The 72,089-nt window shown below is 38.1% G+C and overlaps 1 protein-coding gene across 1 annotated transcript; it reads left to right on the forward strand.

Annotated features, from left to right (window-relative positions):
- Window positions 1-21,342: 21,342 nt before the first annotated feature.
- Window positions 21,343-48,040, forward strand: MSL3 (MSL complex subunit 3). Its single transcript, XM_036746630.1, has 13 exons — window positions 21,343-21,680; window positions 23,963-24,045; window positions 24,432-24,527; window positions 24,825-24,925; window positions 26,310-26,398; window positions 27,478-27,600; window positions 28,338-28,498; window positions 30,289-30,447; window positions 32,380-32,642; window positions 33,695-33,804; window positions 44,105-44,204; window positions 44,519-44,603; window positions 47,363-48,040. The coding sequence occupies exons 1-13, from the start codon at window positions 21,579-21,581 to the stop codon at window positions 47,460-47,462; spliced, it is 1,572 nt and encodes a 523-aa protein (XP_036602525.1). The 5' UTR covers window positions 21,343-21,578; the 3' UTR covers window positions 47,463-48,040.
- The last annotated feature ends 24,049 nt before the right edge of the window (window positions 48,041-72,089 follow it).

A 72,089-nucleotide genomic window follows, 5' to 3' on the forward strand; every position in this document is an offset into this window, starting at 1 on the left:
TGGGGGGTAGAAATTTGGGTGGCTAGGCCTGAGGCAGCCTCCCAAACCAGCTAATCCCAGGACTTGCCTCTAGTAGTTTAAGTGGCTTGTGGCTTCTTAATTTAGACTCTAGCCTGGAGGTGTTTACTCTTTACAGGGACCAAGACTTTGTCCTGGGATTTTTCTTCTGATCTTCTGGGATTGTCCCTGGAGGACCCCAGTTGTGCCCCTATCCTTATTTATTTTTACTGGCACTTTGTTCACCCGGAGGCACTATTTTGTCTCTTTTGTGGGGAAAAATCTTGAGAGCTCAGAATTTCAGAATTTTCTGACTTATTCTGCCATTTTCCCAGAATCCTCTCTCTTGGTTTTAATTTAATTTAATGAGGAGGTAGGCTAAAAGTTTTAGCTCTTCCTGCTGAGAACATGACTTGATCATGAGACTCAGCTGCCTCCAGCAATCTGGACAGGGGAATCTATCTCCATCCAGACCACTCAGGTTGGTTTACTCCCCAGAGTAAGGACTCACTCAGACTGTATTCTGTTTATACTCTAAACAGAAGTTACATCTCTTGGTTGGGTGGGGTCCCAACCAAGCTTGAAGAGCATGTTCCTTGAGGGCTAAGAGTAATCTCATCAATCAGTCAGATCCTTCAGACACTAAGTCTAAGGAAATTGAGGAGAAAAGTCTGAGTCCCAATTTAGTAATTAGCTATTAATATAATCGTATAATAATTTCTCTCACAGCACTGAGTCAGAATGGGACATACAGCAGATCAAGGGATTCCACTAATCATTCTGTATTCTATATACAGTCCCTAATTGGCATTATAGAAATATTTGCTATTATTATTGTTATTCAAAGACATAATACCTGCAGCTCACAATCTAGTAGGGAAGATGAGATACATATGTTTATAAAAATAATACAAATTTGAATGTGTTAAGCAGTATATAGAAATAGGAAGAGATTAGTTCTCATTAGAAAAATCAGGGAAGGCTTCAAGGAGGAAATGATGGTTGAGACAGACTTTGAAGGGTGGGTAAGAGGAAGTTAATAGGCAGAAGTAGGAAAATGAGTCAGTCAGTCTATGAGCATTTATTGAGTACTTGCTAACTACCCATCACTGTGCAAAATATTGTCCCTCCTCTCAAGGAACTCATATTCCATAGGGAGAGATAAAATACAAATAACTATGTACACATAAGATACATACATATATGTATGTGTGCATACATTATACCAATATATATGTGTATATTATGCATATGCACAATATTATGTGTATATATTATGTATGTATATACATGCACAACCATGTGCATGTATACTTGTATATACATGCATACATATATACATACACATGTATATTCGAATGTATATATGTGTATATATACATATATATTTCTGTGTATGTATATGTACATACATATACATTTGTGTATATGTGTGTATGTATATACGCATACACACATATACATATACACACATATACATATGCCCACATGCACATACATATACATTGTAAATGGAAAGTAATCTCAGAGAGAAGACACTAACACTAGGACAGACTAGGAAAGTCCGCCTTCAGAATTTATGCTAAAGGAAGTCAGGGAGACTATGAGTTGAAGGGGAGGAGGGAGATGATTTCAGCATGGGGAATAGCACTGCAAAGACATGAAGTTGGGAGATAGAATATCATTTGTGATAGGAATGGCAAGTAGGCAATTATAGCTGAATTGTAGAGTGTATAGAAGGCAATGGGCAGCTAACTGGCACAATGGATAGAGTGCTGGGCCTGGAATCAGGAAGACTCTTCCTGAGTTCAATCCAGCCTCAGGCACTTACTGGCTGTGTGACCCTGGGCAAATCACTTAACCTTGTTTGCCTCAATTTCCTCATCCGTAAAAATGAGCTGGAGAAGGAAATGGAAAACCGCTCCAGTATCTCTACCAAGAAAACCCCAAATGGAGTCATGAAGAATCAGATTCAACTGAACAACAACAACGTAGAAAGCAATAAGTATAAGAAAACTAACAAGTGAGGAAGGGGAACTTTAAATTTCAAAGAGTCGATTTTATGTTGATCTTGGAGGTAACAGGGAGTCATTGGAGTTGGCTGAATGGAGGAAGTGGATAGAAGGGAGGTGATGGATACTATGGGTCTGAGAAACTGTGGGAGGAATTCTATGAGTCTGAACACTTGAACTCTTAAAAAAAAATGGTTAGACACCCTCTGACTTTCTTTTTACCCATCTTGGGTAAACCACCTTGATCATGTCTTATTTTCCAGCTTGAAAATCATTCCTTTTTGGAAGATGAAAGAAAATTAGGGTTTGAGATGTTCTACTTTCTCTCTTTAATTTGTTAGCATTGAATGATTTGTTTCAAATGGTGGTCCTGTCTTAGCCTTTTCTGTTTCATTTTTGTTTCAAACATGCCTAAAATTTATTTTTAATGTCATTTACCTTCAACACAAGCTTCCCCTTTATTCTGAGCCTTATCTGTTCTCATACTAGTATTTTTTTAAATGAATATATTTATAGTTTTTCCAATTATATGTAAAAACAATTTTTAATGTTTGTTTCTAAAAATTGAGTTCCATATTCTCTCCCTCCATCCCTCTCCTCTTCACTCTTCGAGAAGATAAGAAATTTGATATAGGTTGTACATGCTGACGATCATCTTACAGTTCAGTGCCACCCTTTTGTTTTTGTCCTTGGTTGTATGCTCCTCTTTCCAAATTCCATACATCTCTTTTTAATATCTGAACTCCCTATGGAGTTAAGGCAGTGTAACTTTCATTTTTCAATACACTATATCCTTCCACTGTCACAATTCAGGCATTTATTTTGTCCCACCACATCTCAGTAATGTCATCCCCATGTGCTAAAATGTCAAGTATATTTTGTTTATTATACTCTGTTCATATGAGTTTCTAACTGAATGCAATTACCCTACAGTTAGTAACTCTTCCTTCTCAATCCTATCCATTTAATGGTCAGGTTCTAGAAGCCTCCTTCTCTCTTCCTCTGCCTGTACAGATCTTTTCTACTCACATGCAGTTTATTCACTCTTTGGACATAATAGTGTAAGCATTTATTTTCTTCTCATTTTACAGATGATGAAATTGTGACTTGCCTAAATTGCATCATACCTGACCAAATCATTTGAAAGTCTCCTATTTATGTCTTCTTACCCCTATTGTCAGACCTATTTACCATATTGCTGGGCCTCAATACACTTTAGCAAAGTATTTTCTGCCAGATTTTCACGTATTTATTTGTTTATTTAAAACTTCAGAAGTAGTTCCTTTAATAGGAAATGGGAATTAGGGTTAGAAGGTAACAAGAGAGTTATTATAAAACGCATGTGGTCTGATTGAGCTTCCTGTCACAGCTGTGCCCAGTCATTGCTTCAAATTGGGGAACAAGAATTTCACTCTAGCAGGAAGTTGCCCCAAAGGACACTATGTTGAAAGGCACACAATGAGAGGTACCAAGGAGGGAACAAAGTTAACCTCAAGGCCCACAATGACACTATTGCAGCTGAGTGAAGAAAAGGCATAGTAAAAAAACCACCACCACCATTAAAGAATATTGGCATGGATGGAGATGGGACAAATCAACATTCATCAATGCCCTGAGCTGTTTCCTCCATAGAGTCACCTGACTAGCTCCTTGTTGACACCTCTTTCTCACTTGCTGATCATAGCCCCAAATTCCTTTTAATTATTCCTTCCAGGTCCTCTGGATTTGGTGACATCTGTGAATCCTGAATTGACTTGGCATTCTGCCTAGGCATGTCTGCCTAGGCAGACAATCACATTGACTAAAGCCTGGCAAAATTTTTCCCCAACATATGAGATACCACTTAGGCCAAGTCAAGTTTCTTTGTCAACATCCTTCAGTCTACAGCATGGAAAAGGAGTCCCGGGGCAACAGGCAAAGAGGAGTTGACCACACAAATCAACTAATTTGACAAATTATTGTTGAGGAGCTTATATAAGGGATACAACTGAGTTGGAGAGATGCTATAGACAAAGTATTTGGCTTTTCATAAAGCTCTTAGTGAAGTCTCATTACAGACATCCTTAGGAAGATGATGGAGAGATAAGAACTAAATGATAGCACAATTAGTTGGGTTCCAATGACATAATATTTGTAAGTACTTATCACAGTGCCTGGCACACAATAACAGCTTGTTCCCTTCCTTTTCCCCCTTCGGTACCACTTAAACAGCTAGTTTCAAAGACTGATGATTAATGAATCACTATCTGTATTGTGTTAGAAGAACACAGCAGGCTGGATTGCCTTCAGGAAATTGCAAAGATCTTGTACCAGCCCCAAGCTTCCCAAGAAAGCAAAGGTGTTTCTGTATGGCAGGGAGACCTGGAATACAAGTGTTTCCAAAGAATTAGAAATGAATGTGACTTAAAGGGCAATGGAAAGGTGCAAGGCAGGTATGAACAGACTGAAACATATAACTAATAAGGAAAAGAACAGGAGTAAAAGTCACCTTCAAAGAATTGTGAGGGGGAGCAAAGTATTTCAGGAATTGGGGACAGCCAGTATAAAAGCATGGAAACAGGAAATGGAGAGATGTGATCAAAGAACTACAAAAGCTGGCATATAGCTGAATTATGAAGGGCTTGGAGGGAGTAAAACAGAAGGAGACTGGAAAAGTAGGAAGGGAACAGGTGATGAAAAACATTAAATGCCAAAGAGAGGAGTTTATACTTGATCTTAAAGGTAAAGATCATTGAGGAGGGGAGTCACATAGTCAGACCTACACTTGGCACAATGGCAGCCGAGTGGAAGATGAAGTGAAGTGAAGTGAAGCAGGGAGACTAGTTCAAGGACATTTCAATAGTATGAACTCAATAGTCCAGATGAGAAGTGATGAGGAGCAAACCTGGGTGGAGGCTGTGTGAATGGAGAGAACAGGGAATGTATAAGAGATGTGAAAGCAGAAATGACAAGATTTGGCAAGATTGATTCGCTATATGGAGTGAGGAAGAGTGAGGAACTGAGGATACTAAAATTTAGAGCCTAGATGCCCAGGATGTTGGTGGCGGCTTTAGTAGTAATAGGGAAATTAGGAATACGGAGTGTGGGGGTTGAGGGGTAAGATATAAACTTATATTTCAGACACGTATAATAGAATGTGTAGGGTCTAATTTTTTACTCAGTATAAGGGAAAATTTCCAATAAAACTGTCAGAAAAAGATGGCAACACTAAAATGTTCTAGTCAAGTTGATAGAAGTCTATCAACACAGTCCCTAAAATATGTAAGTTGTACTCCTTATTGGGTCATCTTAATAAGATGCATTGATTTAGGCAGGACCAAATCTTTGTTATAGAGACAGAGTTTACTTTAACTGGAACATCTGCCAAAGCCCATCCTAGAGCATACCTTTTCCTCACCTATTAGGTCTTTTACCTACATTTGGTTGCTTGGAGGACCCATGAGTTTATTAGTTTGGCAAGACCCTCTGCCAATGTAGATCACCAACTCTCTATGCTTTAACTGATGGTCTTCATGATTAGCTTCAGCTGAAAAAAATTATCAGTAGTGACCAACCTTTGGGTACTGAGCCTTTCCAAACACAGATAACAAAATTACTGTGTGTTACTGGGCCTCTAGCTACTGTTTCTTGCTAGTAGGATCTGTCAGATAATGCACTCAACTGGAATAGTTTTTGAGAACTCAGGGCCACTCCATGTTACAATGAGGTATTTAACTAAGAATTTAGTAGGAGCCCTTAATTCATTTTTATAGAATATATATAAAGCTGATGAATGATATGTACTATTATCTCCTATTCACATATGAGAATAAATGAATGAGAAAGGATTTAAAGGTGTCTCAAAGGAGGAAGAGAGGCTAGCAGCCGGAAAAGACAACCATTATTTCCTAGAGGCATAAAAGTCATCACCATCATTATTATTAAAGTAATAAAAATCATTTATTATGTACATATGGTGAGTTAATGATCACATTCCTTCTTTTGGAGACTTTAAAAATCTGATCTAAGAAAAACTGATATGGGCATCAGGACACAGAAAATTAAACAAGAATTGAATAAGTATGTAAATATTCATTTTAATCATACTCATTTTTCAAAGAAAGTTCGGAAAAGTATCTTTTACCTTTATTTTTATCAAATATTTTTGGAGGTCTATTGTTTTTAACTCCATAGACATATTCATAGAAGGTTGCAGATCTGGTCCATTTATTTTGCTGTCTTGATGAAATACTATTATTAAGTTAATCATTTGCAACTGATATCTTGGCCTAATTCTAGAGACAATGAATAAAATGCATAAATTGTAGCATGTGCTGTCTTACAACATCAGTTTATTAGGCTTCTCAAAACTCATTTTTAAACAACCTTTCACTACCATTTCTGAAAGATTTCCAAAAAAGGGAAAATCAGTGAAAGAAATCCAACCAGACTGGAATACTATCTTTATAGGGATTTCAGTCTATTAGATCAATCCATTACTAATTGTATTTTCATATGTTGACCCAAACGATATAGCAAAAAGTATCTGATGAGTAAATAAAAGTCAAATAAAGCTTGTAGTCAATAAGGCTCAGTCAGCCAACAAATATTTATTAATGGCCCGCTATGTGCCCAGCAAAGTAATACAAACTGCATTTGTAAGATATACTATGATAAGTTGTTGTCCGGAATAGGGACTTGAGTCCTTTAGATTGTTCCTTAACAACATTGTCTCAGTTAGGAAGAAAAAGGTTTATAGGAACAGTTCCATTTTTCAGCAATTTCAAATTTTCAAAAAAATTCAAAAAGAGAGTTTCAATGTAGGGAAACCAGTCAGGTAACTGTTTAACAATATAGGCATGAGGTAATAAAAACCTGGATGATAGCAGTGGATATAAAGAAAAAGGAAAGATTTTGGGACACAAGAAGAATGCATGGTTTTGTTGGCAAATTGGATACAAGGGAACAAAGAAGATTAGAGACTTAGACATAGGAAGGACCATAGAAAAGATCTAATTCATCTCTATTATTTAAATGAAGAAAGGTGTGCCAGAAAAGTTGTGACTTGCCCAAGGTCAAAAAGGAACAAATTAGAAAAGGGGATTTGAACCCAGGTTCTCTGACAAAAAAATCTAATACAGAGCATTTTGTCATGTTTTCTGTTTTGAGCAAAGAAACATAATGGTGATAGGTGAAGCTGTAAAAGTGGATGAGCCCTCTTAGGCAGAGAGGAAAGAGAAACAAATGCTACCTCATAGGCTTATAGATTTAGAGCTGGAAAGGGCATGAGGCCATCTAGTCTGTAGAGGTTAAGTGACATAACCAAAGTCACACAATAAGTAGCAGAGCTGAGACTTGAATCTAGGTCTTTTGGAGTCCAAATCCAGAGCTCTTTTCTCTCTGCTATCCAAGGTCATTTACCTTCAGTGGAAATACAAATTCTAAAATAAAATTTTAATTATAGTAAGAAGAGCAAAAATTACAAGATTCTAATATGGAAAAAATATTTGAAGCAAAAGTTTAGGAAATTATTGTTATGACTGATAGGTAATGAAGCTTTACTTTTTTAGAATGCCACTAACTAGCAAGTAGATTCACCATGTCCCACATATGAATCTTGTCATCTCAAAGACTCTTGGTGTTGTTCCCTTTCCTGGTATGTCTTTTTTTCTTCCTTTCTCTCTCCAAATCCCCCCTCTTCTTCAATATCTAGCTTAAGTATCACTTTCTCCAGAAACTTACTCCAATTATTCAAGTACGCATTAATATTTAGAGTATCTATATTTTGTGAGGAGAGGTTTTCTCTTTACTATATGAAGATGTGATCTTCAATATTTTTGTATAGAGAATTTCTGAATCCGGTCTGTTCATTTTGCAAATGAAGAAACTGAGACAGAGAAATTATATGATTTGCCCAGAATCACAAAGCTAGTGTCTAAGAAAGGATTTGAACCCAATTCTTCCTAATTCCAAGTCCAGTGCCCTACCTACTATATCTCTTAAGTGCCACTAAACACTTACTTTGTTAAATTTATTATTAAGTCTATATGAATGCTGCTGAGAAAAATGGCCATAAATGAATATTTTCCTCTATCATTTTATCAAGCATTTTTTCAAGCTCTCTCTTTCCTAATTTTACACACAAACACATACACACACACACATAGACATACATGCATATATATATGCATATATATATATATATATATATATAATAGCTTTAGAATATTTATACTGGATTCATTTGCCTAGAACTTTTTTCCTTATCACTATAAAAACACTACCAGGAGCTATAATGTGCAGGTTTTATTCTGAATTCTCAACTGCTTGTGTCCATTGTAAGCTTATGTGAATTTATGTCAGGATTAATCCAGAAAAGCTTGTGTTTGCCTTATTCATTACACATGTGTTTTAGGGGTTTGTCGGTAGAAAAAGAATCCCTTTGCCATAATATAAAATGTTGGCTTTAAGAGTTGCCATTTAATGAAGCTTGGATAGCATGTGGAAACAATTGTCTTTGCCTTGAACTGAAATGTACAGCATGAGTGATCAGTGGCATGCGTCCAGAGGCGTGTTATCTCTATTTTCAGCTTGTTCTCTTTTTGAGGAGGTCTACACCTCTAGAAAATAGACCAATGCTTGACACTTTATTATTAGGTAACTCAGTGTAGCAGGTTCAGTTTGAAAGAAACTTCAGAATCATGAAAGCATAGAATACCAGAGTTGGAAGGGACCAAATCTATAATATTATCCAACCCCAACTAGAATATGAATTTCCTCTACAGCATATTTTATGTTATTAGTTAGCCCCTCATTTTATTTCATTTTCTTTAGCAAGCCTGAATTATTTAAATCAGATCAATGAAAGAAATATGAGCTCCTGGTTATCCTTTAAAATCCTATTTTTATAATCATAATTTTTCTTTTTTAGAAACTATTACAATAGTTTATTTTCACTTAAATTTGTTTTTTTTAATGAACAGAAATCTATATTTGATCCCTCCTACCAACCTCTACCCCAATAGAAAAAGCAAAAGAAAAAGAAAACTTTTGTAACAAACATGCATAGTTAAACAAAACAAATCTCTCGTTGGTCATGTCCAAAAAATGTGTTTAAATCTGCAGCTTGAGTCTATCATCTGTCTGTTAAGGGAGATGTTTCATCATCAGTCCTCTGTAATCATGGATTGTCCTTGCATTGATCATACTTCTCACAAGGTTGTTTGTTTTTACACTATTGCTGTCATTGGATAAATTGTTCTCCTGGTTTTGTTCATTTCAATCTGTAGCTATTCCTACAAGTCTGCAAAATTGTTCATTTTTATAATATTTATATTATAATATTTGATGTAATATTTATTTATTTTAGATATTTATATTATAGTATAAATTAATCTTCTGATTCTCCTGACTTCACTCTGCAGCAGTTCATACAAGTTTTTCCATGTCTGCTTGAAATTACCTTTTTCTTCATTTCTCATAGTATTCCATTACATTAAAAACTACAATTTGTTTAGCCATTTTTAATTGATAGACATCCATTTTTCCAATCATATTTGAAGTGGATTATTTTTTATAGTCTTTGGATCCCATCTAGTTCTTGCATGAAAAATCAATAGGAAGAATGGGGGTTCATAAATTTGTTTTTATGTTACATTTTGAACATTACTATTTTTAATTAAAAAGCATTTTTTAGCTCCCTCTCACAACTGCCAATACAACCCTCCATTGGAAAAAGAAAAACAAAACAAAACAAAATCCTGTCACAAACACATATAAAGAAAGTCTACAGATCTGCATTAAGGTTACAGTTATTCCAGGTTATACCCCACCTACAAGTGAACAAGAATTTATTGCTGCACTGCTAAATGCAAAAAAAAAAAAAAAAAAGGAAGAAAAGAAAAGAAAGGGGAAAAAACCCAACCAAACAAAAAATATCCATTTCTTTTCATTTAAAACAATGTCAGTCAATCATCTTTAAGGCAGTTAGGAAACTTTGGTAGGTCAATAGGGTCTTGTAGAGATGAGTATTTTTCTGAGGAGCAGATTAGAAAAAAAATGCCTCTTTAATCTTGAGATGTGTAAGTCAGAAATAGCACTATATAAGCCAATTTAGTGGAATATTTTATAAACTTATAAAGCAGGCAAGCTTCCACATCTCAGCACAGCATCATAGACCGAGAAAGGTGATGAGACTATACTGGAAAATTATTACAAGGCATGCTTTCTAGCTCTGTCCTTTTCATGTATGAACATGGGCCCTGGGGAGACTTCACTGAGCTGAAGCCCTGAAGGGTGGGGATGGTGGCAGGGTAGCCAGGTTTTCTAATTTTTCACTTGATGGCATAAAGAGAGATCTAGTACTTGGTAAAGAAAAATTGTTTTGACATTATAGCCATTACACAGTCTTCCTGCTTTTGTATTTGAACCAATATTTCATCATCTTTTTTGGCCTGTTATATTGCAACAAGTCTATAACAATACACAAAAAGTGATTATGATTGTCATCATCAGAAAAGTATTTGAAAAACAGAGGAGAGTTTGGAAAACTGAGCCCAACTGTTTATTTACTTCTCCTTTTGCAAAAACTACAGCTGACAAATACAATAAAACTTCAATTAATGAAATACTTAGGCCGGGGCTATTTTATTTACCTATACTTTAAAAAAAAAGTCTTTTCATCGCAGGCCTTGTTGTTAAAAGTTGCTTTCTTTTTTTCTTTGAGAGGGAAGGGCAAGGCAATTAGAGTTAAGTAACTTGCCCAAGATCACGCAGCTAGTAAGTGTTGTGTCTGGATTTGAACTCAGGGTCCTATTGACTCCAGGGCTGGTGCTCTATTCACTGCACCACCTAGCTGCCCCTTAAAGTTAGTTTCAAATGCTCTAGTTCACATCTTCTTCTCTAAGTACAGAATATGGAAAATAAGCTAACACAGAATGGTGAAAACAGTGCCTGGCACTGATGTAAAGTTAATTTTTTTAAAAGTATTTTTTAAAGAGTATTTCATCATCCTTCAAGGCTACAAATTTAAACATGACTTTTCACTATGCTCTGCTGTAGATCACATCATAGGTCCTAGGATTATGGAAGGGGCCTTAGATAAGACACATGGTTCAACCCTTTCATTTTCTAGTTGAGAAAGCACAAAGTAAATGAATCATCTGAGGTCACAGGTGATAAATGGAAGATTTAAGTCTCAAAACAGTCATGAGATTACAGGATCATAGGTTTGGAGTTCAAAGATATCTGGAAAGTCATTCGGTACATCTCCCAACATTTCATAGACAAGAAAACTGAGACCCAGGAAGATGAATGACTTGCAGAGTCACACAGGTGAAAAAGTAAGATTTGAACTCAGATTGATATGATTCCAAATCCATTGCCCTTGCCACTCGTCTATTTCCAATTCAGCATGTTTTTTTTCCCTATTAACCACATTATAGTGTGCTATTCCATGTACTGAATTATGATTCCACAGAATTTGGAGTCAGAGTTCTCAATATATGGTGAAGTCCTCCGGATGTTCTAGATGACCTTTCAGAGGCTGACATTGTACTGATTGTGTCACTTCCCAGAATGCCATAGAGCTTCTGAATGAAGCCTAACTATCCACCATGGAGAGACCAACTGAAGAAAGAATTATTATTATCCTATAATATATAGTTGACTAGACAAACCATGGAGCCTGTCCATTAGTCTATTTGCTAGATAGACCCAGCATATATGTACTTTGAGCTGGGCCCAGAATTAAGTAGAGGGAGGAAAGTCGTCTGGATTGACTTTAAGAATTTGCAGTTGTTTTAATGATTCCCTCCACTAAGCTTCTTCCTAAAACAAAGATTCATATTTTTAAACAGTGATATTATTCTAGTTACCCTGGTTGGCCTTTTTATATTAGCCAGGACTTCATTTTTTAACTGTTTTAACCTACCTCATGTTTTAAGACACTGGTTTCAAACTCAAATAGAAAGGACCCTTGCTGGCCACTTATTGACATTTTCTTGTTGTTCAGTCATTTCAGTCATGTTTGACTTTTTGTAATCCCATTGGGGTTTTCTTGGCAAAGATACTTGAGGGGTCTGCCATTTCTTTCTTCAGCTCATTTTACAGATGATAAACTGAGACAAACAGGGTTAAATGGCTCATCCAGGGTCACACAGCTAGTAAGTGTCTGAGGCCAGATTTGAACTCAGAAAGATGGATCTTCCTGGCTCTAAGTTTGGCCAGCTATCCATTGCACCACCTAGCTACCCAGTGTACAAATACAAGTCTGTAAAAACAAGGCGGAAAGTGTAGGGAAAGTCAGTGACACTTCAACCTCAGTCTCATCTGAACTGATGAAAGGAGGGAAGAATAGACACACACATTCAGTTAGGTACCAAAATACATTACACTCAACAGGAAACCAAGAGGGAAGTGAGAGAAGGAGGGAGTGAAGGGTGAATTAATGTTGATGAAGTCTGGCTTAAGAGAGATTAGTCTACAGCAAAACAATTTCTAAGGGTATATAAAAATGTTTACAGCAGATCTTTTGTGGTAACAAAGAATTGGTAATTGAGAGATCGACTCTCCCTTGTTGAATGACTGAACAAGTTATGGTATATAAGTGTGATAGAATTTGTGCTTTAAGAATTGATGAAAGGAGTGGTTTCAGAAGAACCTGAAGAAAATTGCATGAACTGATGCAAAGTGAAGTGAGCAGAACCAAGAAAACAATTTACATCTTAACAATAATTTACCAAGACAAACAACTTTAAAAGACTAAGGAACTCTGATCAATACAATGGTCAACCATGATTCTAGAAGATGAATTCATGCTGTCCACTTCCTGAAAGAGAGGTGATGGAATTTAAGAGTTCAGACTGAAACCTATTTTTGGACATATCAAACGAGAGAAATTGTTTTGCCTTACTACACAAGTTTGTAACAGGAGTTTTGCTTTTTCCTTCTTTCTGGTGAGAGAGTGAGAAAAAAGGAGAGAAGACAGATTTTACTGATTAAAAAATATTTCATGAAGTTTTATATATGTATATGTAGTAATGAACATGTATAAAAAGGAGATAACATGGTCCTAAACTACTAGTAACAATGGAGAGTACAGAGGATTTTACAATGATTTGCACCGATTGTGTGATGTTTGTATTACTGACATAGGCAAGGGACTGCTACACCGACTCGAAATGCAAAATGATCTTCCTGTTAGAAGAAAAGATGAAAGATCTTGGGAAATATTTTTCTAATTCCAAGTTTTGAGGACAATTTAGTGGATTTTTTTTTAATGGAAGAAGGCCTTCTGTGTAAAAAAACAAGAAGAAAAAAAGAAAGAAAAATCCCAAGGAACGCCAGTGTATGTTAGGTAGCAGGAAGTTAGAAAAATGTCATACAGAGTAAAAAGGGAGAAAAAAATAAGCCCCTGAAATACTTGGGAGCTAAGATAGAAATTCAAGGTTCTTCCTGAATAGGGAGGAGCTAGGTGTTCTAAGAAAAAAATAAAAACAAAGCACCTGCACGTGTTCAAAAGAGTGCTGAAGTGCTGTCAGGGGGGAGATGAACCAGAAAGTTTCAGAGGAAGAAGAGAAGAGGTTCAGTGATCGGTGGCTCCCTACAAATGGGGTTTTTGGTAGCTACTTTTTGAACCAATAACAATAGTAGAAAGGTCTTTTTTCTTCCTTGGGCAAGCATCCAACATGTTAACAGAGGACCTCCCAAAACTTGTCAAAAGTGATGACTACTATTTATTTCTGGTCATTCATGTGAGCACAACATATACTACTAGAAGGAACCTATTGTATTAACAAAGAAGATGAAATCTTGAGCAAGAAACTGAAGATTATAGGATCACCAGTGAAGTTATGTCATTGCTGCTCTTTGAAGATAAGGGGTACCAAAGAAAAGGGAAGGGAATAGATGGTTAAGAAAATGGTGTCTGAGATTGAGATTTGGATTTCTGGACCACAGTTTGAAATATAGGAATGATAGGTTCTTGTATGAAAGTAGAGTGTAAATGTATTTTGATAAAGCTGGTAAGAATTTATTTTGGGATGTGGAGCCAAGATGGCAGAGTAAAGGCAGGGACTTGCCTCACCTCTCTGCTAAACCCCTCCAAATACCTTTAAATAATGACTCTAAACAAACTATAGAGCAGCAAAACCCACAAAAAGACACAGTGTAACAATTTTCTAGCTCCAGACAACTTAGAAGGTTGGCAGGAAAGGTCTGTTGCACTAGGGAGAGAGTAAAGCTCAGTCCAGAGCAGATCACATCAGCATACACCAGGCCCCCAGCAAACCAAGAATAGGCCTCGGGGTAGGGTGGAGACCAAGTTAGTGGCTGCAGGGGTAATTTCCAGACCTCTCAGCCCACAGATGAATGACAGGTGAGAAGGAAATTTATAGGACTCTTTTTGCTGGCACCTGGGTCAAGACTCTGTTGCAATGCCTTGGATCTGAGTTGCAGTCCTAGGTCTCAGTCCCAGTGTGAGGAGGAGCAATAGCACACCAGACCTTGTGGCCACAGTGGAGTAGGGACCCTGGTCACAGTTCCAGGGTGGAAAACAGTGCTTGTGGTCACTCACAGACCAGTGCACAGGCCAGGAGAGTAGTAAACACACCTCTCCCTAGATCATACTACTTTGGAAGAGACAAAAACCTCTGAAAATAGCTACACAAAAACCCTGAAGCTTGGGACAGTGTATCCCTCCACTCCAGAAGTGGATCCCAACTTGAGTACATAGTTAAAAGCCAAGGAATAGGCTGGAAAATGCCCAAACAGCAGAAAAAGGTTCTGACTGTAGAAAGATACTGTGGTGACAGGGAAGATCAAAACATAAACTCAAAAGACAATAAAGTCACAACTCCATTATCCAAAGCCTCAGAGAAAATATAAATTGGTCTTAGCCCATGGAAGAGCTCAAAAGATAGTTTAAAAATCAAGTAAGAAAGGTAGACAGAAAATTGGGAAGAGAAATGAGAGTTACGCAAGAAAATCATTAAAAAAGAGTCACAAAAAATACTGAAGAAAATAACACCTTATGAAATCGAATAGGCCAAATAGTGAAAGAGGCACAAAAATTCACATAAGAGGACTCTTTAAAAAGCAGAATTGTCCAGTGGGTTCAAGAAAAAGCTATCTAATTGCAGAATAGGAGAGAGGCATGGTTAAATAATTTATCTTTAAAAAAAGATCTAGGTGCTTTTGTGAATGGCAAGCCCAAAATGAGTTGGTAGTACAGCGAAAAATCAAAACAACAAAAACAAAAAATGTGATCTTTTGCTGCATTAAGAGAGACAAAGTTCCCAGGAATAAACAGTTGATATTCCTATTGTATGCTGCCCAGTCAGACTATATTTGGAATATTTTATTTACAGGCATCATTTTAAAGAAGGATGTCAATGAGCTGGAGAACTTCTAGAGGAGAGCAAATGACTTGGCTTAAGCCCTTGAGTCAATGACATGTAAAGATTGGTTGGAGGAAGTAGGAATGTTTAACTTGGAGAAGAGAAGACTCAGGGAGTACATGATAACTGTCTTTAAGCTTCAGAAAGGATGCTTTCTGTAAAAGGGATTAGCCCTGTTCCTTTTGCATTGATCAGAAGAGATAAAGGGTAGAAGTTTCAAAGAGAAAAATTTAGGATTCATTTAAGAAAACACTTATTAACAATTACAGATATGCAAAGAAAGGAGCTACCATGGGAGACAATGGACACCCATTAACTACATGGATAACCATGTATCCAGTGTGCTATAATATTCAATTGAAGTTAATGGGTTCAATTAGATGGCCACTGAGATCTCAGCTTAGAAATTCTGAATTGCTTTGGATATTTCTTATGCCTGGGAATTTAATTCAGTTGTAAATGTTCTTTTAATCATTTTGGCTCATCTACAACCCATGTGACAACCTGGTTTTTATTATAATGAATAAAAAGTTAAATTTGTGTCAAGATGGTACTTTGAGAATATTAACTTTTCAGTACATAAAAAGAACAAACAAACAAAAAAAAACCCAAAACAAAACTCCAACCCACCACCCTGTTATTCAGGCTTCCTGGAAGATGTGAAATCTGCCGACATGTACCTTAATGTAACCCAAGGTCTTTTATCAGTTAAAACAAACAAAAAAACCCCCCACTTTGAACCTATTCTTTTTAAGCTTCTTAGATGATTTGGTCTTTATTAATTGTGGGAACTAAACTGCATCTTTTTCACTCAGATAAATCCAAGGATCGCTGTTTGTTTTCATGAGTCACTAACTGGAATGTGAATACTTAAAGGGTACAATCAATTTTCCGAATGCAGTTCACAGCAAAATTTACAATTCATGTGAATGTTACTTCCTAGTCAGGGGTCAATAATAATTCAGAAGACAAAATTTATAGAAGAAATTTTATTTATTTACAACACAATGGCAAACTCTGATGATGTGACATGGATCAAGGCCAAACTTGGAAAATCAGTCAGACTCTTCTAAACAGCATATAAGATAAATCTCGGGTAGACCAGACATTCAGAGTTTGGCATGTTATTCTTACTACAAACTTTGGCTAATGTTTTCATTGTTATTTGTTTCAAATCTTATGGGCTTAGATATTTGGAAACTAGTAGCTAGCTTAATATGATTTTGAAAACAAAATATTTTTAAAAACAATACCTCACATGCTAAATGATTTTACAATTTTAAATGAAAACCCAATACTCCCTAGTGGACTGCCTTCTGCATTCTAATAGTAATGCTTTTCTAATCTAGCTAAAATCTATATTATGGTTCTAAATCTCATATAGACCACAGAATTAAGCACAGCATGATTACGTGATTGTGAATACAGGTTGTTATGGAAATAATATACTCTGTAATGGTGCTAACTTGATATGCCACAGGTGCAGGCAGCATCAGTTACAGAAGTATAAAGAAGTGCAGGTACTTCCAATTATTTTAGTGCTCAACAGGTTTTCTACAGCATTTAAAACTCATTGGGGATGTTAAAAGGAAAGCTGAGAAAAGAGGAATTATTCTGGGCACGTGCGCATTTATTTATTTATTTAATACATATTCATGGGTTCCATTATCTAATCTCAAACAATTCAATAAATATGTATTATTATTATTTTCAGCTGACTTCTAAGTTCCCTTCTAGCTCTGAAATTATGATTTTATCATCCACATATGTAGGCTGGGTTCTCAGGTTTAAGGTGCTTCATGGGTCTATTTTCCCAAAACCATAACTCATGAACTTTCACTGGTATTGTTTATGGAATAGTCAGCCAAAGGACACAATTGGTTCAAAGCAAAGACAGCTAATGAAAAATAACAAAACAAGAAAAGTAGCATTAAACCACATCTCCCAAACCTACCACAATCTACCACAAATACTTAGCCTCAGTGGGGAAAGTGCATATATATATGTGTATATATATATATATATATATATATATATATATATATATATATATATATATATATATGTGTGTGTGTGTGTGTGTATGTATAGGAAGTTTTATGGCCACTGTACACATATAGGCAACACACGTGGCAAAGGTTTTTGTATGGAAGGGGCAAGTCGTGCTTCTGCCAGGTCTGCTTCACAGAATCACAGTCACAGAATTTGAGAGTTAGAAAGGACCTTAGCGGCCACCTAGTGCCACCCACATGTGAAAGGAATCACTGATGAAATATACTCCCAGCTAGTCTTGTGGTTACCACCTGACTTTGCTCTGCTGACCTTGTAGTTTCCACTTCTAGACTCTGTTGTGCTGGATTTTGCTCCACCGGACTTAGAGTGTCTCTTGGACACTGCTTGGCACGGAGTCTCTACTAGCTTCTGGCCCAGCTGACACTCTTGGCTAGCTCTTCAAGAGAAGAGCAGGTGCTGCCATGCTCTTTTAGCTTTAATAAAGCATGTAGTTTTTTCTTGTTCCTTTAAAAAAAGGCAGACACTGTCTTCCAGAAACTAGAGCTCTCCTGCTCTTTCTCTTCAGAATTTTGACTGCTGAGACTTCTCATCTTCCCAGGAGGAGAATCTCATCCCCAGGTAGCAAACCTTTTAAGAACTGATGGCATTTATGAAGCACCTGCTGTTTTCTAGGCACTATGTTAAGTGATTTATAAACGTTATTTCTTCTCATAACAACCCTACTACGCAGGCATTATTTCCTCCATTTTATAGTTGAGGAAACTGAAGCAGAAAAAAGTTTGTTGATTTGCCCAAGATCACACAGCTAACGTGCTGGATCTGAGTTCAGATCTTCCTGTCTACAGGCAAAGTGTCCTAGCCACTGTACCACCTGGCCACCTTTTCTTTCTTTCTTTCCTTCTTTCTCTCTTTCTTTCTTTCTTTCTTTCTTTCTTTCTTTCTTTCTTTCTTTCTTTCTTTCTTTCTTTCTTTTTCTTTCTTTCTTAAGAATAAAGAGCAGAGTCCTGTCAGCTATTTAATGCTTTCAACATAATCCTTTTCTTTGGACTTCTTTCCCTGATCTCTTGGCTTGAGTCTCTCCACCAGAGACCTCACCCTAGCTAGCTAATGGTGCTGAATTTCCATTCCCGAGTGTTAATATATAAGCCAGGCAACAGTCATTTGTTCAGTAACTACTGAACAGGTTCAGGATTTGGGGCTCCCCAAATGTTTGTCTTTTTAGTTCTCCTATCTAGGTGAATAAGACAGAAAAGGCATACACAGAAGATAAGCCCTAGGATGAGGTTTCTCCTTGCAGCCTAAGAGAATTCCTGGCCCTTTCACATGCAGATGTGACCAGTTAAAGTTTGAAAAGGGCTTTAGTGCACCCCTTTCTTTAGGAAAAACTGGATTTAAAAAAATCCTGTAACTTCCTCTTGTTGGTCCCAGTTCAGTCATTCAGGGCATAGCAGCATAAATTAAACTCCTATTCCACATCAGTCAATCAAAGAACAAACATTTATTGTGCCAACTATCTGCTAGGATCTATACCAACGCATAAGAATTCTTCAAATATTTGAAAACTATGAATGTTCCTAACAAATTTTCCCTTTCTTGGTTAAACATCCAAAGTTTCTTCAATTTTTCCTCAAGTGCTGGAAAAGCACTCAGAAAAGGATGCTCTGAGTGGTCGCAGAGGGGTGGGGAACCTGTGGCCTCAAGGCCCCACGTAGGTCCTCAAGTTTGACCCCATTTGGGGTTTTCTTGGCAAAGACACTGGAGTGGTTTGCCATTTCCTAATCCAGCTCATTTTACAGATGAGGAAACTGAGGCAAACAGACTTAAGTGACTTGCCCAGGGTCACACAACCAGTAAGTATCTGAAGTCAGATCTGAATTTAGGAAGATGAGTCTTCCTTACTCCAGGACTGTCACTCTAATCACTTTGCCACCTACCTGGCTAATTCCAGCAGGCGGGGTTGGGGAGGGTGGGGCTTCATAAATGCTTGTTGACTGATTCTTTTCATTGATTGTGGTCAATGTGTAGATTCTTCTTGTTTTGCTTATTCCAATCTACATAAATTCATTTCAGTCTTCTCCCTTTTCTCAATTCTTTATGCTCATCATTTTGTTTTCAGTGCAATAATATGCCTTTATGTATATATACCAGGATCTATTTAGCCACATGCCCAGTTGACAGGCATCTTCCCTCCTCACCTGTAATTCCTTCCACATTTTATTCAAGGCTCAGCACAAGAATAGCCTCCTACATAAGAAGCCTTCTCCAGTCCCTCAAATGAGCATCTTGTCCCGGGAAAATATTTTTTATCTATTTCGTGCAGTACTTATCTTTACTTGTTGTTTACCTCGGTATTATATAGGCTTGGGGTCAGAGACTGCTTTCCTTTTTTGCCGTCGGGCAGACTTTGCTCTTAATAAATGCTTGTTGAATTGGTGTTGAACTATGGATAAAATTGTTTCTATGGAAAAATCACGCTTGGCAGACGTTCCAGATGCCTGTTTTTTGTATACATTTGTATAGGGTTTTGAGCACATTCACATTTGTCATCTCAGGATTCTCACAACTCTCTGGAAAAGGCAATAATCACCTCCTTTTTACACTTTCGGAAACTAAAGCTCCGGTGAAATGTCTTGTATCAGAAAGTAGGAGAGGGAGAACCGGGACTCAAATCCTCCCTCAGTCTCCTCTCCCCTCTAACTGAAGGGCCAGGGGATGGAGAACCAAACACTTCCCAATCCCTTCCTTTATAAAAGTCAGAAGATTTTAAACTCACTCCACTTTGCATCCGCTGCTCTCTCTGGTTCCAACTTCAGCACTGTATGCCGTTGGCTGCTCCCCTCCCCCGCTAAATCGTAAGCTCCAGGAGGGCAGAGACTCTCTTTATTAATTGCATCACAATAGGCACTTAAATGGTTTTTTTTGGATTGGATTGGAAATCCAAGGTTTTGGAGACTAATCCCATAAATACTTTCCCCACTACTCCATGCTGTCCAGACTGAAATGAAAAATTAAAATGTCATTGCAATCAGCCCACAAGCATATTTTAATAATGTGCTTTTGGTCATGAGGCTTACGTGCTGGGGATACAAATAAATAGTCCCTCCCCTCAAGGAGCTTCCATTGTCTGGGTTAAACATGTTTAACAGGACACAATCGAAAGAGAGACATGTGCATTTTTGTACCTATATCAAATTCGTACAAGGAAGAATGTGGTGGAGCATCCTAGGCACCTCTCCTCCCTGTACCCCGGGCTTCCTTTATTTGGCTACGCCCTCCAAAAGCATTTGCGGGAAATTCCAGGAGCGTGGCAAATCTTCCTCCCGAACCTTCCCATTCTTCGTATCTACTTGGATTCAACCGTAGATTTCCTTTTTAAATTTGATTTCCCCCTTCTAAAAGGGAGGGGGAAGGAAGCTGCATTTGCACCAGGCTAGGGTTCAGGGCAGGCCGCAGAGGGATCCTCACTGCACCCCGGCACCGTGAGGGCAGGGGCACGGCTCCTGCTTAGCAATCGGCACGCGTGCACGCGTACCAGCTCGAAGACTTTGGCGCGCCGACACGTCACGAGATCACTTCAGGCCTACGGCCCGCCCCCTTCTCCTCCCCGCCCCCCCCCCCCCACTCCCCACCAGACCCCGCGCTCTTCCGGGCGGCGGCCAAAGCCCGGAATGGAAAAGTCCTCGCACCTCTTCTCCCCCCTCCCCACCGGGCCTGGGTATCGGGCATGCTCAGTAGCCCGTGGCCACCCGCCGATCTCCTTCGCCGACCCTCTCTACTCCTCTTCTTCTGCGGGGGGGAGGGGGGGTCCTCCCCACCCCCGTCGACGTCGGCGCGGCGGCGGCGTAAAAATAAAAAGGGGTGGGTGAGCGCGTGCGCGCCGCGCTTTTGCGCGGGCCAGGTAGCTAGAGGGAGGAACGAGCTGGGGAGACGGGGCGGGTGGGGGGGCCGAGGGGCCGGCAGGAGCGCAGCCCGAGCGGGAGGCGGAGCCGAGGGAGGGCCAAAGCGGGAGGGGGTAAAATCCGGGCCGGAGCAGCCTTTTTCTCCGCCCCCCCCACCCTCCTCACTGCGCGCCACCTCCCCCTCCCCACCTCTCTCTCCCGGCCCCCCCCACCGCACCCCACCCCCACCTCGCGTACTGCTCCTCGCGACCTGGATTTTCTCCCTGTGCCACGATGAACAAATGAGCTCGTGCGGGGGAATGAAATTTAAATTTCAGTCAGGGGAGAAAGTGCTGTGCTTCGAGCCCGACCCCACTAAGGCGCGAGTCCTGTACGATGCCAAGGTGCCACTGAGCGGGGCGAACGGGCGGGGTGGGGGGGAGGTAGAGGGAAAGGATGGAAGGGACGCCTGCGGAGGGCGAGGGAGGAGAGGGGATGGAGATGGGTGCGCGGCTTCCCCGGGGTTGGGAACGGGCAGGACGACGCTTTGGGGACAGAGCGGGGAGAAAAATGACGTGCTCCTTCCAGGCGGTGCCGGGGAAAGGGCGCCAACTGCGCCGGTGGCACCGGACCGGCGCCAACCGCTCGGGTGGATGGGTGGGTCGGGGGAACCGCGCTTGGCGCTGGGAACTGCGCGCGCGGAAGCGAGCCGGCCGGCAGGTCCCTGCGCCGCGCGGAGGGCAGCGCGAGGGGGGCGCGCGGAGGGAGGGGCGGGGCCGGGCCGTGGGAGGGGCTGCGGCTCCGGAGGTTGCGCGCGCGCGCTCCGGCGCGAGGCTGTCAAGAGCTTGGGCGCGCGCTGGTCTCCTGCACCCTCCGTCCCCTCCCCGCCAAACCCAGAGGGTGGGCCTGCGGCTGCGCGGGACAGTGTGTAATCTCGTACCCTAGCTACCTGTGGAAAAGCATTCCGTGTTAAGAAAATTTTAACTACCCACTTGTGCTTTTTTTTTACCCCCCCCTTTTTTTTTGCGTGTTTCTTCCACGCACGTTAGTGGTGTGTGCAGTAGACGGGAGGAAAATTTATAATTCTCCCACGGGTGGTTTTCTCCGAAGTGGAAAAAAAAAATATGAGAATTAGTAACACTGAGTTTATAGCGGCGCGGTTGTCTAAATTAACCTTTTTTGGTTTGTGACCCTGGGCCAGTCACTTAACTTCTCTCAGCCTCGGTTTTCTCACCTGTAAAAATGGGGATAATAATAGCACCTGCCTCATAGGGCTGTTGTGAGGATGAAATGCGATGGTATTTGTAAAGGTGTATGCGAACCTTAAAGCGCTTTACAAATAGGTCTGATGTAGTGTCGTGGACCCCCTTTGGTGAAGCCTAGGAGCCTCTTCTTAGAATGATGTTTTTAAATGCATAAAATGTATAGCGTGACAAAGGAAACCGGGCGTATGAAAACATCTCCCTGTAGCCATATTTTATATCTATCTGACTATACCTATTTATACTTACATCCCCCCTGTCATCTATCCACATAACTGTCTCTCTTATCTCTAGCCTATCCACCTTTAACTATGTCTCCCATCTGTCAATCATCTGTCTCCCATCCATTTATGTTATCTACCTGTCTCTCTACGTATGTGCGCTCTCTCTCTCTCCCTCTCTCTCTCTCTCTCTCACCAAGTTCACAGAGCCCAAGTTAAGAACTGGGGTCTTGACTTAGGGGAAGCCTAAGGCAGGGCTCTGATTGCAGGTGGGAAAAGGGATGAGAGTCATCCCGTGGAGAGGTCGGATCATCTCCTTCCAGGAGCCTGCGACTTTAGATTTCTCCTGTTCCTCTCTTGCAGCAGCCCCGTTGTAGCTTCCCCAGCGCCCCCCCGGCTGCACAGCTCTGCTCACCCTGGCGCCGGCTTCCTGGGCTGGCCGCTGTTTTCCATGGTCTCTTTAGCCATCCTTCATCTGCCCCCTTTGCCCGCGCCACCCCGGTGCTTTTCTCTCCCTGAGCCGCCGGTGCGTCACGGCTGCTTCTCTCCTCGACAGCCTCCCAAGGCCCTTCCGTTGTGGCTGCCTGCCCTGTATGACTTTAAAACGGGCGCCCCCAACTTGTTCCTCTGTGATGCAGCCCCAGAGTCACCACGTAGCTTCCGCTCCCAAACCTTTGAAGCCTGTAGCAGGGATGTGCTGGAAAAAAAATGCTCCAGTTTAAGGGAAGGGGGCATGTTGTGACCGAGAGGGAAGTGGGAATTGGGTGCCTTGACCTGGAGATGAGCAGTGCAGAAAAAGTTGAGAGTCAGCTCAGCATATCCAAGTCTATCCTGGAAGAGGTGGAGTCCCAGGGACTACATCTCCCAGACTTTCCCAGGGCTGAGGCCAAGTTGTCCTGCCTGTAGTTTGGTGTTTTTTTAATGATAGGTTCCCTGGCCAATGGGGTGAAGAAAATAGCCCTGACTAAAATCCATAGAGACCAATTAGAAGGTAGTTGGGTGGATACTTCCTATTCCTAGTGGGATGCATCCACTAAAGAAAAAAAAACGGAGATTTGGGAAGAAATTGTCATTCCGGCACAGATTTAACAAATGAGAGAAACCTGTTAAAAATTATTTCTGGTCACCCTGATGAGGCTCGTAATTGCTCGTGTACTCCTCCCAATGTATAAATGATATCTCACCTGTTTTTTCTTATTTCAGATTGTTGATGTTATTGTTGGGAAAGATGAGAAGGGCAGAAAGATCCCAGAATATCTGATCCATTTTAATGGTTGGAACAGAAGGTGAGTATACACTCCAGAACAAATGTACCATGGGACTATCAAAAACATTAAAAAACAAACAAAAAAACTTTTAGTAACACTTTTTACAAAGGAGTAATTGTGTTTTCGTTTTCCAAAGAATGATAGTTAGCAAACTACATATTTTGAAAATCTGTGGGTAGTTAAGGAATCTTAATCTTTGAATATACTTTAAGGACTTAATTTCTCAATTATTTGACTACTTTATGATTTTAAACCACTTGAATGTGTTTCTAAAATTGAGGAAAAAATGTTACATGACATCTCCCTTCCTCTCCCTCCCCCTGCTGCTTTTGTAGGGTTTGCTTTACTATAATTTTAGAATTTTGGCTATTTCTAGTCACTTCTTTCTCCTTTAATTTCCTCAGCTGGGATAGATGGGCAGCTGAAGATCATGTTCTTCGTGACACAGATGAAAATCGTAGATTACAACGTAAATTGGCCAGAAAAGCTGTAGCTCGCATGTAAGAATGTTAAATTCATGTCAATGTAAATTTTTTTTATCCTAAAATGATGTGTTGTAGATTTGATATATGAAAAATGGACATCTGCTTAACCCATTAAGTAATTCATCTTAAACATTTAAATGAACATGGAGCCATTTCACTTTGAATCATTTGATGGTGTATTCCTAATGACTGTATTAGGATATTAAAAACTGACACTAACCACTAACCTTGTATTTTAAGTATTTTTTTATTTCTTCTATTTAAGTTGCTAAATTCACTTAGATGTAGTTTAATTGAATTTATCTTCTTTAGGAGAAGAAAAGGAAGGAAGAAGAGACGCTGCAGGTTGCCAGGTGTTGACTCTGTGTTAAAAAGTCTTCCTGCCGAGGAAAAAGATGAAAATGATGAAAACTGTGAGTTGGCTAATATGCTAGATAATAAGTTTACTTAATTAGACGTATCCACCCACAGAGATGTGTTATGGTGTAAACAACAGTGGACATAGGAGAAGTAAGTTCAGGTAACTTAAGTTCTCTAGGTATCAGTTTTCTCATCTATTAAGTGGGAATAAAAACCTTTGCAAAACCTACTTTCTAGGACTGCTGAGGTTCAAATGAGATAGTTTATGTAAAGCCTTAAATAAATGTGAATTATTAGGAGATAATGGATATAAAATAATTTTAAGTTGATTGGATCAAATATTAATTTTTTACATAACTAATACTTAAGAATCATTGCTTCCCCATCACAATTCATTCATCCCCCTGCTTCTCCCCATTGCCTTTCCATCTTTTTTACTTTATTCTTTCTCAGGTTATGATAGGTTTCCCTTAGCATTTTCTGTGCCTGTGGTTGATTGAAAATATGATTGAGTACTCAGCCATAGGATCTTATTTTATCTAAGACTTGTAGACTATTAAACTGTGTCGTTTGGCACTTGAGTGATTTATTTGAAAAATTAAGGAAAAAAACCGCTACTACTTCTTAAATACTTGAATGTTTTTATAATGTCATTGATAAGAAAAGTCTCTTTGTTGATACAGATCATAAGCCAACCTAGCTTTCTAATTCTGTACAATTCTTGCTTATGTTGGAAACATTCTTCTAGAACTTTTTATATTTTACAGCACTGGGAAAGTGTCACCTTTTATCCCGCACTTTTGCTATATGACCAGCGCTTTTCCTATTCTAAGCCCATATTTCCTCCTCATTCATATAGATGTAATTGGAAATGATTGCAGCCTACTTTTTTCCCTACCAATAATCTCTTCATTGCCCTTTGGGTCACCCACAACTTTTGAGTCTTCAGCAATTGTGATATTATCAACAAGCTTCACAACTATACATCATCATCCCTGGGAGAACATTAGTGTTGAAGTGATGCCTTTTGTACTCAGGATACATGTTGGGATCTTTGGCAGTACAAATGCATTACCGTTCACGCTCTTCCTTTTCTGTTCTGGGCTGAGCTCGTTATAAGTCTGCAGCACCTGTCATGTCTGTGTTGACTAGATGTACCAACTCAGTGGATTGACCATCCCATGTCATAGGGTGGAAATGAGCACGTTTTATCTGTTTAGTTTTTCCTATATGGATTGTTTGGCTGCTCTTTTTTGAGTAAACGTGAATCTCATTGAGGAGGCCCTATGATCTCAAACTTGATGAATTTTAAAAATCAGTTTCTTTTTCAATGAATTATAAACTGAAAACTTTTTTGGATAAGATGACGACCATTTTAGGTAGGCTAGTGGGATACAAGATAATGATTAAAGTATGATTTATGTTTGTTTTATATAGCCATAAGTAGCTCTTCTGATGATAGTAGTGAAGAAACAGATGAGGAAATAAGAAGTGAAGAAAGTGACATTGAAGAGAAAACAGAAATGGTAAAAATTTAAGACTTAATTAAAAAAATTTACATTTTAGAAGTAAGAAAAATTTATTGTAACAGAATTTTTCAAATTTGAATAATTGCTTAAGTATAGTTTTTAAAAAATTCTCTTAAAACTTTACTTGACTTTGTAGAAAGGATTTACCTTATTTATGATACTGTACTGTATGTGTTATTGACTCTTTGCATTTATTCAGATGTCCAAAGGTATTTGTTCAGGTGCTAAATCTTTCTAAGTGATTTTTAAATACAAGTAGTTTCCCACATGGTGTGAAAAATGCTACTTTTGAAAATTTGTCTCTACAGTTGAATGATGAAATAAAGTGAACTTACAATCTACAAGGCACTGTGCTAAGCATTAAAAGACAGTCCCTGCCCTCTGGGAGCTTATATTCTGATAGGAGAAGACAACATATAGCGGAGAATGGTGGCCAGGAAAGGGAGTTTATTCTGGAGAGGTGGAAAATAGGGTCAAGGTTAAGATGGTCTGAATGGGATGTCAAGGTGAAGTGTGGTCCGATGTGTAGAAGGATCATTCGGTATGATTGGCTTAAATTGGCCAGTTTATACATACTCATTTACCAGTCAACTGCATTGGGTCTTAGGGTGGGGACTCCAAATATAACAGATACATTTTCTCAAGGACAGTGCGCGTGGATTCTGGAAAACCTGGGTGTAGAGGTCCAGTTTTCAGGTCCATTGTGGTAGATGATTATTCAGGTGAGGAGGAACAAATCAGTGGTGTCAGACAAATGCTGATATGGCCTTTAGCCGTTTACTTAGGTTGTGGAATTGTTTATTGTTTCTGGAAGCATCAGATATCATTTTCTTGCCTTTTTCATTTTTCCCTCTGGTTATTAAGAACTTAGTCCTCAGTGCTACACAAGTAGCAGACTAACTGTAGAGCTACAGTTACCTTTGGGCCGTTAATATATATGATTAAGGTTTGAGATGTTTTAAGAATTCATAAATTCAGGTATCTCTCATGGAAGTTATTACCTCTTTGCAGTTAAAAAAAGCCTCTTCCTTGTGTTACTGTGTTAAATTGTTAAAAATGGATTTGTGTTATTATAGAAAGAAGAACAGGAATTTCATACCAAAAGGGACATGGAAGAAAGAACAATAAGTATAGAAATACCTGAAGTTTTGAAGAAGAAGCTTGAAGAAGATTGCTACTACATTAACAGGAGAAAACGTGTATGCAAAGGAAGCTATAAATTGGGGGCCAGCTTACATTTTAAATTTGCTTGAGATATATCCAACTAATCTTAACAGTAGCTGAGGAAAACTTCAGAGGATAGAGAAATTGTGTTTTTTAAAAATTTAATTTTAAAAATAATTCTTGTAATGAAATATATTTAACAATATTTTAAAGTACTAGCTCTAACTTTTTTCCCTAGTATCCCTCTGTATGTTCTTAAGATATTTCAGAGTTGAAAGATACCCTAGAGGTCATTTATTCCAGCTCATATCTGAATAAGACTCACTTCTACAGCATCCCTGACAAACAGTCCTGTATCTTTCTATTGTTCTTTGTGATGCCCGCAACTTGAATTCTTTTGAGCTTATATTGTTCCATTGTTCACAGCCATACATCATAGTCATTTTTAAATTATCATTATAGGTACTTTATGACATTTACATTGTAATCATCGTAGAGATGTAATTAATTGATTGCTATATATGGCAAAAAATATGATGGGAAAATTGGAACTTTTTTCTTTTTCTTTTTTTTTTTTGTTACTTAGCTGTATTTTTCCAAGTGTTTTCTCTCTGAAGGTTTATTTGAACAAAATTAGAGAAACTGAGTTGGAATGGCCTAAGTCAGAGCTTTTTTAAAATTGCTAAAAAGGAAGTAATAGCGGTTTGCTGTCATTGAAAACATGATTGTTATTATTTGGATAATTAACAGTATAAATGTTTGTTTCTTACAGCTTGTGAAACTTCCATGCCAAACTAACATAATAACCATTCTGGAATCATATGTGAAACATTTTGCCATCAATGCAGCTTTCTCAGCCAATGAAAGATCTCGTCACCACCAAACCACTCCACATGTGAACATGAATGTGCATTATATCCCACCAGAAAAAAAGTAAGTCATGCTGCATCTGAAGTGTGCAGTTCTGTGAAGTAGAGAGGAGAATTCAGATAGTGAGAGTGAGGGGGGGCACCACTTGTGCTTCAGATATTTTAAGTTCTGCACTGTAGGGTTACCCCTATAGGGGAACTATAGGTGTGGTTCAGTTCAGATTCTATGGTTCTGCTACAAAGCACATTAGCAGTAGCTGTCATGCTTCTTCACATCACCATAATGAGTATGCCTTCGGTAAATTGAGGTGGCTGAAGATGAATAAATGTTAAAACCAGCAAGAGGGGTAGAAGCTCTCTGATGATTCTGTAGCATAGCAAGCTTCAGCGGGCAGGCACTGCTTTTTAGCCACGCTGTTAGAGCCACTGCTACACCATTTCACGCAGCCAAAAGTGGTGCCAAAGAACAAACATTCTCCTAAGCCAAGCGGGGATCTAGACACACTAATTACCAGTTTTAGATATGGTAGTTACTGTATATTTTGTTAAATATGGTAATTTATCAGTGCGGTACTTTGTGGATTAATAATATATGTATTTTCCCCACCAATTTAATTTACTAACATTGACATGTCATTACAACATTTATGTAACACTGTCAGGTTTGCAGAGCACTTTACAAATATAATTTCATTTTATCTTCACAACAACCTTGGGAGATAGTTCCTGCTATTATCCCCATTTTAAACATGAGGAAACTCAAGCAGACAAAGGTATAGTGACTTATCTAGGGTCACACAGCTAGTAAGTGACTGAGGCCAGATTTGCTTTCTCAAGTCTTCATCTTCCTGACTCCAGGCCCAGTGCTCTATCCACTTTGCCACCTAACTAAATTGTTTCACTCTTGTTTCTGAAAATATAGCCTTTTTTAGTTTGACAACACTTAGCCTGCAGGCCTCCACTAAGGTCCTACTCCAAGATGTGGAGTGAAAGCCCTGCAGGTTCTCCTAAGCTGGCAAGAGGAAGCTCCATGCTGCCCTCTGCAGTCTGTAAAACTTGGCTTTGTGACCCTGGGACAAGTCCCTTGGCCTCTCAGAGCCCCTGGCTCTCTATGAAGGCAAGTTGCAGAATGATGGTTGATTTGCATTGGTAGAGAGGGTTTCTTAGTCAGTGACGTCACAGCTCCTGACAAAAAAAAATGCACATTAGCATTTCACTTAATCTCTGTAAGCTATCTGTAAAATGAGTATAAGGACATCCTTTGTACCTACCTTATGGTGTTATTGTAAGGTCAAATGTGATGAAAAAGGTAAAGCACTTTGCAAATTTAAAATACTATATGAGTATTAATTTTTATTTAGAAAGGATTGGAATATCAGCCCAGAAAAGGACTATGTCATCCTTTAGCTGAGTATAATTAAGTTCAGAGGGGTACATCTTTAGAAGGTTGGCCACTAGGTGATGAATTTTTTAGCCACACCAACACACGAAGACTACCAGCTAAAGTTTAAGAAGAGCTGTCTAATGAGTGCCCATGTGAATGAAGTCACATATTTTTGAAGTATAGAAGTAATAGGGGTAAATAAAAACATAGGTTAACTGTTTTCTTAAAGACTAGTGATAAAATTGTCATTACTTCGAATTTATTAGAGCCTTATAAATTCAAAATATTATCTTATTTTAAAATTTGAGGATCTTTTTGAGACCTCATTAAAAAGGGAATTCAGAACTTAATTTTCCTATTTACTTCATTTCTATGTTATTTATTCATATATTTACAATTTTTAACTGCCAGATTTAGCTTTTACTTCATAAAATATCTTTAAACTATTTCTCTCTCTTTTAACATCTCAGTGTTGAACTTTGTAAGGAAATGGTTGATGGATTAAGGATAACCTTTGATTTCACGCTGCCATTGATTTTGCTTTATCCATATGAACAAGCTCAATATAAAAAGGTGACTTCATCAAAGTTTTTTCTTCCAATCAAGGAGAGTGCAACAAATACAAATAGGTAAGTTATGTATGTTAGTTTGTTCAAGTGATTGAAATTTAATAGTTGAAATAATTTCTAACAAAATGTATTCAGCAAAACTGCTACTTGGATATTTCTTTTCTGAACACTGTTGTGATTCTTTTGGATTTGATATCGAGATGGTATGCAGTGTAATCTAAGTACCTTTGTTTTTATATTTCTAAACCACTTCAATTAATTTTTATTTCCAGTTAGAGAACTTAGGTTAACTTAGGTTAAATCCTCCTAAAAACAGTATAGCTCTTTGTAAAGTGGTGTGGTAAAGAGAACCACATACTTGCTCAATTCATAACTTTCATCCCTCTTTTTGTTTCTTAGTTCCCCGTAGTAAGCGCTGTCTTGGAAAGTCTACAGGTTTCTGATATGTAATTCAATTGGACAGATACTTTATAAATACTTAGTATGTATAGTGCACTCGGGTGGGACTTAAATAAAAAATGATTTAAAAATTTTTGCCCTTAAGAAGCTTATCTTGTCTCTTGTCATTGTGATTCATTGTAAAAACACCAGATTTGGGTCAGATCTTGGTTTAGTTACTTAAAATTTGAGTACTTTTAGTCAAGTCATTTAATTGCTCTGGGCCTCTGTTTATTTGTGGACCTGGTGTTAGGAAGACCTGAATTCAAAGTCAACCCCAAACACTTACTAGCTGTGTGACCCTGGGCAAGTTATTTGACTTCTGTCTGCCTCAGTTTCTTTTCATCTGTAAAATAGGCATAATCATAATACCTGCCTCCCTGTTATTATGTAATAGGATGAGACTGTCAGGAGAGAATGAAAAAGACCAATAAGCAGTAGCAGATAGCTAACAAAAAATTTTACCTACTTCCCAATTTTGCCTAAGGCCAGTATTGGTAGTACAAGTTGGAATTATCGGATGTGTCTCCTTTAGTATGCCATAGGTTTCTCACCTCCATCTTAGGACATTGTCACTAAAGAACTGTTACATCTTCAGATAGGCAAACCTACTGCTAAACACTGCTTTGTATCCATACCGCAGACCACATAAAATTAAGTGAAGGATCTAATTTTATAACCATGAAAAATAAGCATTCTCCATGCTTTGCTAGATTTTAGCCTCTTATTCTTAAAAGTTTGGAGGAGAGTGACTCTAAAATTCATCAATTTTATCCACCCTGGACCTTGTCTAATAGAGTTTTCAGAATTAGTAAATCTAATTTTTGCTTTAAACTTTTTTTAGCAGTTTGCTCTTTGTTAAGCAAAGTGTGTGTGTCTAAAACACACATTTTATGATCAATTGATCTATATAAGTTATAATCTCAAAGACTTATATATTTCTTGGGATACTTGGAAAGATTAATGAGGTATCTTTTTGGAATTAGTTCCTCTAGTAGTCTTTCATTACTATAACTTTTGATTTCCTGTCTATAAAATGCAGATAATACTCATTGGAGTATCTCATGGTTTTTTTTGCAAAGATCAAATAAAATAATGTATGTAAAGTATTTTATAACTGTAGAATACTATATAAATATAAAGGGAGCAGCTAGGTGGAACAGTGGACAGAGTGCTGGGCCTGGAGTCAGACTTATCTTCTTGAGTTCAAGTCTAGCCTCAGACACTGATTAGCTATGTGACACTGGGCAAGTCACTTAATCTTTTTTGCGTTAGTTTTCTCACCTGTAAAATGAGCTGGAGAAGGAAATGGCAATCTACTCAAGTATCTTTGCCAAGAAAACCTCTAATGGGGTCATGAAGAAATGGACATGACTGAAAAACAACTGAAAAAAAAATTAAACTATTCTAAATAACAACTTTTAATATTTTCATTTGTTTCAGTGTTCCTTCATTATCATAGCACATGATTTAAAGGCATAAATATTCCCATTACAAAAGGTCATGTTATTATTGGTGGCTAATATATTTAATGTTCTTACTTTTCTTTTTTAGGAATCAGGAGGAACTGTCACCAAGTCCACCCTTGTTAAATCCACCAACTCCTCAGTCCACAGACAGTCAGCCTGGTACAGGAGAGCCAGCAACACCCAAAAGGCGAAAAGCTGAACCAGAAATGTTACAATCTCTAAGGCGTTCTACACGTCACACATCTAGCTGCGACAGGTTATCTGAAAGTAGTGCTTCTCCACAGCCTAAGCGAAGACATCTTGACACCTCTGCCACCATGCCAAAACTGTTTTTGCATTTGGAAAAGAGTAGGTTAAAACTTTTTATTAGTAATTCTCTTCATAAAATTTAATGATCAGAATCTTTTATTTTTGATTTTTTATTTCTTTTGTCTAACCCAGTGCATGAGCTCTTCTTGCTGAGACTCTTCTGCTTTTACAAAACATATAGTTTGAAATTAGTTAGATTTAAACATTTTAAGATTTAGTTTAAGGATCATTTACTGACTCCTCTAACTAGTTTCATTTTGGAGTTAGAAAGTAAATCATAATTAAACTCAGCAAATCTTTATTAAGTACTCATAGAATACATAGCATTTTACCAGGAAGATAAAAATAGAAGACAGATTCCTAGTCCTTTAGAAATTTACATTTTTGTTAGCCAAGATCTATGTAAATGTTAATTTTGTTGTTGTACAGTTCTGCCTTTGTCTATCAGATTTGTGAATTCAGTGACTTCATTCCTATAATGCTGATTCTAAGGCAAATATATAGACTGAAAATCAATATTTTTGTATAAGAGTTAGTTAAAAGTGTTCTTGAACCCTTTGCTCCACCTCAGCCAAGTTCAATCCTTTTTATCAGGACCTTCTAGACACAACATCTTAAAATAGCAAGCATGATCTAGAACAGTGTATGCTGCTGTCAAGGAAATGGAGAAGAGGAATGGAGGGAAATCAGAGTATGAAGCCCAATAGAGGTGGAAGTTACAAATGGACTAAAAAGCACTGGCTGTGGAGTCAGGAAGACCTGAGTTCAAATCAGGCTTCAGACACTTGACACTTAAGAACTGTGTGACCCTTGGCAAGTCACTTAACCCTGATTGACTTCCAAAAAACAAGAACAAAAAAATCCCCACTACCATCACCACAACAAGTGGATATGTGTGTGTGAATGTATCACAGTGAGAGTAATAACTGAGTTATTCATTTTAGATTTATCCCTTATAGTTTGTATAGTTTATAAAGATCTAGACAGTAGCTTTTCATTTTATCAGATACTTATTGTATACTTATTTAATTGAATTGAATATGTAATTTGCAGCTCAATTAATTTATCTTTTTTCCCCCATCTTTTGGAAGAAACCCCAGTTCATAGTGGATCATCTTCACCTATTACTTTGACTCCTAGCAAAGAAGGGAGTGCAGTGTTTGCTGGCTTTGAAGGTAGAAGAAATAATGAATTAAATGAGGTAAAGAACTAATATTTTGGAATTCATCATCATTAGTAGTTGAAGGGTTGCTTATGGTAATGAATGATTAACTTGCCCTGGTTCAGACAACCAGCATTTGTCAGAGGCGGGTCTTCAATCCAGGTATTCCTGGCTTCGAGGTTGGCTTTCCATCCTTTATTCCATGCTGCTTTGCTTTTCATAATATCCTCCATGGAAAATTGACCCAGCATGCTGGGGGTCTGTTGAGGTGCCAGTGTAGCATTTCGGTGCTTTTTCATTTTTGATACACAATTGGCCACATCCTTTTCTAAGTTCTCTATGCCTTCAATAATATCAGGGAGCATAAGGGTACATTATATTCCATTCTATCCACATTGCTACAGCCCTAAAATAGTATCTATATTGCTACCATCCTATAATAATAATCTTGATTACTGCAATAACCTTCTAATTGGTCTTCCTGACATGACTTTCTCCCCTTTCAAATCCTTCTACCACATGGCTGCTGAAATTATTTTCCTAAAGTTCAGGTCTGACCATGCTACTCAATCAACTCTAGAGTCTCCCTATTTGCCTTTGAGATGAAATAGAAACTCCTCAGTTTGTCATTTAGAGCCCTTCACAGCTTTACCCCATCCTACCCTTTTAGCTCTTCACCCATTTGACATTCCATTGACGCTGGCCTTCTTGCTGTTCCTCCATTGTCTGGCCCCATGGCTTTTCACTGACTGTCTGCTATACCTCGAGTGTACTCCCTTCCCACCTCTGACTCGTAGAGTCTCTGTTTATTTCAAACTCAGCCCAAGTGCCATCTTCTACATAAAGCCTTTGCTGCTCCTTACAGCTGTTTTTTCTTATCCTTATACAGTCCTCTCCCTTAACTTTAATTGTACAGTCTTACATTCCCCCCAACTTTTTTTAGTTTATATATTTTGGCTATATACTTAAACTGTATATATACCTGTTTTTTTTCCCTGTTAAGCTTCCTGCAGGTAGGGACTATTACATTTTTGTCTTCAGTTCCCAGTACCTAGAACAAGGTTTCTCACATAGTAGATGCTTAATAAATTTTGTTGATTGTTCATGACACATCATGCTATTATTAATCAATGTATATGTTGGTATTTTCCTAATAATCCTTTTGACATGCTTTCTGCCTTTTTACTTAGAGGATATCATTTGGATTTTAGCCCTATATTTTCAGTTGTTTTTATTTAACTTTAAATTCATTTTTATAAAAATATGAAGAGAATAACTGCTTTTATAGGATCACTCATAAACTCATTTCTTTGAATCAACATTAGAAAGCCAAAAACATTGATATATTTTATAGTTAATTAATTGCTCATAGTTAATGATTTTTTTATGTTGGAAGTAAATAAAAGTATGATTCAGGAATCAATCAACAAATATTTTATTGTGTACAGTGTATGTGGTATTAAGCAAAAGTGCACATGACACAGTTCGTATTTTACCCTGTCTCCAGATCTTTTGTACGAGGGGTGTTAGGAAACCTTGTCATTTCCTGGTAAGTTTTACATAGCTAAACTTTGTAGGAGGGAGAGTTTTTGACTGTGGAAATAACAATTATGGTTTCCACTTTGACAGGGAGGGTCATAGGCTTTAGTAAACACCACATTCTTACAGGTTTTTTTTTTTTATAGCCCTTAAGCTCTGACGTAATAAGATAAGAAAAAGTGGTAGAGAAAAAAAAGAATAAGGAAAATAAGTATGGGAGCCAAAGAGAAAGGACACTACACAAACAGAAAGAGCCATGTGAGAGGCCACAAGATACAATGTAAAAATGCTGGCTTGAGGGTCCGGGGAGTCTGACTTCAGGCTCTGGATTGCTGCCATGATTAGCTGTATGAGCTTGATCAGATGCCATGGTTCTCTCGTTTTAAAAATGAAGACTGTACCAGATTTCTAAAGTCTCTTCTAGTACTGAAATTCAATTGTGCTTATTTAATTGGTGTAGATAAGATGTATACTTGTGAAATTTTTTTTCAGTTCTTTTATGAAATCCCTGATTTATTGATATGAATGCTTTCCCAGATGAAGATCACAATTATTTCTTGCCTTAGTATGTTCTCTTTGGCAGTTAGCTAAGGTGGTCTTCAGATAACCCTTTTGATCTTGATAAGGACTCTCTATAGGATATCCTCTCCTGGCATAGCCTTTGCTAACAATCCCTGGTGATCATCCGCCATGATGACACAGCAGAGTAAGACTACTGTAATGAGCCAAGATTTCAATCACAGAGGCAGTTTCTTTACTCTTAGAGACAATTTCATGAGCTGCTTTGGCCAAAACTTCATTGTATCATGGCCAGTCCTTTGGTGATGAACCTCTGAACTTCTCATAAATTCAGAGCTGGAAGGGACTTTGTTGATTACCTTCCTGTCTGTGTAAGTCATTTATCTTCTCTGCTTTAGTATCCTGATCTGTAAAATGGAGAGTTTGCACTAGGATGTCCTCTAAGGTTCCTTCAGTCTTTGAGGCAGTGATTCCATGTGTTAATCCAACTTCCTCGCTTTACAGATTAAGGGACTGAGAACCAGAGAGGTTAAGTGATTTACCCAAGCTCATGCAGGTGACAGACCTGATATTTGATCCCAGGTCTTCTGATTCCAAATCTAGTGTTCTCCTCACTAAACCACAATCGGATGACAGACATGTAGACCATACCAGATGATACCTGAGTCTTTGTATCTTGCAAGCACCTGTCAGATTTTGTACCCTGTTGGATAGCTTTGAAGAACCTAGACTATAGGTCCCAGAGCAAACTTCTTTCCCACTGAGGCCTTGAAATAGGACTTTAATGAAGAATATATGAAAATAGAGTCAAAAATTGTCTTCCGTGATGGAGGAGTATCAAGAATTGATTTCTGCAAGGACATAGAAAGTTCAGGTAAAGTAAATAGAACAGTTTGGCTTAGAGTATAGACGTGGTTCTCAAACTTATCTACAGTGGTGGAACCACTCAGGCTAAATAAAAATTGGCAGAATCCTCCTGGTAAAATCCTCCTAAATTATTATTTTAATGCCTATAAATATATAATGTAAAGTTCATTTAAACTGTCTTTGCAGTATGGTTTGAGAAACACTGAAATAGAATATTTGATTAGGGAAAAAATATACAACTGTTTCTTTCTTACTACCTCTAACTTCTACAGAGTTTATATGATGGCCTAAAACACCTGTATTTGACTCTACATGATTGGTTCACCTATTTTTCACTTGAAACAGTAAAATATTCTGGTTGGCCAACTGACCCCGTGTAAACACATCGGCATTTCATCTTGCCAATGTGAGATTGCCATCTAGTGGCAAAAGAGATAACTGGGCTTCAGGAGAAACAGCTTCTTAAATTATGTTCAGGAGCCCATTTTAGCAGAAAGGAGGAGCTCCATGTAGGAAATAGGTTAGAAAGGTCTCTTCAGCCCCAACTGGTACGTACCCACCAGTCGTCTAAGTAACTGAGGATGTAGTTTATTTGCACCAAATGACTTGATTTTATCAAGGAGAACTAGGGGCTTTTTTAAAAAAAAAATTCCTTTACTAACCTTTAGTCTCAGTTCCAAATTAGCCATTTTTATTCTGTCCTTTCAGTCCAAAGGTCATTTTTTTTTTTTTTTGCAGAGAAAACAGAAGCAATATAAAATAGAAGAGATTTGTCTTCTTTCTGTTGTCATTTTCATTGTCCTTTTCCCCCAGAGTAGCTGTCCTCTTTCTTCTTTGATCCTATTATTTTCTCCACCATGACTTAAAAGAATAGGAAAGCAAAACAAAAAAAAGCAAAACATTTTTCTTACCAGATCACACTAAGGTTTAGTATTCCTGACACTATTTTATGGTATAGCACCACACTTCTGTATACATTCTTTCTTGCCTGCTTTTGTGTCTATTTATTAAGTGTCTGCTATGGGCCAGGAAATATGCTAGGTGCTGAGGCTACAAAGATAAAAATGAAGCAGCCCCTGGACTACTGACAGATGGCCCAGTGCTAAAGTGGCTAAGAATACTGGGTGTGGGGTCGGGAAGACTTGAGAGCAAATCTGTTTTCAGTTATGAGATTTATGACTCTGTGCACATTAGCTAACTGCTGCCTGCCTTGGTTTCTTCACATGTAAAATTGAAGATAATTATAACACCTACCTCCCATGTTATTGGAATGAGATTTTTGTAAAGTGCTTTGCAAACCTTAAAGCACTATGTAAATGCTAGCTGTTATTCTTATTATTAAGTGTATACAAAATACATGATAATTTTGGGGAGGTAAGATGTTAACATATTGGGAATATCTAAAAAGGCCTAATGGAGGAAGTATAATTTAAGTTGAGCTTTGGAGTAAACAAAATAAATGGAAAATACTTGTAAGAGACAGAGGTGAAGAGAAAGCACCTTCGGATCGTAGGGGACAGCCTATGTAAAGGAAGTTGGAGTGTCATGTATGAGGTCAGTTTGCCTGGATTGTAGAGTGTTTAAAGGGGAATAATGTATAAGGTTAGAAAGTTATGGTGGAGCTAGGTTTTGAAAGCTTTAAGTGACACAGAGAAATTTATATTTGATCCTAGAAGTTATTAGGGAACAACCAAAGTTTATTCATCTCTGCCTGGCTGTTTAAAATCCAAGTTGGTTGGCAAGATTGCCTTTTTATCTACATCAGTCTCTTTAGATAACTCCAGTATTCTTATTCGATTTATTTCCCCCTCTTTTTTTTTTTTAATTTCTTTCACAAGAATTGAAATATTTTCATCCAAGTTGTCATTGGCAGTGTGTGGCAACCTGCCTTTGTTGGCTATATAACTTTCCACCCTTGTCCTTGAGTCATTTGTAATTTAATTTCTCGGAGAGTGTGTGTTGAAGTGCACTCTGCATCACTGAGAGAATGTTGATATTAAAAAGAAAGATTTTTTTGTAATGTTGAGCAGTTAATGAATCTAGGACTAATACTATCTTGTGTGTATATGGTACTTTAGTTGTAAAGTGGTTTCACGTGTATTATATCATTTAATTTTCACAGTAACTCTTTGAAAGTGTATAGTGATAGTAGCATCTTTTTTTCACATATTGGGAAATAACCTCAGAGAGGCTAAGTGACTTGCTAAAAGAACTTGAATATGTGAGTTCTGACGCCCATGGCCAGTGTTTTTGGAAGGTTACCAAGTGGATTATGGTTCTTCTAAGCAATGATGTTACAGAAAGTATCAGTTTCTATTCTACTAGGGGAACTTTGTATTTACAGGTAAGTAAATATAAAGTATATGTAAAGTGTTAAGTAATTTCAAGAAGTAAAGACCATTAATGACTGGAGGTGGGACAATGATCAAGAAAAGCCAAGTATCTGAAGTAAAACTTGAGCTCTGTCTTGAAAAATGTTAAGGATTTCAAGAGGAGTGGAGGTAAGAAAGGAGTATGTTTCAGAAATCAGGGACCATTCTTGTAAAGATACAGTCAAGAGATGTAGTGTCAAATTTGGGCAATAACTAGTGGACCAGATTAATTAGATTGGGTAAATTAAGTGGAGTAATATGAGATAAAAACTATAAAGGTAGTCGAGAGCCAGGTTGGAAATGGCCTAAATGTCAGTCTGAGGAGTTTGTATTTTAACCTTGGGACAATAGGAAGCCATTGAATATTTTTTTGAGGAAGAGACTCAGTTTGACTTGGTTAGACTTATGTTTTTTAGGAGTATCAGTTTGGCAGCTATGTCAAGGATGTATTGAAGAGAGAGACTGGAAGTTGGGAGCCCAACTAGGAGGTTATTATTATAATAATATAAATAAGAATCAGTGAATTCTTGAGCTAGAATACAGGGCATGTGAATATAGAGAACGGAGTGGATGTTAGAGATGGGGTTGGTGGTGGTTTTGGCAAGATGTGCTAACCGATTGCATATGGTGGTTGATGGAGAGGGAATGAATAAAAGATGATTCCAAGGTTTTGAGCCTAGATAGCTGGAAGGACCATGGGTTCCTTCAATGGAAAAAGAAAGTTTGTAGATGGAGTGAGTTTTAAAGTTTGGAGATGCCTGTGAAACATCTGGCAGGCCAGAAGGAAGGATTTAAGTACTTTTTCTGTGCCAAGCACTTCATTAACTGCTGGGGACAAACATATTTCTGCTCTCAGCAAGATTACATTCCAGTAGGTAGAGACAATGCATATATGAAGAGGTAGAGATCCAATATGCAGGTGTTAGTGCGTGAGAGTTTAGGAAAGAGATTTGAGCTGGATATATTGATTTGGAAACCATTTACATAGGGATGATAATTTAATCTGTGGATTCTAATGAGATCACTAAAGGAGAGGGAGTATAGTGAAAGAGAAAAAAAAGAGAAGCAGGCTCAGGACAGAACTGGGTAATTAAGCCCTAAAGGCTCAGGACAGAACAGCATGGGTATTCTTTTGCTTAGAAATTGGGACATCAAAGGAAATTGAGAAGAAATTGTCAGACAGGTAGTAAGAAAACTAAGAGCAGTCCCAAAAAGCCAAAGGAGGACAGAGTGTTCAGGAGGAGGAAGATTGACAGTGTCAGAAGCTACAGAGGAGTCAAAATAGAATGTGGATGGATTAGAGGCCATTGGATTTAGTATTTAGTAGACTGTAAGTCAACTTGGAGAGAGCAGTTTCAGTCTGGTAGGGTTTGAGGGGTGGTCAGAAAGCAGATTGTAAGGATTGAGAAATGAATTAGAGGTGAGAAAATAGAGGCCATGAGTACAGATTACCCTTTCTGGGAGTTTGACTTTGAAAAAGTGATACCATTTAAAAAAAGAAAAAGGATAGTTTGAGAAGATAGCAGAGTGCTGTGGAAGTTTTTTGAAAGACCTAGGAAGGTGTTGAACAAAGACCTAATGGATAAAAAGTAACTGAAGATGACAAAAAAAGGATTGACTAAAGGAGAAAGGTCCTGGGAGAGATAAGTGCAAGAGCACAGGTGGAAAGGTTGACCTTAATAAGGTGAAAAATCACCTCTTCATCAGAGACTGGTACAAAGGAAAGAGAATGGAGATGATGAATAGAGGTTTTGGGGGATAGGGTAGAGGAGAAGGAGGAGCTCCAAATCCTTGGTCTCTATGTGTTTCACAAAGTAGGAGGTTATATTCTTTGTTGAGAAGAAGGGAGGAAGAGGTGGTTGTATAGGAGACTTCAGGAGAGAGGAGGTTTGAAGTAGTTATAGATGGTGATATTCTAGAAAGAATAAAAAGAAGTAATGGGGAAGAGAAAGAATATATGTAGGTGAAGTAAGGTGGAGGAAAATATTGATGTATAGGAACTTTTGCTCACGAGGTATTTCAGAGTGATGAATTAGGGGAGTGGAATGGTTATGGGTGATGATCAGATCAATGGTATTTAGTTGAGGGGGAGTGAATATGGCCAGGGGAAAGGGGAAATCATGAGAGCTTAAGAGGTTGATGAACTGAGAGACTAGGGTGTTGAAGAAGACATTAGTGCAGGCCTGCATAGCATTCGGTCCGTTGGGCTGCTTGTGGCCCACCAAAGGATTTCAGACAGACTGAAAAATGTAGAGGATGTAAAACAGGCCTGCACAACATATCGCCCATGGGCCACCATGGCTCACAGGCCATTTGTTTTGTAGGCCTGCATTAGTGCATATATTAAAGTCCCCAGGTATGAGATTGGGTGAAATTATAAGGAGATTGGGACGAAAGCAGATGTTTCCTGTCTCCAGTATTTGACTTAGTAATAGAAATGCTAGAACAATAATAGAAGAAAAATAAGAGAATATGATTTGACAGAAGAAGCAAAAATATCTATTTGTAGATTGCATGATAATGTCAGTGAAACTAAGATAGTAGCTTCCTCAAAGTAAAATACAAATTGAATCCACTAAAATAATCATTTCTATATAATTGAGCTAACCTGCTATGATTCATACAGAACTTTATAAATGCAAAAAAAATTCACTGTTTACTTTTGGGCTGTGTTAGTGTAGTAAGAATCATTGTACTACAAAATTACTAGTATTCAAACTATTCAAATTAATCTAAAGATTTAGGGTTATGCCAATCAATCAAAACTCCAGGTTGATACTTTATTAAGTTAAACAGAACAGTAACAGAACTCTTGGAAAAATAAGGTCAAACCTATCAAGAGAGTATCAAAGCTGAGAAGCAGCATAGCTTATTGGGCTGTGAGGGCTGGGAGTTGACTATATCAGTGAAAAAAATTTGGAGAAAAATGAATAGAAAAATCAATGGAATCGATGAGGTTAAATAGCACCTAAAAGGAAAAGGTTGCAGCAATCCAGTATTTAATAAACCTAAGACACAAAGTGCTGCTGAAAGGTCTCTCTATTTGAGATTTACTCAAAAAATTATACAGAATAATAGAATACAGAATTAGGGGTGGGGAATCTGTGGCCTTTTGGCCACATGTGGCCTTCTAGGTCCTTGGGCGTAGCCTTTTGACAGTCCAAGTTTTATGGAACAAATACTTTTATTAGGGGGATTTTTTATATGATGTTTGGATTCAGTCAAAGGGCCTCACTTGAGGACCTAGAGGGCCACATATGACCTCAAGGTGCAGGTTCCCCACCCCTGTTACTTTAGACCAAATTTTTATATACTACAGAAATTTAAAGATGAATAAATTGAATAAATAATTTAAAAAGCCACACACCTTAAAAAAATAGAGGGGAATGAAAGGTTGTATTTTCCCAATTATAAGTTGTGTAAGAATTTGTAACCAGAGACAGGATAGAAGATAATATAAAAAACAAAATAGACCATTTTGATTTCATAAAAATAATAAAAAAAAATTTGCCCAAACAAAACGGACATAGAGGAAATAAAGAAAATGTAATTGAGGGGGGAAATCTATGCATTAAACATCTCTAATAAAAGCATAGAATTGTAAGACATTTCTAGATAATCATTTAATCCTGTATACTCATTTTATAGATAAGGAAGCTGAGGTCCAGAGAAGTTAAGTGATTTTGCTCAAGGTTACACAGTAAGTGGTTGTGCTAGGATTTTAACTCCAGTCTTGTGATTCTAAAGCCAGCAATCTTTCCATGGAACCATGCTATCTTCTGAAGGGAATTGACACAAATCTGTAAAATTTAAAAGCCATTCCAAAGCAGGCAAGTGGTCAAAGGATATGAAGTTTTCAAAATAAGGTATATAAACTATAAACACTTGGATTTCAAGTCAGAAGACCTGGGTTTGAATCCTGACTTTTTTTGCCTTTGTAAACTTGGGCAAGTCATTTCTCCATGGCCCTCAGTGATAGACTAATGATCTGTCTTCCAATTCTAAATCTTTGCTCTGATTTAAAAACACTAATAATCAATAAAGTACAAATTAAAACAAATGTGTTGTATCACCTAACATCCATCCAACTGGCAAAGATAGAAGAGGCAAAGTTAGAGGGACTCTGGGAAGACATACACTGATTCTTTCCCATTGGAGCTGTAAATTAATCCACTCATTTTGTAGAACAATTTGGAATTACATAAAAAGAGTTACTAAAGTATTGATACTATCCACCCAGTGATCCTCCTTATTCCTCAAAGGAGGTTGATGATCACATGAGAGGGCTTCATATGTACAAGAATATTTATAGCAACAGTACTTACGAAAGCAAAAAGGGGGACTTGTCTAGCAATTGAAGAGTGGTTGAGCAAATGGTACATGAATGTTGTACAAAATCTAAGCACCTTAAGAATAGGGGTTGTTTCAGTCATTGTTTCATTCTGTGCTCCTAGCACAGTGCCTGGTATATATTAAGTACTTAGATACTTGCTCATTGACTGAATATAAGTAATTCAGAGACATGTGTAAACATTTGTATAAAATGTTTCAAAATAAGAAAGCTAGCCAAAAGAACAATTACATAATGACTGCAGCATTGTAAGTGAGGACAATGCTAAAGGGCAATGAAGCTTAGGTCAAAAAAAAGGTGGTTAATATAGATATCAAATGATTAAAGCATTAGCATGAATCCTTTCTGTTAAGAAATGGAAAACTCCCCAAAGTGAAAAGGGATGTGTATTCTAACCTGTACTTACTCTTAGAAGTTTTGTTTAGCTGTTCTGGAAATATAGTTTTGTCAAGTGATAATTTGGGAAACATGCTGTATTAAAATGTATCAATAAAAACAAATCTCTTATGGCCCTACAAAATGTAGGGGAAATTTGGTTTGAAAAAATTATATCTTTATTATGTATGACAGAATTTAAATGTCTTTGCTTATTACTGCACATTTTCACAAATTAGATTTGCAGGGTTCTGAATTTTAAAGTTTTTCGTGTTTTTATAAGCTAACCATGAACCTATTAAATTGTTGCTTTCAGGTGCTCTCTTGGAAACTTATGCCAGAGAATTATCCCCAAAGTGATCAACCTCCTCCTCCTTCATATATTTATGGGTCACAGCATTTGTTGCGAATGTTTGGTAAGAAGTTCTGGTTTTTTTATCTTTTAAAGTTTGCCCCAATTTAGAGTTCTATTTAGAGCTTTAGGTTGATTTTGAAATTCCTATTGGTATCATGTAAGTCTGTAGTGAAAGTAGGTTTTTAAATACTCAACACCATTTTTTAGAAATCATTGCAAACAGACTTTATTTTAAAAAAGTGCAAGTTTTATCAGAAATGGAAAGAGTAGAAAACCAAACTTCAGAATGAGAGAACTAAAGGTGGGATAAGGATAGGCATTTACCCCACTGCCTTTGCTTGGTTTATTGATTGTGGATTGTTTCTTTATTTACAGTAAAACTTCCAGAGATCCTTGGGAAGATGTGCTTTTCTGATAAGAACCTTAAGGCTTTGGTTAAGCACTTTGAACTCTTTCTGAGGTAACTTGCTTTTTCTGTGTAAAATATATACTGTCATTTTAGAATATCAAGAATACATTACTTTTAATAATTTTTTAAGCAAATGTTTGTTGGGGATTAAGATTACCTCATTCTTTTTATGTATTCAGTTCCTATTACCATGCCTGGTGTTTAATAGTAGGTACTTAATATGTGCTTGTTGATTGAGATATCCATTCAGGTAAAATATTTAATCAGCACAGTTGTCTCCTATATTTTCAGTTGTAACTAGTTATCTTGTAGTTGGCTTTTGTTTCTTTACATAATTCATCCCATTTTTAAATCAGTATATTTAGTATACTTGAAGGGCCCTTTGTAACAAGAGGCCTTCCCAACAATATGTGGCTTTTAGATTTGGCCTTGAGGGGTAAATTTTACTTTTTGCATAGGGATTGACTTTAGATAGACTCTAGGATATGAATCTGATGCAAATAACTATGAAAATATAAAATTGGAAGTATTTTGAAATTTATTTTTCTCTCCATTTTCCTCCAAATTTTCCTAGATCTGTACCATCTTTCAAATCCCCAGGTTCAAAAACTTGGAATCATCCTTGATTCTCCCTCTCCATCAGCCCAGTCCATTGCTGCTTCTTTTTATTTTATCTTCCCAAAATCTCTTATATCTGTCCCTTTCTCCACACTCACACAACCCCTACTCCGGTTCAGGACTGCATTACTTTTCACTTGGACTACTTCCTAATTGTGTTTTTGTTTTTTGGGGGTTTTTTTGCCTCCAATCTCCTCCCTTTCCAATATGTCTTCCACATAGTTGCCAGATTGATATTCCTGAAGCACAGATCTGATTATGCTACCTTCTTACACAATAATATTCATTTGTTCTTTTTGCTAATGGGACAAAATACAGAATCCTCAGGCTAGTTGTAGGTCCTTCAATCTGACTCTTATCTACCTGTCTAGTTTTATTTCGTATTCACCTTCATGTACACTCCATTTCAATCAGCCTGGCAAGCTAGGTGTTGCTCAAGGCTGACATCTCATCTCCTCTGATGCTTTCTCTTCCCTCAGGTGTTCTTTCACTTCCTCCTCTCCTCTACCTCTTGGAAGCTTTAGCTTCCTTCAAGATACCTCAGGTTCCACTTCCTAAATGAGGCTTTTCTTGATCCTTCTCACTTGTTAATGCACTCTCCCTCTTGAAATTATTTTGTTTTATTTTGTTTATACAAAGTATTTGCTCATTTATAAGCTGCATGTCCCTAGTAAATGTAAGCTCCTTGAAGACAGGGTCTATTTCATTCTCCCCTCCCGCGTCTCCCCATCTAGTTTATTGTCTCACTTACAAAATGGGCTTAATATTTGTTGAATTTGCTATAAATGAGACATAATGGGCAAAGATGAATTCCAGGCCAACCGCTGTGAGAAAACTGAGAGGAGGAAAGGATCATTTTCATCTTGGGTGGGGGAGAGTTAGAGAAGGCTTCATAGTGGAGGTGGTACTTAAGTTGGCTTTTGAAGCCGTGGAGGGATTTGGAGGCAGAGATAGGAAGGCAAGCATGGGGGAAAGCATGAGCAAAGGCATAAAGATGAGAAGGAGTAGAATGAGAAGTGGGGACAGAGAATAGTTCATCTTGATGGAAGAAGTATGTAAAGTGGGGAGTAGCATGAAATATAGCTGGAAAGGCAGGCTGGACCAAAATTATGGAATACTTTTTATATGGATTAGGAGTTTATTCATTATTTGGTTGTAATCATAATATAACAACAACTAGGATTTATATAGCACTTTGAAGTTCACAAAGTGCTTTCCAAATGCCTCCACAACAATCTTAGAAGGTAGTGCCCTTATTCCCACTTTACAGGTCAGGAAACTGAGACAGAGGTTAAGTGACTTACCCACGGTTGTATAGCTAGAAAGTGTCTGAAACCAAATTTACATTCATGTCTTCTGAGTCCAGGTCCAGCACTCTATCTGCTGTGCCACCTAGGGAAATGTTGTGCATAGAAGAATGATATAGTCATTGTCATATAAGACTCATCCTAAAAAAACCCGTAAATTTCAAAACCAAGAAAATGAACAAATCGTAGCTGTGGTGCAGCCCTCTCCCCCAGTCTCCCAAGCACTTTGACATTGTTTTGGTTCTGAATTTTTGTTTTGTACACTTGGATACTTTAAAAAAGTTTAAATGAAACAAATTCTCATGATAGTTCTCACAATGAAATAACAGCTAGCCAGCACTTGACAAATGATCTCTCATTTGATCTTTACAACAACCCAGTGAAATAGGTACTGTGGTCATCACCATTTTACAAAAGAGGAAACTGAGATTGAGAGGGTTTAAGCGACTTGCCCAAGATCACACAATAAATTATTGATTGAGTCAGTTTTCAGATAAATGCTTTCCTGATTCCCATTCCATCATCTAGCCATTACGCCATCTCACTGCCTTTAGGATCAGAGTATTGGGATCAAAATTATCCCCCTTACACCAAAAAAGAGGCTGCAGAACAGGTTTAAATGTTTTTGCTCAATTATATTTGGTCTCTAGGAATGTGTTTGATAGTATCATTACCTTTAGAGGTGGTTTTTTTTTTTTTCAGGGAACCTGGGGAGGAAATAGATTTTTGAAATTTCAATTAAGATGTCTGGGTTGTTTTTCCCCCATATTAGACTTTAGTTTGTGTTTGGAAGATCTTGTAAGATTGAATATAAAAATCTCATTCATAAAGTTGAAGTAAAAACATTAATTAAAGTTTCTTTCAATTTCCTCCTTTTTGTTTCAGGTTTTTAGCTGAATATCATGATGATTTCTTCCCTGAATCTGCTTATGTAGCTGCATGTGAGGCCTACTACAGCACCAAGAATCCCCGGGCAATTTACTAAAAGTAAAAATTTTTGATGAAAATATAAAAAAAATTCTCTCCATAGAGATGTTTATACTGTTACTTTGCCATGTCGATAACAGATGAAAAAACTAATGGAAATAGCATGGCTTTTCTTTTTAGATAGACCAAAAAGAGAACGAGACAGCTGGATTCTTTGGCAGAAATGGATCACTTTTTTGTCTGAGTTGCCCAATTACTGCAGTATGACTTTCTCTAATATTTTTTATAAATATCGCTTCTAGATGACTTAAGGAACTACATCAACATCTAATGCTTAGAACTGCATATTTTCTCTTTTAAGATGCGATAAGAGCAGCTATAGTAGTTGTAGAACATTTCATGAAAGTGTAAATAACTTGATTCAGCAAAAAATGTGAAGTTGAGGTTTATTTTCTTGCCATGGAACTAAGTTTATTCTTATGAGGAAAAATAAATGTCCTGTGGATTTTATTTCATAATTGCTCTTAGAGGGAAAACAAATGGATGGAAAAACACATAAATCAAAGCTTTTGGTTTATATTTCTGGAAAACATTTTCAGTTACTTGAATAAAATATTGCCTTTGTTTTCAGACCAATAGAAGACTTTTGTTGCAATTTTGCTTCTTTGGGGGGGAGGGAGTGGTGTCAAAGATAGATAAATCCTCTATCTTGCAATGCCTTTCTTCTTTTTTGTGCCATTCTTGTTTAACATACCATATTCCTTGTGTTGACTTTAGTGGAATTTGAGGAGACCCATTACCTCTGTTCTTGGATCCTACTTTTCTGGCTACAGTACTGCTGGAGAAGCTAATGGATACATTGGCAACTTGCTCCTCTAGCAGCTATGTTGGCCTTAACCCTAACTAAGGCCCACTTTCACTTTTTGTTTTCCTTTCTTTAGATTGATAGAATAGATATCCATATCATGTAGGTATCAAATAACATATGTCTTTTAGACTAAAGTCATCTTATTCTAAGGACTCTAGAGGATTTTACTTTACTTTTTAAAGGATTCCATATGAAAACATGAGATCTTTGTGAAATGGTTAGTGAAAATATTGTAGCTACAGTATGATTTTAGACAGCTTTTTTTTTTCTTATGGGGTCATTCATTAGTTGCTGATTAAAGAGTATGTCGGTTGTCTGACTTCAGAATGGTTGTAACTCTGCCCCTTACATTTTAAAACCTTTATGCCAAGGTTTTCCCAATTTGCCTTTAGGAAAGAGTTGTTCAAATCTTTTGAGCCTGCAGTATGCTTGGAATTGTTCAAGAAGTTTTAACAGTCAACAGAATTGTGAATGAAAAATAGTTTTTACTTATAAGGTATAGTTGTTAAATTTTTTGAAATAAAGTTAATTCAGCCTGATTGGGACTTTTCATGTTCTCCAACGAATTCAGTTTGATATTAGCTCACACTTATTCTTTCTGATAGTGAAATTAATCCCTCCTCCTACATCCCCCTCCAGTTAATTCATAAACATTCTTAAGAATAGATTCAGAACAACATAGATTGATTTTGAGACTTTGTCAATATATTAGGTAAAATGCTATTCAATCTACTAAAGTAAGTAATGTTGCTCTCAGATAAAATTTGTCAGTGCCTTCTTATGATGTGGATCAGGACATCTAATGTTATCTTTTTATGTTACAGATGAAGAAATTGAGACCTCTTATAGGTAAAGTGACTTGCCCAAGGTTAGACAGATGGCAAGAGTCAGGATTCAAATCTAGGTCTTTTGATTCCAAACACAGCACTTTTTCCAATGTACCAGATTGCTTCATTTTATGTTTTGAACTAGTGGAGCCAAATTTTGTTCATTTGTTAAATTTCATCCTGTTCTTGTTGAAATGATTTTCTGCTTAATTGGTTTCATTAATAGACTACTAACATTTGAGTACCTTCCATCTGGCATTGTGAGAAAGTATAAAAGAATAAAAACACATGATTCTTTTTTTAAAAATATTTTATTATTTAATATTTTTAGTTTTCAGCATTGATTTCCACGAGATTTTGAATTACAAATTGTCTCCCCATTTCTACCCTCCCCCCCACTCCAAGATGACATATATTCTGATTGCCCTGCTCCCCAGTCAGCCCTCCCTTCTGTAACCCCACTCCCACCCCCCCATCCCCTTTTCCCTTACTTTCTTGTAGGTCAAGATAGATTTCTATGCCCCATTGCCTGTATATCTTATTTCCCAGTTACATGCAAAAACAACTTGTTTTTTTGAACATCTGCTTTTAAAACTTTGAGTTCCAAATTCTCTCCCCCCTTCCCTCCCCACCCACCCTGCCAAAGAAGGCAAGCAATTCAACATAGGCCACATGTGTATCATTATGTAAAACCTTTCCACAATACTCATGTAGTGAAAGACTAGCCATATTTTGCTGCTTCCTATCCTATCTCCCTTTGTTCAATATTCTCCCTTGACCCTGACCCTTTTCAAAAGTGTTTGCTTTTGATTACCTCCTCCCCCTATCTGCCCTCCCTTCTGTCATCCCCCCTTTTTTATCTCCTTCTTCTTTCTTTCCTGTGGGGTAAGATACCCAATTGAGTGTGTATGTTATTCCCTCCTCAGGTCAATTCCAATGAGAGCAAGATTCACTCATTCCCCCTTACCTGCCCCCTCTTCCCTTCCTACAGAACTGATTTTTATTGCCACTTTTATGCAAGATGATTTACCCCATTCTATCTCTCCCTTTCTCCCTCTCTCAATATATTCCTCTCTCCTCCCTTAATTTGATTTTATTTTTTGAGATATCTCTTCATATTCAACTCACCCTGTGCCCTCTGTCTCTATATATATGTATATTCCTTTCAGCTACCCTAATACTGAGGTCTCATGAATCATACACATCATCTTGTAGGAATGTAAACAAAACAGTTCAACTTTAGTAAGTCCCTTATGATTTCTCTTTCTTGATTACCTTTTCATGCTTCTCGTGATTCTTGTGTTTGAAAGTCAAATTTTCTATTCAGCTCTGGTCTTTTCACTGAGAAAGCTTGAAAGTCCTCTATTTTATTGAAAGTCCATATTTTGCCTTGGAGCATGATACTCAGTTTTGCTGGGTAGGTGATTCTTGGTTTTAATCCTAGCTCCATTGACCTCCGGAATATCATATTCCAAGTCCTTCGATCTCTTAATGTAGAAGCTGCTAGATCTTGTATTATCCTGATTGTGTTTCCACAATACTCAAATTGTTTCTTTCTAGCTGCTTGCAGTATTTTCTCCTTGATCTGGGAGCTCTGGAATTTGGCAACAATATTCCTAGTAGTTTTCTTTTTGGGATCTTTTTTAGGAGGCAATCGGTGGATTCTTTCAATTTCTATTTTACCCTCTGGCTCTAGAAGATCAGGGCAGTTTTCCTTGATAATTTCTTGAAAGATGATATCTAGGCTCTTTTTTGGATCATGGCTTTCAGGGAGTCCAGTAATTTTTAAATTCTCTCTCCTGGATCTATTTTCCAGGTCAGTGGTTTTTCCAATGAGATATTTCATATTGTCTTCCATTTTTTCATTCCTTTGGTTCTGTTTTATAATATTTTCATTTCTCATAAAGTCAGTAGCTTCCACTTGCTGCAATCTAATTTTTAAGGTAGTATTTTCTTCAGTGGTCTTTCAGACCTCCTTTTCCATTTGGGTAATTCTGCCTTTCAAGGCATTCTTCTCCTTATTGGCTTTTTGGAGCTCTTTTGCCTTTTGAGTTAGTCTATTTTTAAGATGTTATTTTCTTCATATTTTTTGGGTCTCCTTTAGCAAGTCATTGACTTGTTTTTCATGGTTTTCTTGCATCACTCTCATTTCTCTTCCCAATTTTTCTTCTACTTCTCTAACTTGCTTTTCCAAATCCTTTTTGAACTTTTCCATGGCCTGAGCCCAATTCATATTTTTCCTGGAGGCTCTTGATGTAGTTCTTTCACTTTGTTGACTTCTTCTGGCTGTGTGTTTTGCTCTTCTTTGTCTCCAAAGAAAGATTCCAAAGTCTGAGTCTGAATCTGAGACCGTTTTCGCTTCCTGTTCATGTTCCTAGCCAACTACCTGACCCTTGAACTTTTTGTTGGGGTATGACTGCTTGAAGAGTAGAGAGTACTGTGTCCTAAGCTTGAGGGGCTGCGTTGCTGTTTTCAGAGCTACTTTTACACAGCAAGCTCTGACACACCAGCATTCCTTCTCCCAAGAACTGCCAACCAGGATTGCTGCCCAGATCCAGGCAGGGCAAAACAGGCTCTGTACTCCTGCTCTAATCTGCCGCTTAATTCCTCCTACCAGGTGGGCCTGGGGCCAGAGGCAATTGCAGCTGTAGCTCTGGAAGCAGCCTCAGAGCTGCATCACCTCTGCTGCCCCTGGGGCAGTTGCCCACTGGGAACTCCTTTCATTCTGTCCCAGCAGCTTTTCCCACTAACCTTCTCTGTGTTTGGTGTTTGTGGGTTGAGAAGTCTGGTAACTGCCACAACTCAATGCTTCAGAGCGCTAGGGCCTGTTCTGCCTGGCTCCCAGTCTGATTGGTCCTGGCGCAGCCCACGCTGGGCTCTGCTCCACTCCACTCCCAGTTCCATGTGATAGACCCTTCCCAGCGACCATCCAGGCTGTCCCAGGCTGGAGCCCTGCTTCCCTCTGCTATTTCGTGGGTTCTGCAAATGTAGCATTTGTTCAGAGCCATTTTTTATAGGTGTTTGGAGGGACCTGGGGGGGAGCTTAAGCAAGTCCCTGCTTTCCAGCCGCCATCTTGGCCAAAAACATGATTCTTATACACAAGTTGTTTGCAGATGATTTGAGAAGACAGTGCATATAAAACAGGAGAATTTAGAGTGATGCGTCATTGTCACTTGCATAATATAGTGAAAAAAACCTGGATTTTTAAGTTGAGCACCTGCTTCTAAATAGTCTGTGTGATATTGACTATGTTACTTGATGTCTCTGACCTTCATTTGCCTAATTTATAAAACTGAAAAACTGGGCTAGATGTCTAAGGTCCCAGCTCCAAATCCATGATCCTGATAGCCCTAGAAATACTTGGATATTCTGAGCAAGTGTAACTACCTTGGGGCATCACTAGATGGCAGTCTTAGACCACTGGCTTAATTTAATTTAACATGTGGGACACTAGTGCTCAGTGGCTCTCTTCAAGATGTAGCTTCCCAGAAAGTTCCAAGACATATAGAAATGAATTTTCTGATCAAGACCTTTATTTAAAAAAAGTCTTAATTATAATCAGTTTCTAAGTTACTTCCATTTATATGAAGGGCATTTCAAAGTTGAATAGCCTGTTTATGCCACAGAACTATTTCTGTCCATATTCTTTCTAGACTGATTCTGACATTACTTCTGGGATAAATAACAGCTAAACAAATTAGTTTATCGTGTGGTATATAGAGCCCTGAACTGTATGTGAAAAGACCTGAACCTTAGTCCTTTTTCTGCTACTATCTGTGTGACAACCTCCCTGGATTTTGAAGAGTGTTGGAAATAATTCAACTCCAACCCTTTGATTCTAAAATATTCACCTCCTTGGCTTTCTACATCCTTTGCTTCTTGCCTGCCGAACATCCCAATCTTGACCTGGAGCTAAGCTCAGAAACTTTTGCCAGTGTGTGCTCATGCTAGTTGAATGAATTCTCCCTCAATTCAAGAGACAGAGCAGCAGGCAACTGCCTTCTCATCTTCCTTTCAGCGTCCACTGAACACAAACTGAGTGAAACATATCCATTTCTTCTCTTTTAACCTTTTGAATGAGGATCTGAAGTAACAGTTATATGGACATGGTTGGACATCCACAGGAATGGAATAGAAAGTTCCACAGTAACGCAGATACCGGCTCATTTACAGTTTTTCACTTCTCCATCTCTACCAACACTTTTTTTTTTTTTTTTTGCTATGTGGTATGCCTTTTCCAACAAGTCCAGCTTCCTTAGAAAGTAGATGACAAATAATTGTTAAATATACATAAATTAAAAAATCAGTAGTCTTAACTTTATAACAACATCCAATTTGCTTAACAGATACTTGAATGGAAGCATTATTAAGCAGGTGATGTGACATCACAGTAAAATTTTGTACTGAGAATCAGGACATGGGCATATAGTCCTGGCTATGGCACTGGGGTATGATGTGACTTTGGACAGTTCACTACTCTGAGCTTTCATTTCCTCTCCTGTAAAATTAGGAAATAGTGCATGAATTTGAGATTATCCCCAAAGGTTGTGTTGGATCAGAAATCCAGTAATATCACTATGACTTGATTTAACAAATAATTATTAAATGTGTGCAAAGAATTCCACAGAAGTCTTATACTAAGATACACAGGCAATGGGGCATAAACAGCTATCTTGCCTTACAAGAAGAGTGGGGTGACCGAAGGGAGGGCTGACTGGGGAATAGGGCAATCAGAATATATGCCATCTTGGAATGGGGGGGAGGGTAGAAATGGGGAGAAAATTTGTAATTCAAACTCCTGTGAAAATTAATGCTGAAAACTAAAAATATTAATAAAGAAATAATGATTTAAGAAGTCTTATACTGATGCACATCATGATGTGGAAGTGACCATGGGGTCATAAAGGGGAGTAAATGTTGGGAAGTGAAAACTTCAGCAAACCCAAAGAAGATAGAGGGACTTAGTATCCTGTGATGGGCTAGATGCTGTTTTCCGAAAACCGGCTAGCTAAGTCCAGAGGCTCATAAGCAGGTTGGGCTATGGTGATGAATTTTCTGTTGCAACTTGAAGATCTACTAAGTGGAAGATTTGAGTGGAAGGGTTTGTGGGGAAGATACTGAAAACAGCATGATTTAAGGTTTAGGGGGGAAGATAAATTCAATTTTTAATATGTTGAGTTTGAAGTGCCAACTGAATATCCAGACAGAAATATTCAATGTTGGAAATGGAGGGCTGGAGCACAGGAGAGATTGGGATTGCTTACATAGATGTGAGCATTTTTTTGTATGGGTAGGTCCGTAAAGTTGACTTATTAGGTCCATAAGGTTGACTATTCAAGGCATAGTAGAGGATGCGATCTCTATGGAAGAGATTGTAGAGAGAAGAGAACAAGACCCAAGCTTTAGGAGTCACTCACACTGAGGAGGAAGGGAGGCCACAGAAGTTGACTGAGAGCAGCCAGAAAACCAAGTGGCAACAGTGTCAGGAAAGGCAAGAGACAAGAGAATAGCAGGAGGAATTAATTCTGCCAAGATAGTGTAGTGAGAGGCTGGGTCTAAGCTCAATTTCTACTCTCATCACCTCAGAACAGTAAGAAGTGAACTAAAAAAAAAAGTAAACTAAATAAAGTAAAATAAACTTAAAAAAGGAGGAAACACCGATAAGCAGCTAGGAAACAGAACACTGGGCCTGGAGTCAGAAAGACCTGAGTTTAAATCTGACCTCAGACACTTCTTAGCTGTGTGACCCTGAGCAAGTCACTTAGCCTATGTTTGTCTCAGTTTTTTCAATTGCAAAATGGAGATGACAGCACTTACCTTCCAATGTCGTATGAGGATCAAATGGGATAATTGCCAAGTTCTTAGTATGCTTAGCATGCACCTGGCACATGGTAGTTACTATATAAATGCCAGCTATTGTTATTAATCATTATTCTTATCCCCACAAAGTATTTCTTGCATAAAATCCACTGAAGACTGATCAGTAGGATCATATGAGCACAACTTGCTCCCTTTAACCTAAGTTCTACATCCCTGTTGATACTTCTTGAACTCAGCTTCTGGCCTGCCTCCTACCCCTCAAGGAGTGAAGGGTAAGGAACGGTAGGGAAGGCAATCCAGTATTGCAGTCAGTGCCAACACTGAATATGAGGGAAGAATCTAACATAAAGAAGAGTTTGCATATAAGCTCCACCCTAACTCAGAACTAAAGAAAAAATACAACTAAAAGAAAAGAAAGGGGACTCCTGGCAAAGTGCCTAAAGGAGATAGCAAGTTACTTTCTGGGCCTCAATTTCCTCATCTGAAAAATGAGATCTCATCTGAAAAACTAAATGTCCAAAGTCCCTTCCACTTCTATACATGATAGAGATGGAAATCTATAATCATAGGATCCCCGATTAGGAAGAAATGGTCAGAAAAGACTAAATGAAAAGTATGGGATGTACAAAAATCCCTTTCCCCCATTCCCTTCCATCCCCAGCTCCCTGCTCCCAAAACCCACCAAAAATACCAGGACAAGTGACAAAAGAAAAAAGATCAAAGAAATGAGTAATTTAGACAATACAATGAATAAACTATGGAGTGATAGAAATCTACTAAATAAAATTCCTGATGAAAGTGAGATTACTACTACAACTATCACAAAACCCTCAGATAAGTGAACAACTTCAAGAACCTCAAGAATGACTCACAGAAACAATAGAATAATGAAATACATTCTAACAGTCCAGTGGATCCATGATCTTATCAACATGGGTATTCCCTTTAATGATACTGATCATTGCCCATTCAAATTATCAAGTGATTCCTTCTCACCATCAGCAAACCAATTCATCACCAAACCTCCAAAAACATTTTGTGAATGTTTTAAAAAGGAAAATTGTGTCATTTGAATCTTAGCTCCTTGACCACTAGCTTAAAGTGGAATTTAAAGTTACAAAGTGAGCTAGTTTTTAGCTTGTAAACTTTTGACAAGACACTCTTGGGTCTCGGATTTGATAATAATTTTGTAATGCTACAAGTTTTGTAGCAAAAAGATCCTCTTCAAAAATAAAGTCTCCAGCAAAAAGCTATTCACCAATCACTTTGTGGGTTAAGTATATTATTTCCTAGAGATTTAAGAACATACTGGAATCCTAGAGTCAAAATGTTTGGCATACTAGATGCAAGAAAACACATAAAATTAGAGTGATTTTTTTATAGACCCTTGAACCACCTTTCTGGGTTGCATTAGTAGTAGAAGAGAATGGATGAGATCCCATCCCATTAATGGAGAATTTCATAATGAAATTCCAAGAGACTGGTAAACTCATGGTTGCCAGTTTCACTTTATTAACCAAATTAATCTATTCAGGATGAGTATTGGATATATTCATTTTCATAATAAAAATATTTGACAAACCCCTTCTTATTTAACTTTCACCAGCATCTGACATGAACATACTACTCTGTCAGTAGATCAATGAGATATTATGTAGGCAGTTCTATGTATGAAATTAAATTGCATTTACATGCTTAGAATTTTATAATTGAAAAGGACCTTAGGGGTCATCTAGCTCAGCCTGTTTTACAGATGAGGAAACTGAGGCCCAAAGAGGGAGAAATGTTCTCTCCCTCAACCTTGTTCAGGCTAACATCTAGTCTCATGATCTTTCTAGTTTTTCAGAGTGAAATGATTTTAACTACATTTAAATTCCTTTAGAAGAAATATTTATAAAATTTGCAGATGGCACAATGCTGGAAATGATGCCTAATATGTCAAATAATAAAGCTGGTATCAGGAAATATTTAAACAAGCAATAATGATAAACTGAATCCAACAAGATAGAATTTATGCTTGAGTTAAAATGTCAGCTATACCAGAAGAGGAAAGAGGAGCCGTGGATAGACAAGAGTACGTGTAAAAATGATTGGGGAGAGAGGATATAGGCTTCAAGCTGTGAGTCAACAGTGTATCTCTAATATTCTAATAGTCCAATAGATTTGTGATTTTAATTCCTTCAGTTGATACCCTGCCCATCCTATGCAACCTATGCATCCTATGTCTTCTCATAAATCTGCCTCAAGGAGTTTCCTGAAAGTTGGCATTGTGTGGATACCAGTGAAACAAATGGATTGTCCATCAGTTATCTTTTTTTCCTTACTGTGTGATCAGTTCATAGTTATGTTTTTTTTCTGGTAACACATTTATTCAATACCAGTTATACATAATTCTATGTAATGTGTTGTATGTCCACTATGTGGTTCTCTATCCCCCTTTGCACGATCCAAAACTTCCATGCTTCAGAGATCATAGTATTCTTAAGACTTATAGCCATATAACATCACCAAAAGAATATTTTTTATTTGTCAAAAAGATGGGCATTTGCTTTAAGGAGAAGCTTGGGGTCATTAAAAAGAACTGCATTTCCCAAAGGCAATCTAGCCTATTCTCCTATTCAATTCTAAACTCAACTCATCCTTTTGCAGTGTCCATCTCATGTATGTGTACTGATGGTATGGCATATCATAATCTGAACAGTGAACAGTTTTTATCTACTTGGTTTTTCCTATGTGGATTTGACCAAATCCCCTCTTTTAGATTTTCCTAATACCATCAAAATAGTGTTGACACTTGCACGCAACTTCTCTGTGTAGATATTGTCTAGTCCAGATGCTTTTCTCATCTTCAATTTCATTTCCTCTTGTAGCTTACTCAGGTCTATGACATTAAATTCAAATGGGATGTCCTCTATTTCCTTGCTAATGAAAAGTTTGTTCAAATGATCTTTATACATAGCCATTTGTGCTCATTTGTATTCCTTCCAATTTCATTCTTAGGTGCCTTTAGGATGATTTTGTTTAGCTGGCTCTCTTTCAAAGTTTTCTTTAAATTTATTTTCTGCTTGAATGCTTAGACGAAGCACCAAGACTATTCATAGGCTCCAAGCCACTACTGATTGGCACAGAAGTTTGGATATGCCCCATTTCCAACCAAGGTGTTTGCTTCTCCTTATGCAATTTGATGCTCCAAATACTGACTTCTCTGGCTTCCTTAAAATCCCCTCTTCTACAGGGAGATTTCCCTAACCCCTCTTAATTCCAGTGACTTCTTTCTTCTATTTTCTATTTATCCTCTATATAGCTTGCTTTATATATATTTGTTTGTATGTTGTCTCTCTTATTAGATTGCAAACTCCTTGATGTACTGTCTTCAAAAGGAGGTCTTTTTGTATCCCCAGTGCTTAGTGCAGTGCCTGACACATAGCAGGTGATTATTAAATGTTTATTGGTTGATAGGTGGACACCCGGTTCTCTGGGGCTCGCCATATTAATGCTGAACTTTGTGCAAATACTCAATCTGCATAGTTCACTGCAGCTCAAAATTCGGAGCTCAAGAGATCCACCAGCCTTAACCTACACAGTGACTAGGATTGTGTGTTTATGACACCATGACTGGTTCACCATCCGCCTCTTTAAGATTTTAGAAATGAGAAAATTGGTGGAATTAACTTGGGACCAGGATAACTCCTGGAACCCACCACCTCAAACCGTTAAATAATATGGTAGATAGTGACATTTCAGCCAGAAGAGAATCATCTCCTTATGCAATCTGGTGCTCCAAATACTGACTTCCCTGGTTTCCTTAAAATCCCTCCTTCTACAGGAAGAGTTCCCTAACACCTCTTAAACAAAATCATATGGGAAACATCTACATATAATGTAAAGCTTTCTGGTCTGTCCTCATATCCTCTTACAGCCCTTAATTGAGGAGTCAGCATTATAAGGGGTAAACAACTGGAATGGGGGGTGGAGAGCAAGCAGTGAATGTGGAGAGAGCTATTCAAATCCAACTGTAGCCAGCACCAGGTGGTGGTTTCCTCATGATATTCAGTCAGCCAGACAGATCTCCACCCTTTTGGTTGGACAAGCCATTAATTACAGAAAAAGAGAGAATCAGGGAAAGGGTGAGAGGGAAGGATGAGGAAGAAGAAGGAGGAGGAGGAGAAGGAGGAGGAGGAGGAGAAAGGAAGAGGCAGAAAGGAGGAAGAGAGAGAAAGAGAGAAGGAAACAAAATGACTAAAATTAAAAATAAAGAAAAATTCACTGAGGATCAATGAGGAAACATGTCAGAAACTACTATGCACTATTATATGCCAGCAAAAATGGAAAGGAAGAACTAGAAGAAGATGAATTCAATAGTCCAACGTTCAGTAAACCAAATACCCTCTAGAAAGCCTCCCTGATAGGAACTGATAGGAAAACTAGAAAACAGTTACTCAGAAATATGTTTAGATGACCATTTTAACATAACACAATAAGCTCCAAAAGGATATGCAATTTACATCTAGATGATCATTTTTTTCATTTTTAATATTTTATTTTCCCAGTTACATATAAAAACAATTTTTAACTTTTTAAAAAAGTGTTCTAAATTCTATCCCTCTCTTTCTCCCCTTCCCCTTCTTCTTGAGACAATAAGCAATCTGATATAGGTTATACATATGCAATCAGGTCATATCATTTTTTAAATCCAACCTGTGGTGAGTATTGTTAACCAAATAATGGATAGAAGTAATTGTAAAAGACAAACGAGAGAATTTCTATTACATAATTTCCCCCCATAAACAAAATCAATGCAGCTAGAATAGGAAGAAAAATAAGAGCAAGAAAAAAAATCTTTGCATTAAATTCTACTAACTAAAGTCTGATATTCAAGACACATAAGGAATCTCTTCAAATATATGATTGATAGCTATTCTCGACTATATAAAAACAAATGATCAAGAACCATATGAAAAATGGTTCCAAATCATAATATGATTAAAAATAAAAATTAAAACAACTCTGTTTTACTTTATATCCATCTGGTTATAAAAAAGCTGAAACTGAGCATTTGGAGGGGCTGAGAAAGACAGGCACACTAATGATCTGTTCACGGGGCTATAAATTAGTTTAACCATTCTGGAAATCAATTTGGAATTGTGCAAAAAAAAAAAACAAAACTCACAACAAACCTCACTAAACATTCATAGGTGTTATTCATGCCCTTTGATCCAGCAGTCCTGCTGCTGGGCAGGTATACCTAGGATGTCAGTAACAGAAAGGATAATCCTGTATCTTACAAAATGTTCACAGTAGCACTCTTTATACTGGCCAAAACCAAACAAACAAATAAACCCAGACAAAGCACAATGAAATAAAATTAGTGTCAACTAATGGGGTGGGGGGATAGCAAATCAATTGTAGTATATGAATGTAATAGAGCAATATTGCATTTTTAAAAAATGAATCCTCAAAATCCTATTCTGGTGGTTATCATGGTATAGAAGTAAGCCTGGGTTGTCAAAGCCTATGCAAAGGACATACAAGTTCTGGCAGGTCATACCAAGCTAGAAAAGCTTCTTGTATGGTCCTGGCAACAGAATACCTGCTTTCTGAGAACCAGCCTAGAACTAGTCAATAGTAGAAAATTGGCAGTAGTAACTGGGGCCTCTAAGTGTCACAGTAAATAGAATGCCCGGTGTGGAGTCAGAAAGACTCATCTTTGTGAGTTCAAATCTGGCCTCAGACACTTACTAGCTGTGTGACCCTGGTGTAACAACAATGCTGCTTGCTGCTACTGTGGCTGTGTAAGACCAACACCACCAGTGCACAGAAGGGCTGCCAGCACAGCTTCTTTGATCTGCTTTTCTAAGGAAAGCAACTTTAAGGGGTTAACTATCTTACTTTAATGAAACATACATATATCATTCACTTAGTTCAGGGGAAAAAACCAGCACCCTGAGCTTCGGAGGAAATACAAACAGAAATTGCAAGCGGAAATTATATAAACAGAGCAAACACACAGTTATCAACAGATAGGCCTCTAGCTGCCTGATCAGGGAATTACACAGTTTCCAGAGAGAGAGGCACCAACATCTGGGTTTTCAAAGCTGGGGGGCTCTGTAACAGCTACCCAGAGTCTTGTCTGGCCAAATCACATGACACTCTTCCAGTGTGTGACAGCCCCAAACAAGCTGTTAACCTCTGAGTTTATATACCCTGTTCAGGGTCAAAGGGCATCGCAACCGTGAGACTCAAAACCTTGTGACACTTCTTCAGGCATCACAACCATGTAACTCAAACTTATATGAACTAAGCTTTCTTGTTTCTTAAGCAGGTCATCAAAGAATCCGGATTTAATCAAAGAAACAAAGGCCAGACTCATCAAAGGCACTTGATTACAACAATGCTCCAAAAGAGAAAACAGTAAAAAAGTCCCACCCTAATTACCAATACACCTGGACAAGTCTTAACCCTGTTTTCCTCAGTTTCCTCATCTGTGAAATGAATTGGAGAGGAAATAGCAAAGCATTCCAATATCTTAGCCAAGAAAACTCCAAATGGGGTCACAAAGAGTCAGAAATGACCAAAAAACACAACAACAAATAAAAGTAGCAGCAACCACAAGAGTGAAAGCAACAACTAACATTTATAAAGTACTGTAAGATTGGTAAATATATTAACTGGCCCTGGCAACCCATGAAACAAATGCAAAATGATCCTCAGTTCTTTGTGGCTCCCTTCTATACCCCATAAATATATTGATGAAAGACAGCAATGATTCATTTTCTATTAGTAATTCTATTAGTTTCTATTAGTTTTTGTTATGTAACTTGGTGCTTATCCAGTACTTTCTGATTCTTTTCTTGAAGAAAGGATTCATGATATATAAGCATATGGCTTCTGGAAAGTCTACAAGTTTTGGGTCTCTTGCTTTCCTTTCCCCTGTACCATATAGTTAACTTCTTCTTTTTGTTTTGCTTTTTTTGGGAGGGCAGGGCAATTGGGGTTAAGCGACTTGCCCAAGGTCACACAGCTAGTACATGTGTCACATGTCTGAGGTTGGATTTGAACTCAGGTCCTCCTGACTCCAGGGCCAGTGCTCTACTCACTGCGCCACCTAGCTGCCCCTAGCTAACTTCTTATTTCGATTTTTTGTCATTTTCATCTATGCCAATCTTTGAATTGAAGTAATTTCTTTATCCTTTGCAACATATATTGGCACCTAGGCTACCTATGTTTATTTTCATGATGGTCTTTTTGAAAATACTTTTCATTTCCTCTGCAATATGAAATGCAAATATTTCTTTTTTACTCTAATGCACAGTGAATCCAACTCTGTCATCTCCAAGGAGAACTTCTTAGTCACCCCTCCCTTTAACTACAACTTCCTTTTGCCTTTTGTCTTCATTTTTTAGTAAGAATGTCAAAATTTATATGATGCAATTCCTTCACTCGACCAATGGTCATTGATCCCACATTTATAGTACCAAGAGGTAAGTTATTATTTATAGACAGTGTAAGCACTATGATTCCTTACACCCTTTGCAAAAGCAAGAAGGATTCCCACAAGACTGAGCATACTTAGTGTGATAGGACTAACAAAAATGCTAGTGCTATCTTATACTGCATTAAGAGAGTCATAGTGTCTAAAATGACAGAAATGCTACTTCTGTTGTGACTTGCCCCGATCAGATTACATGTAAAGTGTTATATCCAGATCTGAGTATTACATATTAGGAAAGAGACTGACAAGCAAATGTATGTAGAATTGAGTTAGGGGGATGGTGAGGGAACTGAAGATCACCTAGTACAAGGATTAGATTTAAAAAATGCTGAATGTTTTTACCTGGAGAAGAGAATATGTTAACTTTTCTACATGACATTTCTGCATATAGTTTATTAAGATTAGACTTGTTCTGCTTGGTCTCAGAGGGCAAAAGTAGGAATAATAGATAAAAATCACAAGTAGACATATTTTGGCTTGTTATGACAAAAACCTTCCTAACCTAATAGTCGGAGCTGTCCAGGGGTGTGCTGGAGTCAGATCGTATCTGCTTGCAAGAAACAATTAAATTTTCAGGGTGAGCATTTATACTTTAGAAATTGGAAATCACTATAAATCAGTGCTTGATCAGTTCTTGATCACGGCTTATTTTGTTGGCTGTTTAGACTTAAGAAAGTAATGGAGAAAATGTTTATGATGCTGATTAAACTTCAAAGTGTGTCATGCATACATTGTTTTTTTTTTTTTTTGTTAGAGATCTCATTGTTAAAATTTACCAGCACACTCCTGGATCTGTCTCAAAAGGCAATGTATTGCTTCATTGCGATAATGGATTCCCTGTCACAAGGAGTCTTAAAATGATACCTAGATCATCACTCCACAGAGAAGCTGTAGAAGTCTCTTACAACTTCCTTGTTTCTGTCAGGGTCACCAGTTGTCAGAGAGGAAGTTTATGGCTCTTTCAAAGAGAGTAATAGCTTATACAAAGACATGGAAGCAAACTAAATCAATTCATTTAAAGATGGCAAGTTGATTTCCTTGGTTGAAATGGTGATAGAAAATTGCAGTAGAATCATAGAAATGAGGAACCATTATAGACCTCAGAAGTTACCTGGTTTAACTCCCTCAGTTTTATGGAAAGTTCAGTGAGTTAAGGATAAAATATTTGGGAGAAGTACTCTGCAAGGCCAAGCAGAGGGTTAGGGAACCATGTACCCAGAGTAGATGTAAACTGAGGGACATTTCTAACTTCATCTAGGACCCTTAGTTCTTTTGGTTCATACATTGCCCATTCTTCTAGGTCATCAGCTAAATTTGGTAATCTGGTGCTATTTCACTGAGACCATGATGAAAAATATTTGAACAAGCTATAATTTTCTAGGGGTTGGGGGAGAAACAATATCTTAAAGAAATAAAACCTCTCTCATTCTATGTGAATAAGTTGGCATAGTAAACCAACCCTTAGTCATCTGCACTGATAGAAAAAACCAGTGACACAGGCCATCCCCAAATCAGATTGGTTTGGATTTTGCTTTGGACTATATTTGCAATTGGTTTTGAGCATGAGCCAGAAACACAATAAAGGCCTGAATCCAGGTGTGGGAAGGGAGCACCACACTTGTTTCACTTTTTTCATATTCTGCTATGTTCTGACTTTAGAATGAATAAACAGCAATGTTAATATCAGCAAAGGGCTTAACTAATCAGAAAAGGTAACAACATCAGTAAGAAACAGAAAGTAGGCTTTGCCATTGATAAGCCAAACCCTATGAAGATAACCATTACCCTTTATAGCATCAATTCTCATTTCACTGTAAGACATATTAAAGGATCTGCCATATTTTCCTGTCGACTTACAAGTGAAATTGGGTTTGAGTCTATAACTTTTATTTCAAGGAATGATTTGGCATGCCATTTTTGAGGTCTGCTTATGCTCAGAGTAAAGATGCCAATGTACAACATGTTTTTCCCTCTCAATCTTAAAATTTGTTAAAGTGACTTATGTGACAGTTGCAGGCAGTTGGTGGCAATCAGATTTATTGTTATCCAGGAAAGAATGTGGGGAGAAAATGACGTTTAAGATATATTTAGATTCACTACTAAAGCTAGAGGATAAAAGAAGTCTAAAAATTCACCTCATAAAATATAGACAAGGAAGTAGCATCATACTTGCATTTCTTGTTCACATTCAGTCATGACCGACCCCATTTGGGGTTTTCTTGGCAAAGATACTGGAGTGTTTTGCCATTTTCTTCTCATTTTACAGATGAGGAAACTGAGGTGAACAAGGTTAAATGACTTGCCCAGGGTCACACAGCGAGTATCTGAGGTCACATTTGAACTCAGGAAGAAGAATCTTCCTGACTCCAGACCCAGCTCTCTATCCACTGCACCACCTAGCTTCCCAGGTCTACACAGATAGTATGAGTCAGAGGCTAAACTAAACCCAGGTCCTTCCTGGTTTTAAGGTCAACTTTCTATTCAAGAGCGGGGGGGGGGGGGGGGAGAGAGAAAGAGAGAGAGAGAGAGAGAGAGAGAGAGAGAGAGAGAGAGAGAGAGAGAGAGAGAGATCTACACAGATAGCCGTATATGTAGCCATGTATACATGTATATTTTATGTATGCATATATGTGTATATAGAGAGATGTATATATATGTATACAACATGTATATATATATACATATAGGGAAATAGGGTGTGTTCAGGGAAGACTAGTATCTCCAGTCTGAGGGCTGCTGAACCCTTTCTACCTTTGATGCCTACCTGATTCACCTAACTCTCACCTGTGGCTCTAAGAAGCTGTAGCATGCACAATGGCCAACTCTGGTGAAACATTTCAGCAGATGGGCTAAAACCAAGTTGAGGGTGGGAGACAGATTTCAAACCCTTTGGTTAGTTAGCGGGGTGTTTACCCCAAGCATGTGAAGACTTCCCTGGTAGGATGAGTGGATGAGAACAATTTGTTCCAATAGCCATGAAGGCAACTGAAGCAGATGCTGTAGAGCACCTATTGCTTAGTTAGACATCAAAGATGCCATTGCATCTCCAGCCATCACCATTCATCTTGATTCTGTCTTGCCACTGGACTGTGATGACTCTGGAAGAGAGAGCGAGGCTGATGACTTTGTGCAACTCTGCCTCACTTAAATCCAATTTATGCACGAATCAAAAGACATCACCCATACCATCTTATCATTTTTACCTATCTCAAAGTCCTGTGGTGACAGGCAAGTGATGAAGCAGCAAGTGTGGATACACTAGGAACTGTAGTCACAACCCTACACACAGGCAGCCCAGGCCATAGGGTTATTTCCCACTGGAAGCAGCAGTGGGAATTGGCAGCCCCCGGGTATCTGAGCAGCCTTTTAAGGATTGTGCTGTTCACCTCCTGATGTGAGGAAGGGGCTAGAAAAAGTGCCTTAAAAATTGTCTGTTTACTCAACCCTGGCCAGATTACTGTGACATGCAAGGATCCCACCCTGTGGTTGAAAAACAAAAAAAGAATGTACAAAAACTTCTGCAAAGAAGATTCTACTTACCAATGGTACATGGAATGCGCACACACTTATAGACAACACAAAATCCAGTAGACTTGGAAGATGAACAGCTCTTGTTGTGAGAGAACTCAGCAGGTATCACATCCAAATAGCAGCACTGAGTGAAACAAGGCTGGCAAATGAAGGTCAGCTTACTGAAGTCAGAGCTGGATACACGTTTTTCTGGAGTGGCCAAAGAGGAGAGTGCCATGAAGTTGGTGCAGATTTTTGCAATCAAAACTAACTTAGTCAACAAGCTTATATGCCTGCCAAGAGAAGTGAACTACAGGCTCATGACAATAAGATCACCACTTGCAGGAATACGCCATGCCACCATCATCAGTGCCTATGCTCCCACCATGATGAACCCTGATGAGGTCAAAGAAGAATTTTATGAAGACCTGGAGACCTTTATCATCAATATGCCTAAAGAAGACAAGTGTATAATTCTGGGTGACTTTAATGCTAGAGCAGGCTCAGACTTGGCAGGGAGTCCTAGGGAGGAATGGAGTTGGAAACAGCAACAGCAATGGTCACTTATTACATGCATCTCATGACCTTCTCATCACCAACATTACCTTCCACTTACCTAAATGCAATAAAACTTCATGGAAGCACCCTTGCAGCCAACATTAGCATTTAATAGACTATATGATTGTAAGGAGAGGAGAGAGACAGAATGTGAGAGTAACAAAGGCAATATGTGGCACAGTTCTGGACTGATCACAGACTTATCCTCCCCAAACTAAATATTCACATTCAACAAAAGCTGCATCCCCAATATAAAATGGCTACCAGAAGACTAAATGTCAACAGATTAGAGTGCTTCTCTAAGCAGAAACAATTTGTTGCTAACTTGGAGGGAAAGTTGAGCCAACACACAGCTGGCAACAGTGGAGCAGAAAAGGAATGGGCAGCTTTCAGAGATTTGGTGTATAACACTGCATTTGCTCATCTGGGTCACAACACTCACAAACATCAAGACTGGTTTGATGAAAATGATGGAGAAATTCAGAATCTGATAAATGAAAAATGAGAACTCCACAGGGTTTACCAGCAGGATAGTCCAGCCATCTCTAAGAACGCAGCATTTAACTCTATCAAAAATAAAATACAAGTGAAGCTTAGAGAGATGCAGGATTCTCGGCTCAGTAAGAAGGTAGATGAAATTCAGTTTGATGCTGATAGTAACAATCCAAAGTGCTTTTATGATGCCCTGAAGGTTATTTATGGGACAAAGACCTATGGTGCATCTCAATTACTCAGCGCTGATGGAGCCACATTGATTAGTGATAAAGACATGATCCTGGAATGATGGCTGAACATTTCCAAAGTGTTCTCAACAGACCATCATCAATCAATGCTGAATCCTTAACCACTTACCTCAGGTCAAAGTCAATCTCTCTCTAGACAAATTTCCAACTGAAGAAGAGGCTTTAAATGCCGTTTGGTTCCTTTTATGAGGCAAAGCACCTGGTTCTAATTCTATTCTAGCTGATATTTACAAGATGGGGGGTGGGTTCTATTGCTCATATAAAAGCTGACTGAAATTTTCTGAGTTGTATGGCAAGAGGAGGTCATCCCCCAGGAGTTTAAGGATGCCTTGATTCTCTATCTCTATAAAAGTAAAGGAAATACATTAACCTGTGACAATAGCGGGGGCGGGGGGAAGGAAGGGTCTCTCTCTTAGTCATTGCTGGCAGAGTCCTACTTAATAGGCTGATCCTTCACCTGGAAGATGGTCATCCACCTGAGAGTCAGTGTGGCTTCAGAAAGGGCCAAGGAACTGTTGATATGATGTTTGCTGCCTGACAACTCCAGGAGGAATGCCAAGACCAGAACAGAGGTCTATATACATTTGTAGATCTGATCAGGACCTTTGATACTGTCAGCCACGAGGGCTTCTGGAAAACTATGTCAAAATTTGGTTGCCCAGAGGAGTTCATTAGCATTGTACATCAATTTCATGATGGCATGCTTGCCTGGGTTCTGGATAATGGACCATGCTCTTGTGCTTTCCCAGCCCCCAAAGTGTGAAACAAGGCTGTGTGCTTGCTCCCATGCTTTTTAACATGATGTTTTCAGCCATGTTGTCAAATGCCTTCAATGAGGACAAACACAGTGTCAAGGTCAGCTACCACACTGATGGTAAATTCTTCAACTTGAAAAGGCAAGTGGAGGGAGTGTTGGTGCATGATTTTTTTTTTTACAGATGTTTTTGCACTCAGTGCAAGCTGAAGCTGAGATGCAACAAAGTTTGGATAGATTCTCTGCTGCTTGTTCTAACTTTGGCCCAATAATTAACACCAAGTAAACACAGGTGTTCCCTCAAGAACCACCACACCATCCATATGTGGAAGCATCTGTTACAGCAAATGGAGAAGTTTTGAATACTGTGGATAAGTTCACTTACCTTGGCAGTATACTTTCCAGGGATGTACACATTGATAATGAGGCTGACACACACACATTGCCAGAGCTAGCTCAGTATTTGGGAAGCTCCGAAGGAAAGCGTGAGAGAGACGTATTAGGCTGCCTACCAAACTGAAGGTCTACAGAGCCATTGTGCTGACCTCATCGTTGTACGCCTGTGAAACCTAGACAGTCTACCAGCACCATGCCAGGAAACTGAATAGCTTCCATTTGAATTGTCTTAGGAAGATTCTGAAGATCACCCGGCAAGATAAGGTACCAGACATTGAGGTCCTTCCTGGAACTAAACTGCCAAGCATGCAAACTCTGCTTCAGAGAGCTCAACTCGATGGACTGGCCACGTTGTTCGAATGCAAAACGTATGTTTGCCAAAAAGACTATTTTATGGAGAACTCAACACAAGGCAAGCACTCACATGGTGGTCAGAAAAAGTGAGACAAGGACACTCTCAAGGTCTCTCTTAAGAACTTTGGAATTGATTGTGTGACATGGGAGACACTAGCATAGGACTGCCCAGTAAGGTGTGCCCACATCAGAGATGGTGCTATTCTCTATGAGCCAAGCAGAATTGTAATAGCTCGAAAGAAATATGAGATGCACAAATTTAGAGAATCTGTCCCAATTGTTCACATGGACTATTGGTGCCCAACCTGTGGTAGAATGTTCTGAGTTCTTATTGGTCTGATTGCCACAATTGGACACACCGTCACTTGATTCTAACATAGCATTGTCATTTTGGTCCTCTTCAAGAACTAAGGACAACAATCAACCGCCCGACCAATGTACATATATGTTTATTTATACATATAGACCATCTATATGTGTGCATATGTGTATGTATATTTCTATATATCTATGTAACTATCTATCAAGGCAGCTAGGTGGTATAGGGGAGAGACCACTGGTCCCTGGAGTTAGGAGGACTTGAGTTCAAATCTGGCCTCAGCTGTGTGACCTTGGGCGAGTCACTTAGTCCTGCTTGCCTCAGTTTCCTCATCTATAAAATGAGCTAGAAAAGGAAATGGTAAACCACTCCAGTATCTTTGCCAGAACACCCTCAAAAGGAGTTATGAAGTGTAGCACACAACTGAAGATGACTAAATGACAACAACAACAGATCGGTCCACTAATATAATTATACCTATCTGTCTTTCAAATAGTATTTTCTCCTAACCATCACATTCCCTGTTATGTAAGTCTTTGTCTGTTTTTTATTTTCTTTTTAGATGAAATTTCTGGTTCCTGCCTCACTTCTGTCCATAATGAAGAGTAAAATTTGCATTCAATTATTTCCATAGAAAACATTTCTGATCCATTTGCTTTTCAGATCCATTTGCTTTCTCATACAGACTGCTTTCTTTTAAAGCTCTTTTTTTTCTATAGCACTTTGTGCATAATTTAAAGGATTTTCCAAGGAAAATTTTGACTCCATGAAATTTTCCCCTTATTCTAGGTGACTTAAAAAATCAACCAGTGTCTTACTTTGGTTGCTGTGACCCACTTTTTGATTCGCAGTAATAATGACGTATGAATTTCCACCTGTAGAAATAAAGCTAAGTGATGTTACAAGCCATTACTTTTTTTGTGTTTTTGTTTTTTTAAGTATTATTGCTACTTACTGCATTCTTAAACTTTAAGAGCCACCTAATTTTGGGAGAATTCTTTCTTAAACAGAAGAAACACTTATACTTTGAATAGTTTATTGGAGTTCTTTTTACATGCATTTCGAGCAAATGGTTTTCTTTGAAACATAGCCACTTGCAGCCTCTTATTTTTGCTTATCAAAAGTAGGACACTTTCCCCCTCCTTTTCTTCTAACTTTTGCAAAAAGTTTTGCTGTCCTCACTTCTCACTCTCCAGCCCCGGGCAATAGGCCCTAACTTCTCAGGCTGTTGAGGGTCTTGAAGATATGCCAAGACCAAGTTACCTCAAAGACCAATTATGAGTGCAACAAAAGAGTCCACAAGCTGGGCACACTTGGCCTGGCCAATTAGTACTATTAAATCTTTAAGAACATCTGAAGAACATGTGGGCCATACTGATAAGGACTGGTCTCAGAAGTGGTTTTACTCAGTATGAATGGGGATAATCTAGCCTCAAAGGGCATTTCTGCTGCAGCCCCACCCTTTGACTCTTATATTGATAGCTATCCTTGATCAGCCTGGAGGAGGATGGTAGAGGAATGGAATTTGATAGGCTTTGAGAATATAACCCTCATTTGAAAATCTTTGAAGTACTCATCGAGGTGGCCCTGGCAGCATTCTATTCCCTGTATTTGCTATTCATCCAAGATGCAACTGGCTGTAATTTATCTCCTGCAATAATTCACATTTTCCAGTAAACCCTACTGGAACGTATGATTTTTGTATTCGGTTGTGCTTTCACTTTTTTGACTTTTTTAAAATTTTATTTTTAATTTTTGTAATAAAACTAGCATTTCCATAACACAGTACAATAATAAAAGATGATTGTACATGAAACTGCAAATCTACTATGCACAATTTGCTATGCTTTTCAAATATACAACAAAATTATTATGTAATTTTTTTTAAAGTCCCTTCACATTTTATTGGTACGGGGATGGTGTTTACACCCTAACTATTCACTGTAGAACAACTAGGTGGTACCGTGGATAAAGTGCCAGGACTGGATTCAGGAAGATCTGAATTCAAATACAGCTTCAGACACTCTTACTGTGTGACCCCCGGCAAATCACTGAACCTCTGCCTGCCTCAGTTTCCTCATATGGAAAATGGGACTAATAACAGCACCTACCTCCTAGGGATGTTATGAAGACCAGATGATTACAAAATAATTGTGAAGTGCTTACAACAGTGCCTGGCACATAATAAACACTATATAAATATTAGTTATTATTTTCTGCTAAATATTATGAAATGGAGAAGGAATCTAATCATCTCTCCAAACATTCGGAACCCCCCCCCCCCCATGGCATGCCTTATGTGATGACTTTAGAATCTACTCCCTGAATAAGAGCTGCCTTCCCTACAGTCACAGAAAATATTCATTTGGAGGGAAAAATCCAATAAAAAAGATTGTTTTTGAATGGGATGTTTATTTTGATATAGTTGTACATTTATTATATCACATGACTCAATCATATACGATTTAGGATATAGGTGTTTATTTGTTGTTCAGTTGAATCCCACTCTTTCTTGACATCATTTGAGGTTTTCTTGGCAGAGATACTAGAGTGGTTTTGCCATTTCCTTCTGTAGCTCATTTTACAGATGAGGAAACTGGGGCAAACAGGGTTAAGTGACTTATCCAGAGTCACACAGCTAGTAAGTCTCTGAGGCTAGATTTGAACTCAGGAAAATGAGTCTTCCTGACTACAGGCCCAGCACTGTGCCACTTAGCTGCTTACTATAGTTACATGTAGCCTTTATGATGGAATTTTCCATATTTCATTAGATAGGGGTCTACATCAAACCTACTTACCTTTTAGCTCTTTTGTGTGATGCTGACTGTCTCCATGATCTTAAGTAAGTTACTGGACAATTGGAGAAAACTCCACCATGATCTAGAAAACTCAGAAGCAAATAAATACTCAGATAATTATATTCATGTCCCCCGCCCTGTGACTAATTTCATGCTCAAGGCAAAAAATATAAAAGTGGACACCTCCTTTTCCCCACTTTAATAGTATGGTATGCTTGGAAGTGTTATGTTTCAACAATCCAGCT

Source organism: Trichosurus vulpecula, chromosome 2 (assembly GCF_011100635.1).
Source record: "Trichosurus vulpecula isolate mTriVul1 chromosome 2, mTriVul1.pri, whole genome shotgun sequence".
Taxonomy (NCBI): domain Eukaryota; kingdom Metazoa; phylum Chordata; class Mammalia; order Diprotodontia; family Phalangeridae; genus Trichosurus; species Trichosurus vulpecula.

Bases quoted from the DNA above. Each gene is read 5' to 3' on its own strand.
- MSL3 (XM_036746630.1), top strand. From the start codon at position 21,579: ATGAGCTCGTGCGGGGGAATGAAATTTAAATTTCAGTCAGGGGAGAAA. The intron at 26,399-27,477 runs GTAAAAATTTAA...GTGTTATTATAG, and splicing joins TTGAAGAGAAAACAGAAATG to AAAGAAGAACAGGAATTTCA. The intron at 44,604-47,362 runs GTAACTTGCTTT...TTTTTGTTTCAG, and splicing joins CACTTTGAACTCTTTCTGAG to GTTTTTAGCTGAATATCATG.